The sequence below is a fragment of the Ursus maritimus genome, unplaced genomic scaffold, assembly GCF_017311325.1.
Source record: "Ursus maritimus isolate PB19 unplaced genomic scaffold, ASM1731132v1 scaffold_38, whole genome shotgun sequence".
Taxonomy (NCBI): domain Eukaryota; kingdom Metazoa; phylum Chordata; class Mammalia; order Carnivora; family Ursidae; genus Ursus; species Ursus maritimus.
In genome coordinates, this window is record NW_024426452.1 from 548,755 (window position 1) to 620,843 (window position 72,089).

Below are 72,089 nucleotides of genomic sequence, written 5' to 3' on the forward strand. Positions count from 1 at the left end.
AGGGGTGTCCATGATGAGCCTGGAAAAAATCTAAGGGTTGCCTTTCCATTTTGATTCCCTTTGCTCTGCAGTTTGGTTTGATGTAGCCCCACTTGTTTAGTTTGCTTTTTTTGCCTTTGCTTTTGGAATCAGATCCAGAAGATCATGGCCAAGGCTGATGCCAAGGAGCTGACCACCTAGTTTTCTACTGGGAGTTTTATGGTCTCAGGTCTTCTGTTCAAGCCTTTAACCCATTTCGAGTTGATTTTTGTGTATGGTGAAATCAAGTGGTCCACTTTCATTCTTTTGCATGTGGCTGTCCTGTTTTCCCAGCACCATTTATTGAAGAGACTGTCCTTTCTCCACTGTATATTCTTGTCTCCTTTGTCATAGATTAATCGACCACATAATCGTGGGTTTCTTTCTGGGCTCTCTATCCTGTTCCATTGGTCTGTGTGTCTGTTTTTGTGTCAGTACCATATCACGTGGGAAACAAAGGCAAAAGAAAGAATTAAATTTCCTTTCTACTTACAGCCCATAGACAAATCCTCGAAACAGGTGGAGAGCCTTCCTCTGGGAGCTCAGCTGCCTTGATGTTGATGCTAAGGGCAGAAGGCAATCTTAGCCCAACCCCCAGGATCCTATAAGTCTGCTTTAACATATAAATTCCTTCGGAAACCTCCTTTATTTCTACAGCCCCCCCGACCCCCGCCAAGATACATGTTAGCAATCATCCTCCAAACATATGGCCCACTGATACCATCTGAAGGGTCTCATGACTGCGGGTTTACTAAACAATAATAAACGACCTTTTCCTAACAAGAGCTAGCCCCCTCAGGATCCTGGAAACCTTGTTTCCAAAATACCTTGGAGGCTTGCGCGATGCCGAATGCCCTCCCAGCTTGAAAGCATATCATCAGCCCCTCGTCATGACCCGGGTGCAGCCCTTTCTGCCCACGGGCCCTGTCCTTGTGCTTTAATAAACCACCTTTCTGCACAGAAGATGTCGCAAGAATTCCTTCTTGGCTGTTGGATCCAAACCCCACCACTTGAAACCCCGTGACACACGGTTTTGATTACTACAGCTTTACAACACAGTTTGAAATCAGGGCTTTGTTCTCTAACTTTGCTCTTCTTTCCCAAGATTGCTTTGGTTGTTTGGTTGTTTTATGTTTCCATACAAATTGGGATTGTTTTTTCTGTGAGGAGTTTTGATAGGCATTGCATTGAATCTGTACATTGATTTGGATAGTATGGACATTTTAACAATATTAATTCTTCTAATCCATAAACATGGAATATCTTTTCATTGATTTGTGTTTTCTTTGATTTCTTTCATCAGTGTCTTATGGTTTTCTGTATACAGGTCTTTCAAAAGCTTTTGCACAGCAAAGGAAATCATCAACCACACAAAAAAGCAACCTACTGAATGGGAGAAAATATTTGCAAATCATATCTGATAAGGGATTAATATCCAAAATATATAAAGAAATCATACAACTCAATAGCAAAAAAGACAAATAATCTAATTTAAAAATGCGCAGAGGATCTGAACTGACAGTTTCCCAAAGACATCCAGACGGCCAACAGACACGTGAAACGGTGCTCAGCCTCACTCATCAAGGACATGCACGTCACAACCTCACACCTGTCAGAATGGCTATTATCAAAAAGGGAAGAAATAATGAGTTTCAGAGAGAATGTGGAGAGAAAGGAACCCTTGTGCCCTGTTGGTGGGAATGCAAACTGGTGCAGCCACTGTGGAAAACAGTATGGAGCTTCCTCAAAAAGTTAAAAATAGAGCTACCAGATGATCCGGCAATTCTACTTCTAGGTATTTACTGAATACAACCGAGACATTAACTCAAAAAGCTATATATACCCCCATGTTCACTGTAGCATTATTTACAGTAAGCAAGATAGGGCAACATCCTAAGTGTTCATCAATGGATGAATGGATAAAGAAGACGTGGTGTGTGTGGTGTATGTGTCTGTGTGTTTATCTTATGATGGACTATTATTTAGCCGTAAAAAGAGTGGACTCTTGCCATTGTGACAATGTGGATGGACCTTGCGGGCATCATGCTAAGTGAAATAAGTCAGAGAAAGACACATACCATATGGTCTCATTTATATGTAGAATCTAAAAAAAACAGAACAAAACAAACAAAACAGAGAAGCCCAAGCCCACAAGTGCAGAGAACAGACACGTGGTGGTCAGACGCAGGGGCCCGGGGGTGGGCGAAATGGAAAAGGATGGTCAAAAAAATCACAAAATAATCAAGTTCTGGGGATGTCATGTACAACACGGTGACTCTAGTTAATAATACTGTGTTGTTTATTTGAAATTTGCTGAGGGAATAAATCTGAATAGTCCTCATCACAAGAAAAAAATGTCTAAAAAAATATTTCTGGGGTGCCTGAGTGGCTTGGTCCGTGATCCCAGGGTCCTGGGATTGAGCCCCGTGTCGGGCTCCCTGCTCTGCAGGGGGGTCTGCTTCTCCCTCTCCCCCTGCTCATGCTCTCTCTCTCATTCACTCTCTCTCTTTCAAATAGATAAATGACATCTTAAAAAAAAGAAAAGAAGAATATTTCTAACTATGTATGGTGACAGATCATAACTAGACTTAGTACGGTGGTCATTTTGCAATGTGTACAAATATGAAATCATTATGTTGCACATCGGAAACTCACGTAATGTTACATGTCAGTTACACCCACTTAAGGGAAACCTGCTGCTTTAGGCTTTTGCCCTTTTGGAGTTCCCATCCTCATTTTTTTATATTACTTAATTATTTGAGAGGGAGAGAGATGGGTGGGGAGGGGCAGAGGGAAAGAGAGAATCCCAAGCAGATTACACACACACCCAGCACGGAGCCTGATGCAGAGCTCCAGCTCACAACCCTGAGACCATGACCTGATCTGAAATTACGAGTTGGATGCTCAACTGACTGAGTCACCCAGCTGCCCCTCCAGTCCTCATTTTTTAAAGTGCTGTATTTACACCATAAAGTCACCCATTTAAAGTGCATGATTCAATGGTCTTTAGTATATCTGCAGACGTGCACACCCATCAAGATAATCTAAGTTTAGAACCTTCCTATCACCCCCCCAAAACCCTGTGCCCAGACCACTCAGTAGCTACTCCCGATTCTCTGCCCCTCACCCAGCTAACCACCAATCTGCTTGCCGTACGGTGCAGTTGTCTGTTCTGGACACTGTCTATGAGCAGAATCATGGGATATGCGATCTCTGTATCTGGCTTCTTTCACTGACTAGCCTAATGTTTTCAAGGTTCATCCACGATGCAGGACATGTCAGTACTTCTTTCACTTTTACTGGCAAATAATGAACGTTATTTGTGGATGGAGAGTCCTTAAAATCTCTTCATCCCCAGCAAACTGAAAACCCTGGTTTACATTCCCACTTCTTGCTGCTTTAAGACAAGCCCTGTAGCCCCCTGAACTTCAGCATTTTTACTTGCAAAACCATCTGATCCTTAGCTGACCTCCGGACGGATCTGGGAAACCACGAAGCTGGTTTTCTCTGAGCACCTTACACCTGGAAGTGGTTTGGAGCCATCCCACTGCCCTGTGTTCCACACCATAAAATGCGGCTCTGGCACCCTTCTGACCTTGAGAGGCTTCTCCAGGCAGGACGCCATATAGGGATGTCTGCTCTGCGCTGTGTGAATCCGGAGGCAGACACGCAGATTACAGAGCTGCACTCAAGCTCGTAAGCGGAAACCTCTATCCACCAGTCAATAACACGGAAAAGCAGGAATCAGGCTGTCAAAATGATAAAGGGGCAGTTAGGCCCAGAGTTAGTTTTAATTTCTCTTGACAGTATAACTACTTTTCCAAATATTACAAAATACATTATTACCATGATCACGGATTCTTTAGCAGAGACCTGCTTTTGATAAACAGCTTTGTGTAAGGCCTTTTAACGCCTTTGACTTTGGATGCAATGCGGCACCCTGGTTTGGGGCTTGGAAGCCTCCAGATCCAGGTCTGAGTGGGGCCGTTCACTCCTCCCTCACTGACCTTGAGCTCCTCATCAGTACCTGCTCCGTGGGCTGCCACAACGATGAAATCACCTGGGCCTGAGGCGTAGTGAGCACTCCATAACAAAGCCACTGTCATTACGTCAACTCAAAATTCAAGTATGCCTACCTGGTCCTGACGTTCAAGATCATTCTCAAGGTGAATCCAAAGATCGTGAAGAGGTTTTGCAGGTGCCTGATTCCGACCTCTTCTCTGGGCAGGAAGCCCTTCTCAAGCACCCTTGAGTGCTGACAGGGCAGGGATACACACGACTGAGACCCTGTCTTTTAGGACATCTTTCCTTATCAGAAACCTGAAAACACTTCCCTGTAACTTGGGCCCAAGTGTCTGAGCTCTGGCCTCTGCAGCAACACAGGCAAGGCCAGGGTCTCACAACCCTCATAATACTGAAGATGTTGTCAGAGACCCATCCACCCTAAAGCCTCTCTTTCCAGGACAGTGCATGTGACTTGTAATAGGAAACAGATTTGGCCTTCGTTCCGGCTCCTGGCTCACAGCTCCCCAAACCCTTGGGATTTCTTGAGCATGAAGGGCAATGGGAGTATCTTTTGTTAAAATACTTAGGTCTTTTGTCCCAGGTTCCATTCAACCACAGCTCATTCAACCACATCTGAATTTATGTTAATGAGGTGATTTATGGAGAGCCCCTAGGTGGCCAAAGGATGGGGGAGAGTTGCCAAGGAAAACCGACGCCTGGGTGGCTCAGTTAGTTGAGTGTCCAACTCTTGGTTTCAGCTCAGGTCATGATCTCATGGGTTGTGAGATCAAGTCCCATGTCAGGCTCCGTGCTCAGTGGGGAGTCTGCTTGAAGATTCTCTCCCTCTGCCTCCCCCCTCCCACCGCACTCTCTCTCTAAAATAAATAAATCTTAAAAAAGAAAGGCAGGTTGGAACTTTCAGCCTCCCCTGTCCCTGACCTCTGGTAGGGGAGAGGGGCTGGAGACTGACCATCACCAACAGTCAATGATTTAATCAAGCCCACATACTAAAGCCTCTATAAAAATCCCAAGCAGGGGTTCAGAGAGCTTCTGGTTTTTGTTCTAAGATTTTATTTTTAAGTAATCTCTCCACCCAATGTGGGGCTGGAAACCACTGACTTAGAGCCAGCTGGTCAGAAGCACAGGTGTCAGGCTAGATCCGTGCCTGGAGCCTGAAGTGGGGGTGGGGTCACCTGTGTGGTCTGCACTAACTGCAGGTAGACAGGGTCAGGCCACCCAGCTGGTGCCACAGCATTGCTGGGCCTGGGGTAGACCCTGCGCGTCTCGTGTCAGAGGCCTGAGTGGGCAGCAGGGGGGGGAGGTTTTTCCTCCGCAAACATGAACGGACTGCCCCAGGGGCTCCAGTCGTTCCTCACACCTCGTGCTCTCCAGACAAGTCATGAAAACACTTACTACACTGCACATGCTGTGGCTTCCCGGGGAGACTGCTCCTGACGCTATGATTCTGCACGCTTCTGAAAGGGCCCTTCTGAAACTGCCTTGATCTTATCCAAAAATGGTATTATCCCAGTTTGAATATCACATTTGCCTTCCAGTGACTCTGAAACTGTTCTAAAAATCAAATCCACCTTGAAACAGTGATTTGCTTGCCTGAGGGCATTCCTAAACATGTACTGGGAGTTCTTCAAGTAACAACAACAACAAAAAACAAACACCCAAAAACACTGTTAACTTTTAAAACTATGTCAGTGGAGAAGCCTTTCTAATTATGACACAAAACCTGGAAATCATCATGATTAAGTTGTACAAAAATATAAATTATATACATAAAAATAGTAAAATTGTGCATTGAAGAAAACACCATAGAGTCAAAAAGTAATAGTAAAATGGGGGAAATTTTGCAACACATTCGATCGCAATGGCTAATTTCCTTAACGTATAAAAATCTCCTAAAACCAGTAAGAGAATGACCACAGTCTCTCAGAAAAATTGGTGTGGGACACGGACAGATGTTTCATTGAAAAGGAAATGCTCTTGGACATACATACAAGATGAATTAGGTCAGTGTAGACTAAAATTACCAGTTATTTTTTAACTGGCCAGTAAGGCAGAGCGAACAGTGTGGCCGCAGCCTTGCCAGTGAGGAGAGCTCAGGGAATCTGGCACGGAAGCTGCCAGTGGAGTCGAAGGGAACACTGACAACATGGTCACAATGCAAAACACCCCAGGCCTGGCATCTGGCAATGCCAGGATGGCTCACACACAGGGATGCGGGACTGGAAACCACCTGATGCCACGGGGTCCTGTCATCCAGACGCGGGACTGCCACCAGCCACTGCAAGACGGAGGCAGCTCAGGGTGTACGGACAGTATCGCCGTTCCGAGGACAGGAAGGGGCAGGACACGTGGGCACAGAGACGCGCGTCTTCTCTGAGGTGGGCACACCGGACGTGACAAAATGCTTACTGCCTCGCTAGTTTGCATCTTTTACGTGTTTGGATGTGCGTATGTAGCGACTTTTTTAAAAAACAAGAGCCTACTTTATAATCACAAAAGACAGAGCAAAATGACTTGCATACTTTGCTGGGCCTAAAAATATTCCATGACTTATTTGGTGATCCTTTGGGAAACTTCCAGTTGTTTCCATTTTTCAGATGTGAGATCACTAACCTATAAATGGACCAAATCAATTTTCACTTTTACCTTCATGCATATTTGATTCCTGGCCTCTGGAGTTCTTTAAATATTTAAAACTGTTAGATATTATGGAAGGAAAAGGCTGGGGAGACCCAGGCAGGGGTGATGAGGTGCTGGAAGCTGGATTTTCCTGCCCTTGTCAAGCAAAGGTTTCCTAGCTGTAGCCCAAAGGTGGCTTTTTTATTTAGGGGAAGCCGCTTTCTTGCTTTGTCTTTTTCTGCTCATGTCACACGTACACCTCCAGACCTCTGCCCCAGGGTTTAAGTTTTGGTGGCTAGCCTCATCTTGTCAGTGGTTTCTGTCTGGGGCGGGGGGTGTTTCCCTCCAGCCTTCTGGAATTGACCACCAGATTAGGACCCTCAGAAAAGGGGAGAACTGCTCCCCTGTCATGTCCTGTGTGCACAGCACTTCTCCAACATCAAAGAAGATTTTACGCTTGGACCCCTCCCTGCCTCCGCCCAAAGGGCTCTTGGAGGTAAGGAGTGAAACCAACCTCCTGCAGCGTTCTGCAGAGCCCTCTTCCACCACAAGCCTCCCCTTGTGGGCTCATTCGGCAGTCACGTCCCTCGTAGTCCTGCTGCGGCCCCAGGCAGTCAAGGGGCCAGACCCCTGTGCTCCTGCCTAGTCTTTCTCTGGCATGCAACCCCCTTCCAGCTGTCCCAGATTAAAGCCAGGTCCTCATCAAACACAGCATGCTGCATGTGCTGCGGGTCGCAGTCCCAGGGAGGAGCGGAGCTCCCCTGGGAAGGCGAGTGGCTCCCCTAGAACAGCCTGGACCTCCAGAGCCTGCCACCACAGCAACACCGTGTGTCCTGTGGTTGTCTCCTCAAAAGGCACACTGAGAAGACCTAATGTGCCATCTGTCACCCAGTCTGGGCAGTTCTTTGTTCCAACTACAATAAACAGGGACCTCAGGGGCTTTCCCGCCAGTGCGGGGGTCGATGAACATTGCTGACACTCACCGAGAGGAGTCACCAGACCAGAAACCCTTGTAAATCCTTTATTTTGAGTGGAACACATGATGTTTAGCTTATTCCATGTACCATACATTTACCGCCAGGAACGACTGTGACCCCGGGGCCCAGGTCTCACAGAGCTCACACCCCAGTGCAGGAGTCTGGGCCCATGTCCTGTGGAGCCCCCAGGGGATGGGCATGGCCCTGCACCCCAGCAGAGCCAGAAGACGGTTGCAGGGACTGCAGCCTGCCTGACGCACAGGAGGTGGTGTGCGTCTTCCATACTGCTCAGCTGCAAACGGCTCACAGCCGTGACGTATCCACTGGGGCTCAGAACACAGTTGCCACACAAACACTCAGCACCACACGACGGAGACGACGTCACTCACACAGCACAGCCATAAATATTATAAGCAGTTCACGCTCACATTCAGACCTCCTCTGTAAGGCTGGGGCGCAGGAGAGGTATTTCCCCCAGCCCCTCTTCCTATTCAAAGGGCCAACTCTGTCAGTTAGCTCCGAGCCATCTAAGAACCTGAAAAAACAGACCTCTGGGTGACCTCACACATCCACATCCAAGGAGGCGGCAAACACATTCATATCTGCCAGACCCCCTGCCCCAGAGGGCATGGTGGTTGCACTTGGCCCACCCTGAGAGCAGCCAGAACGGCCTGTACAACCTCCCCGCCGAGTCTCTTGGGACAAGGTGAAGGTCTGCCCTGGGGAGGAGGGACCAGACAGGGGCAGGGAGATAAAATAAGACTCCTCTCAAAGAGACACATATTGTAACCACACCAACCCTGCAGACAGGGACAGGTCAGGGATGGCGTGGCTGGATCACCCCGGCCTTGGCATGCATCCTTTGCCCTGTCTGGTTCACTGTCCACGTGGAGCCAAGGCAGGAGGCACTGGGCCTGGGTCACGCTGCAGCCCTCTGTCTGTCCAGGGGCAGGTCTGCAATGCCAAAGGGAGAAGGGTAGCAGCCTAAGCACTGGCTTCCTCCCAACATTTCAAGGGGTTCCACAAAGGTCTATTCTCACGAAGGTCTGTTCCCATGGAGACGGAGCTGTTTCTGTGAGGATGGCAGGGGTGGCTTGGCCGCTACAAAGCTGGACTCTTCTGTCTGCTCAGGGAGTCGATGTAATGAAAAATGGCCCCCAGAGCCCAGCTGGTCTCAACATTGTTGATTTTCCGAGTCAGCTTGAAAACACAAAGGGATGGGCAGAGTGGGCATGGTTGGGAGGCTAGAAGCAGTGCCCCCAGCCCTCAGGCCATAGAGGGGCACCCTAGAGACAGTCCTTACCTTTAGCACTTTGTTCTCGGGGAAGCCAAACTCTTGGAGCAGGAGGCTGATGTAGGTAAGGTCCATGCACAGAAAGGGGTTGCCCTGCGGCTGGGTCTCTGCCGTCCGGCACACTGGGGGCGAGAGAGAGCTTTCCCAATCAGATTCCAGGTGGTTCACTCCCAGGCAGGGGCAGGAGGGGGAGGGGGCCGGGGAGACTGGCTCTACCCACTCCAGGTGCCCACTCTGTGCTAGGCTCTGTGCTGGTCCCAGGTCCTCACTGGTTCTCACTGGTTTAGACAAGATTACAGCCTAGAGCAGGAAGATGATTCAACAAGAGTACACCAAAAGGTAGGGTCTCAAGGCCAACCAGTCTCCACTGGGCTCGGCCTCCAAGACCAAGAAGGACTTGTATCTTGTTTTGGTGTCATGAACCAAAGGCCACAATCTGTACCGGAGACTCTGGGCACCTCTCCCAGGTGTGAATCTGGGCTTTCTGGGGAACGTAAACACCAACAAAGCTGTCTCAGAACATTCTCCTCTTATTCTTGAGGCAGCCTTCCCAAAATTCTGCTCAGAACCTTCTCCTGTTGACGAGTCATGGCCATCAGGTGTCCATGGGATAAACCAGTAAGCAACAAGAAAGCTTAAAGAAAAAAAGCCACCTGGGGGGAGGGGAGGGAGAAAGGACTTTCTCCAGAGAAACACATTTACAGCCAGTCTTCACTTCATACCCCGCCTGCTGGATTGTGATGGACAAAGGAGAGGAAGGGGGCAGCCACCTGCAAATCCAAGGGGAAGAGCTCCTCACCCCCCCCACACACTGCGTCTGCTGTGACAACTGTGAATTTGCTGGGACACTTTCAGAGGAAATCCCTGTAACGATCACCTGAGCTACAGTGAAGAGGTGTCAGAAAAAGTGAAATCCAGGGAGCCCGTTCCTAACAACCCTAGGACTAGAAATATGCACTTCAGAGTTGGGGACACTGAGGCTCCCCCTCCCCCTGCTGCGGTCACATAGGACGTGGTGGACCTGTGGTCTGGGCCCAGCACAGTGACCCCAAGTACCCTCTCATACCTCTGAACACTCATCTGGCTGGCTGAATCAGGAACCAAACCTGGGAGCTCCCAGTACTGCCTCACAAATACCAAGCTGCCTGCCTCACGGTGGGACAGGGTCCCTACCTCCCACCCTGGCCCTTCTCACCCAGGCAGTGCAACCGCTACTCACCATACTTGGCTGCGATATCAAAGTCTCCTACGACGAGGCTGCCTCCCTTCTCCACATCTGTGGACAAGACCAAGCACCCGGTCTGCACTAGCATCCCTGGAGCAGGCAATGCCACCAATGCCCTGAGGCTGGCACTCAAGAGAGGATGACATGGGGCGGCACGTCGAGGCTGGCTGCAAGCCTGGGCATAAGCAGGGCAGTGGCCCCACATGCACTGGTCATGTGTCTGAGGTGACGTGGCTGGGGATGGGCAAGTGTCCCATGCTGGACCACGTGGGGATACTAGCAGTCATGGGTCTTCGAGGGTCCCTTGCAGGAAGGTCGCCAGGAGCCCTGGACCCTACAGACTGAGCAATCTCTTCGTTTTAAGTTCAAAAAACAAAGCACAGAATTGGACATGTTTTCTCGAGCTGTGGCCCTGAGTTCAGCAGTGGTATTCTGGTATCAAGTTTCTGAATGCAGAAAAAATATTCTATAAAAAAAAGCCAAGAAGTGGTTTGTTGGGTCTTAGATCAAATGGGTGGAGCCTTTACAGGGCTCTTCAGAAGAGAGTGGCCCTAGGCCTCTGTGACATTTCCAGGGAAGGAGGCATGAAAGCTGTGTCCCCCAACTCTCAAGAATGGCAACTGTTTCTTCAATGCACCCCAAAACCTCTACATTTGATAGAGAGTTCTCGAGCTGTCCCACACATTTATGCTTCGTAGGAGGCAGCTGCTTAGTGCACTGACTTTTCCTTGACTTTGGGCATTTGCTCAGTCAGCAAATGTCATTGTTGAAGATGGATTCCATTTCTGAAAACAGACCCAAGCAGCTCTTTCAGAGCCATGTGTGACCACAAAAGGGAGTTGGAAGAGCTTTCTGAACAGCCCAGCATCTCCTAACGTCAGTCTGGGACGATGTCGGTCCCCTAGGGGAAGGGCAACCCAAAGCCAGGGTGAAGGGCCCCAAACTGATGAGGTGATACTGGGGAGAGGGTCTCTTCGAGCTAGACTGAAAGGGTGGAGCCCCCAGCACACTGTCGGGCCGGGTTTGTGTGTAGTAGACCCTGAGCATTGTGATGTCCGCAGCTGGTGGCACAGTCGGGAGAGTACAGATCAACGAACCACTGCTCCAGCTATGGGTAGCCCGCAGGGGCCCTCGGGCCTAGCAGGCCAAGTAGCTATGGGGCCAGCTACTGGGAGGAACCCCAGGGACCTTGCTCTGTGCCAGAGAGACCTGGGCCTAAGCAAGGGGTGAAGAGGTCACCTTCCACCTCTACCCACCCCCCCGCCCCCCTGGCTGGATGTGTTGTACACTGGGCCTGGGCAGCAGGTGGCTCAGTGGGCCTTGAGACACCACGGTGCCCATAAGCTCCGGAGGGTGGTCTGTGGAGTACGCGGACCCCTCCCCATGGCAGCCTGGGTGCCATATGGGAAAAGATGGCCACGTGACCACGTCATAAAGGGCTCCCTCAGCCAGAGACCTGAGGCCAGGCAGGAACGACTAAGGGTCGGTTACATAGGTGAGTCAGATCTGCCTTAGAGCAGAACAACCTGACAGCAAGTAACCGTTCCTGTACTGACAATGTAACTTTATTAAGTGGCTCAAAGACCCGATTTATTTATAAAGGGGGGCTTATTACTTCCTCCAAGGACGACAAGACACCTGCCCTCTGGTCTACTTCTGTTACTGTGAGAGTGACTGGCAACATGATTACTCTCTGCTGCGGGCCCTCTGCCCAGAGAATCTACACCTCAGCCCCACCCTTACCTATGAGGCCAACATTTGCTGCAAGGTCGTAATAGTAGGAAAAAGCATAAAAATCCACGTCCTTCACTTCTTCCGTTCTGTGCACTTTGTTTCGAAGGATTTCCGATACTCGGCTGGCACACAGCTTGTGGAGGTTCACTGCTGGGGCAAAAGAAAAGCACAAAGACAATGGTTAGGGGGCTCAGCACCTGGTCCACACAGACCTCGACCTGGAGGGTGAGGCAGGACAAGAAGCCTGCACAGCAGCCACCCCGAGTCCGGGTGCTCATCAACACCACACACGCCAATAGCAACCTTTCAGAAGCCATGGCACCGGTGGGCCCAAGTCAAGGGAGAGAAACCCAGTGTGAAGACGGCTAGAGATGGCATGGCCTCAACCCCGGAGGACACCAGCCTCCAGCGGGGCACAGGTAGCTGTCCTGACGTAGCCCAGTGGGTTCAGGTTCACACTGCTTACTTTCCGCCGGCCCTTGCTGAGGTCTAAACATGCAGGGCCTTACTAGGTCCCATCAGCCACTTCGGAGGTGAGGCCTGGCCTGCAACCTCCTTATTCACACATGAGGAAACAGAGGCCTAACAGATAGCTTGTCAAGCTCACATGGCTGAGATCATTAAACCCTTGCTTGGAAGAATGACAACAGAGAGCCCCAGAGGTAAACAGATGTAGATATCCTACGACCCACCCCTAGACTTGGCTTCCCATCTCCACCAGCACACCTGCCCATGGCCTCAAGGCAGCTCCAGCCAGTTCTCCCCGAGCCCTTGCCTGTTGGGCCTCATTTCTCCCCACTCTCCCTTGTCAGGACAGCCACACACCCTCCTTCTCGCTCCTTAAACACAGCAGCCACTCCAGGGCCTTTGCACGTGCCGCTCCTCCGGCCTGGAGAAGTGCTGCTTTAGATCCGTGTGGCTCATTCCCCATCTCTTCATGTCTTGGCTCAAACACCATCCCACGCAGCCTTCCCTGGCCATCATATTTAAAACTGCAATCTTCCCCTCAGCCCTCCTCCCCCTTCTGTTTTTTCCCTCGAGTTACTTTCTCATGTGTTTTAACAACTCCTCTCACTGAAGTGTCAGTTGTGTGCCAGTGGCTGCTGCAGGGCCTGACGCCTATCAAGTGCTGAGTGGCTGGCTGAGTCACAGTGACCTCCACGGTCAACAGATAATAAGAAACAAATATTTGCTTTGTTCCTGGTTCTGGACACAGAGCTTCCAAAACCCTCGGGATTTCCTGAGTGATGGGGATGAGATGAGCATCTTCCGTTATTCAGGATAAGCCCCTTTTTCAAGCATACCTGAGTTTATGTGAATGAGGGGACTCTTGTCGGTGGGTCCCCAGGTGGCTTCAGGATGGACGCTAGTTGTCAGAGGAGGCAACCATGTGATTAGAGGGTTGGAACCTTCAGCCCTACTCTCCAACCTCAGGGAGGGTAGGGGTTGGGGATTGAGTTAAATCAGCAGCCAATGACTTCATTAATTAACGTCTGCATAGTGAAGCTTCCCAGAACCCTAAAGGATGGGTTCAATGAGCCTCCTGGGTGGTGAGCACATACAGGGGCTGGGAAGTGGTGATCCTAGCCTGTGGAGGCTCCGCACCCCTTCCCCAACACCTTGCTCTATGCGTCTCTTCCGTTCGGCTGTTCCAGAGTTGTATCTTTTATAATAAAATAGTGATAGTAAGTAAAGTGCCTTCCTGAGTTCTGTGAGCTCTTCTGGCAAATTATTTGGGGGCGGTTTGTGGGAACCCTCAATCTGTAGTCAGCTGGTCAGAATTCTATAGGAGGCCTAGGACTTGCTATTTGCATCTGAAGTGGAGGGTGGGTGGGGGCAGCCTTGTGGGACTGAGCCCTTAACCTCTGTGGTCTACATTAACTCCAGGGAGAGTCTGAATAGAATTATTCATGGATGGAGAATTGGCTGGTGTGGGGAAAACCCCCACACATTTGGTGCCAGAAATGTGAGTAGAAATAGCTCTGTTACCAAAGGCAGACAAACTTCTTGCCCACGTGTCCAGAGTGGAAACAATATTTCAGTGTTTCTATTAGTACAACCTAAAGGAGCACAGGGTAACAAAGACCACCCACGGGGTACGAGAGGGGCCAGGCTGGTGGGACAGCACACCCACTGTCACGGGCCGGGGGCTACGGAGCCCAGAGCAGCCTCTCCTGTGCACACCAGGCAGTGTGAGGTGACGGGTAATTCCACTAAAGGAGAAGCTGTTTCTCACTCAATTCAGAGACCCACTCACATTGCTACTGGGCCAACAGCCCCAGCTTGGCCGTTTGTCTTGGAGCAGCAGAATGCTCAGGTCCTTCCTCACTGGAGGCTTGTTGGGAAATGCAGTCTTTTGGAAGAAAGCATGTGGCAACAGACAAGGGAGCCTTGTGCAGAGAAACCCTGTGAGAGCCAGTGGCTCCCAGTGTGTTCTGGCAAGGGCCTCCTGCAGCCCTGACGATTCACAGCCCTACTTCCATTTCCTTGACAAGTATGGGCTTGTCTGTGAGGAGGTTTGGTGCCAGCCTTCCTGCTTCTCCGAGGTATTTGGAAGGTATGGGAGAGAGAGGGCAGGCTGCCGTTCTTAACCCTTACACACGACTGACAGACGAGAAGCCCACCGTACCTGCCTTCTGTCCTGAAATTCTGTATGTTATCTCAGCATGCTCCCACTCTCCTGTGAAACCTGGAGACAAACAAGGGCTGACCAACTCCTTTCCATGCTCAGCTGAAATAAACAGATAAAGAAGAAGAAAACCACATTACCACGGTAAGACTGGGATGCGGATTCTGCTGAGGGGAGGCCTGTACGCTACTGAAGGGGAGGTTTTTACTTCTTCCTTAACTACCTAAGAAAATTTAAGTAGGGGGTCTGGCCCAGAAAGAGTTATTATCAGAGGTTAAGTTTTTATCTAAATGACCACTGTATGGAAGGGCAAACATCTAATGACCAAACATCTGTTCTTCTTTTGTCCCGTGAATCACCCTCCTCCCCTTTAAAGCCCCCAGGCCCCTAGCCTACTCCTTAGCTCAAGATGACATACATAGCCTCAGTTGCCCAACTTGTCCTTTGGTGTCATTTTCTTCTGGGGCTCCCATACATATGCAAATGTATACACTGCTTTTCTCCTATTAATCTGCCTTATGTCGGTTTAATTAATAGACTAGCCAAAAGAACCTAGAAGGGCAGGACAAAAATCTTTCCTCCCCAATAGCTGGTGAGCCAGCCAGGAGAAACTTCATTGGCTTCATACTGCCTGTTCTGGGGCTGCGGCAGCTGCGAGAGCCTGAGAGCTCTGACAGGTGCAGCAGAAGGTAAGAATTCTTATCACATCAGGGTCCTGGATCTCTGCCTGCAGGGTCTAGTGGAAGGAAGTGGTGAGAATCTCCCCCGGCCCTTCTAAATTTAGATTAGCAGGAGAAAATATTTGTGGAACCAGTTCCTTGGGTATAGCGACTGGTAAAGATTTATTATGAGTACTCTTGACTCTTTTATTCATGCATTTCATCCCAGAGATGGTCACTGCTTTTTTTTTTTTTTTTTTTGTCTCTTGTCTGTTTTGTCATTCGTCATAAGAATGAAAACCACAGGGTAGAATGCAGGCCTAGGCCCCATAAGCCTGCTGTTCAAGCGGGACTCACAGACTGGTGAGTTCACAGCTCTCACCAGGCCAGTGTCTGTTTAGACAAATGTTGCTGCGAGTCAATGTGCACATGAGGTGAAGGCAGTTAGTTACTAAGGGACATCTTGGAAGCAAAGCCGCAAAACTGGTGGGCATGGGTTGAGAACTTAAAAGCTGTCAGAGCACTCCCTACCTAACCCAAAGACTCCTGCGTTGTGTTAGGGTGAGTTAGTCACACTACAGGCCGGGTTGATACTAGGTCACCTGTCAAACTCAAGAACATTTTCATACAAGGAACTCTGTAAAACACCTGGCAATCTCCAACCCAGCAGCACATCCCTCTTCGGTACAGTTTGGCTCTGAGACACCAAAGGCTCAGCTAAAACTGTTAACGTGTCTATGAGGGGTTTTCCTTTCATCCTGTTCATGTCTTGAGATCCTGTCTTCATGACCAGTGAGAATGTTCTCTCTGCACATATTACATGTGTCTTGGTGGCCAGTTGAGTAGCCCGGAGTTCTGAGACTTTAAGAAACGAGCAGCACTTTCTGTCCGAGTGTGCCAGCTCTCAGGAGAGTTTGTTACGGGGGTCCTGGTCCATAAGGGGTTTCTGTCATCTCGCCTTCACTGTTTTGTTAGTGCTGGAAAAGTCCCATTCTAGTAGTACCTGCCTGGTGTCACAGATTCACAGGTCTGTGACTAGAGGGGCCTCAGTTTTCACAGGAAACTAGAGAGCGTTTTCACTACACCATTCTGACTGCCTATAACAACAAAGGGCTTTACTTTCTTAGACTATTTCTGGGAGTAAACTTTCTGGATCTTATAAGGGCTGCATCTTTTGCACCCTCTTTTCGGACACGTCTTGTATTCATGGTTAAGCCATAAAAAGGCTTATTGGTTTGTGTCACTGTTGAGATTAATACAAGATCCTGCTCACCAATGGCCAGACAATGGATCTTTTGAATTGACAATATTTGAAAGAAAGAAAAATACTTTTGAGAGCTCTCATCCTAAGTAAGTGTCTTATTTATACCTATGGAAAAACCAAGTTAAAAAAAAATAGACACAAAGAGATATAACAGCTAAGCTTTAGGGACTCCTTTAGTAAGATGGGGAAGGGGGAGAAGAGAAATTAGACTTAGAAGAAAAATTAAAGTCCCCATCCAACATAAATTTCCCTTCTTAAAATCTGGCCCTGTCTCCTCAGCAAATTCTCTTAACTCCCAAACTCCTCCACCTTCCCCAGAAAATCCCTTAAACACCCAGTTGCTTATTTTCGCTTCCCTTTTCCTGTAAGATTTAGAGAGCATTCTGGCCTCATCTCTAAGCCCAGGGTATACAGGTCACTCACGTAAATACTAAAAGCCAAAAAGCAAATTTAACAGAAGCACCCAAGGTAGATAATAAGGCTTACATAGAAGGCTCATTTTGCAGGGCTCCATAATCAGGCTCTGCCAGCTTCAGGCCTTCCTGGGCAATGGCCTTTGCAGCTATAGCCTAGGCCCCCACCCAATAATTCATAGTTTTAAAATTATCAAGCCCTTAAAAGCCTTGACTTTTAGAGGATCCTACCAAATTAAACTTTAAATTGAATTAAACAGGCTGATGTCCATCACAACCCCCCCTCTTGTTTGGCTGCTAAAGGGGTTCTTCCCATGAGTATGATTATATTGGAGTTATCAGACAAGCCAGACAGCCGCTGGAACCAGCACACACCCCGCCCCCACCTCCGGCGCAGAAAACAGACGACTAGCATTTCTCCTAGGCCTTCCTACAGATGATCAGCTGAAGGCTCATGTTAGGGGCTGACAGGCTTTTCTTCCTAAGGTAAAGGTCTAAGGTTGAAATGTGCACTCAGAAAGAAGGCCTTTGTTAAAATGTTTTATACAGACTTTACAAAGGCACACTCCATTAATCCCGGAAAACATCTGCTGTTTGTCCTGAGTGAAAAATGACAAGATATTTAAGAGTTTTTTAAATAGCTCTGTGGTTGGAGACTGTCCAGACTGGAAGCTGATATTCAAAACCTGATAGGATTTTTTAGGTCTCCTCCCGTAAGCTAAAATGAAACTATGTACCCAGGGAAAGAAAAAAGCCTCTGTAAAAGGCTTTGCTAAAACATTCCAAAGCTCTCTGATATAAAAACATATTGAAGATAATGTGGTTGGATGGGTGGATCAACCTATGATGTCATTTAGGCTGCAAGCCTATTCTTTACAGAATTGACAGCAACTGTACTCGTCTTACAAATCTTTGCAAAACTAAAAACACAGCTCTAGAGGCCGCTCAAAGTTCACCTGTTCCAATGCCCCCTCCCGCCCTGCCCCAATTTATCTTAAAAGACCTGTAACTTGCATTTTTCCTTGTGCCTTTGAGATTTAAAAGTTAAAGTACAAAATTCAGGGAGGTAATTCTTATCAGAAGAAAAACAAAAGAGGGATTGTCACTTGGAACTTGGGCTCATGGGAAATTTTAAGTGCATGGAAGCTGTGAGGTCTCAGTTTGCATCTATATGTTTCTGTATTTTACATATCTCTGCTGAAGTTGGGTGTCATCTTTTAGGTCAACATCATTAATTTGTAAAAAAGCTCTACTTAATTGATTTAAAGAAATTAAGTGCTTATATAAATTGAATTCTCAGAAATGCAATAAAAAAGGGACCCCTGCCAGGCTCAGTTGGTGGAGTCTGTGACTCTTGATCTTGGGGTCATGGGTTCGAGTCCTACGTTGGGTGTACGGTTTACTTAAAAAAAAATTAAAAAATAAAATCTTTAAAAAAAAAGAAACCCAAATGGTTTTCAAGTTCATGTGATCTAGTATTAATGTGTAGTAAATAAAAACTAGTTTAAGTTTGTTAAGACAGGCGTGTCTTCAGAAGTTATCAGTATGAAATATAATACTTTTATTCTACCTCAGTTTACTAAAGGTCAAATGAGTTCATGCTATCTCTTACAAAAATTTGTCAGCAGAGGTTGGAGTTAAGATGGCGGAGGAGTAGGGGACCCCTTTTTCAGCCGGTTCCCTGAGTCGAGTTGGATAGGTACCAGACCAGCCTGAACATCCACGGAATCAGCCTGAGACGCAGGAAGATACATCTGGATCTCTACAAATGAACATCTCCAGTGCTGAGTATTGAGGTACGACGCGGAGAGCAGGGGAGCCATGAAACCACGCACAGATATCGGAAGATAAACCGAAGGGGGAGGAAGCCGCCGCGTTTGGGCGCCAGGAAGCGGTAGCCACCTGCACGGGGGAGCGGGTGGACTTGTGGACAGGCACCCGCGAGAGAGCGGACTGAGACCGTGAGCCGGGGAGCGAACGCCACCAGACTGAAACAGAGCTCCAACCCGGGCGCCTGGGTGGCGCAGTCATTGAGCGCCTGCCTTCGGCTTAGGGCGTGATCCCGGCGTTCCGGAAAGGAGTCCCTCATCGGGCTCCTCCGCTGGGAGCCTGCTTCTTCCTCTCCCACTCCCCTGCTTCTGTTCCCTCTCTCGCTGGTTGGCTGCCACATAAATAAATAAATAAAATCTTTAAAGAAGAAGCCCACATCCCTAAGATCCCTATAAAACAAGGGGCACGGCCTGGGACCCAGTCAATAATTTGGGCTCTGGAAACCCCGCAACCTCTCTTCATCAGAATGACAAGAAGGAGAAGCCCCCCCCAGCAAAGAAAAGACAGTGATTCTGTGGCCTCTGCCACAGAAATAATGGATATGGATGTAACCAAATTATCAGAAATGGAATTCAGAGTAACGATGGTCAAAATGATGAGTAGAATTGAAAAAAGTATTAACGAAAAGGTTACTGAGAATATAGAATCCCTAAGGACAGAAATGAGAGCGAATCTGACAGAAATTAAAAATTCTATGAGCCAAATGCAGGCAAAACTAGAGGCTCTGACGGCCAGGGTCACTGAAGCAGAGGAAAGGGTTAGTGAATTGGAGGATGGGTTAATAGAGGAAAAAATGAAAATAGAAGATGGTCTTAAAAAAATCCAAGCCCACGAATGTAGGTTACGGGAGATTACTGACTCAATGAAACGTTCCAATGTCAGAATCATCGGCATCCCCGAGGGGGTGGAGAAAAACAGAGGTCTAGAAGAGATATTTGAACAAATTGTAGCTGAAAACTTCCCTAATCTAGCAAGGGAAACAAACATTCGTGTCCAAGAGGCAGAGAGAACCCCTCCCAAGATCAACCATGACAAACCTACGCCACATCACATCATAGTGCAGATCGCAAATATTAGATCCAAGGATACACTATTGAAAGCGGCCAGGGCAAAGAAATTTCTCACGTACCAAGGCAAAGTCATCAGACTTACGTCAGACCTGTCTACACAGACCAGGAATGAGAGAAAGGGTTAGGGGGGCATTTTTAAAGCTCTTTCAGAGAAAAACATGCAGCCAAGGATCCTTTATCCAGCAAGGCTGTCATTCAGAATTGATGGGGAAATAAAGACCTTCCAGAATCGCCAGTCATTGACCAATTTCATAACCATGGAACCAGCCCTACAGGAGATATTAAGGGGGGTTCTATAAAAGTAAAAAGGCCCCAAGAGTGATACAGAACAGAAAGTCACAGCCAATACAAACAAAGACTTTACTGGCAACATGGCAACATTAAAATCATATCTCTCAGTAATCAGTCTTAATGTAAATGGTTTGAACCATCCCATAAAACGCCACAGGGTTGCAGATTGGATAAAAAGAAATGACCCATCCATTTGCTGTCTACAAGAGACTCATTTCGAACCCAAAGATGCATTCAGACTGAGAGTAAGGGGATGGAGTACCATCTTTCACGCAAATGGACCTCAAAAGAAAGCTGGGGTAGCAATTCTCATATCAGATAAATTGGATTTTAAACTACAGACTATAGTTAGAGATGCAGAAGGGCACTATATTATTCTTAAGGGAAGTATTCAACAAGTGGATATGACAATTATAAATATATATGCCCCCAACAGGGGAGCAGCAAGATACACAAGCCAACTCTTAACCAGAATAAAGAGACATATAAATAAAAATACATTAATAGTAGGGGACCTCAACACTCCACTCTCAGAAATAGACAGAACACCCTGGCAAAAACTAAGCAAAGAATCAAAGGCTTTGAATGCCATACTCGACGAGTTGGACCTCATAGATATATATAGAACACTACACCCCAGAACCAAAGAATACTCATTCTATTCTAATGCCCATGGAACATTCTCAAGAATAGACCATGTTCTGGGACACAAAACAGGTCTCAACCGATACCAAAAGATTGAAATTATCCCCTGCATATTCTCAGACCACAACGCTCTGAAATTGGAACTCAACCACAAGGAAAAATTTGGAAGAAACTCAAACACTTGGAGACTAAGAACCATCCTGCTCAGGAATGACTCGATAAACCAGGAAATCAAAAATCAAATTAAACAATTTATGGAGACCAATGAGAATGAAAATACAACAGTCCAAAACCTATGGGATACTGCAAAGGCAGTCCTAAGGGGGAAATACATAGCCATCCAAGCCTCACTCAAAAGAATAGAAAAATCTAAAATGCAGTTTTTATATTCTCACCTCAAGAAGCTGGAACAGCAACAGAGGGACAGGCCTAATCCACGCACGAGGAAGCAGTTGACCAAAATTAGAGCTGAAATCAATCAAGCAGAAACCAGAAGTACAGTAGAGCAGATCAACAGGACTAGAAGCTGGTTCTTTGAGAGAATCAATAAAATTGACAGACCACTGGCAAGACTTATCCAAAAGAAAAGAGAAAGGACCCAGATTATTAAAATTATGAATGAAAAAGGAGAGGTCACGACGAACACCATTGAAATTGGAAGGATTATTAGAAATTTTTATCAACAGCTATATGCCAATAAACTAAGCAATCTGGAAGAGATGGAATCCTTCCTGGAAACCTATAAACTACCAAGATTGAAACCGGAAGAAATTGATTCCTTAAACAGGCCAATTAATTATGAAGAAATTGAGTCAGTGATAAACAACCTTCCAAATAACAAAACTCCAGGCCCGGACGGTTTTCCTGGGGAATTCTACCAAACATTCAAAGAAGAAATAATACCTATTCTCCTAAAGCTATTTCAAAAAATAGAAACAGAAGGAAAGCTACCAAACTCATTCTATGAGGCCAATATTACCTTGATCCCCAAACCAGGCAAAGACCCCCTCAAAAAGGAGAATTACAGACCGATTTCCCTAATGAATATGGACGCCAAAATCCTCAACAAGATACTTGCTAATAGAATCCAACAGTACATTAAAAGGATTATCCATCACGATCAAGTGGGATTCATACCTGGGATGCAAGCGTGGTTCAATATTCGCAAATCAATCAGCGTGATACATCATATCAACAAGAAAAGACTCAGGAACCATATGATCCTCTCAATCGATGCCGAAAAAGCATTTGACAAAATACAGCATCCTTTCCTGATTAAAACCCTTCAGAGTGTAGGAATAGAAGGTACATTTCTCAATCTCATAAAAGCCATCTATGAAAAGCCTACTGCAAATATTATTCTCAATGGGGAAAAGCTGGAAGCCTTTCCCTTAAGATCAGGAACACGACAAGGATGCCCACTCTCGCCACTATTATTCAACATAGTACTAGAAGTCCTTGCAACAGCAATCAGACGACAAAAAGGGATCAAAGGTATTCAAATTGGCAAAGAAGAAGTCAAAATGTCTCTCTTTGCAGATGACATGATACTCTATATGGAAAACCCAAAAGAAGCCACTCCCAAACTATTAGAAGTTATAGAGCAATTCAGTAACGTGGCAGGATACAAAATAAATGCTCAGAAATCAGTTGCATTTCTATACACGAATAACGAGACCGAAGAAAGAGAAATTAGGGAATCCATCCCATTTACAATAGCACCAAAAACCATACGTTACCTTGGAATTAACTTAACCAGAGACGTAAAGGACCTATATTCTAGAAACTATAAATCACTCTTGAAAGACATTGAGGAAGACATAAAAAGATGGAAAGATATTCCATGCTCATGAATCGGAAGAATTAACATAGTTAAAATGTCCATGCTACCCAGAGCAATCTACACTTTCAATGCTATCCCGATCAAAATACCAAGGACATTTTTCAAAGAACTGGAACAAACAGTCCTTAAATTTGTATGGAAACAGAAAAGGCCCCGAATCTCCAAGGAACTGTTGAAAAGGAAAAACAAAGCTGGGGGCATCACAATGCCGGATTTCGAGCTGTACTACAAAGCTGTGATCACAAAGACAGCATGGTACTGGCACAAAAACAGACACATAGACCAATGGAACAGAATAGAGAGCCCAGAAATGGACCCTCGGCTCTTTGGGCAACTAATATTTGATAAAGCAGGAAAAAACATCCGGTGGGAAAAAGACAGTCTCTTCAATAAATGGTGCTGGGAAAATTGGACAGCTACATGCAAAAGAATGAAACTTGACCACTATCTCACACCATACACAAAAATAAACTCCAAATGGATGAAAGACCTCGATGTGAGACAGGAATCCATCAAAATTCTAGAGGAGAACATAGGCAGCAACCTCTACGACATTGGCCAAAGCAACCTTTTTCATGACACATCCCCAAAGGCAAGAGAAACAAAAGATAAAATGAATTTATGGGACTTCATCAAGATTAAAAGTTTCTGCACAGCCAAGGAAACAGTCAGAAAAACTAAGAGGCAGCCCACGGAATGGGAGAATATATTTGCAAATGACACTACAGATAAAGGACTGGTATCCAAGATCTACAAAGAACTTCTCAAACTCAATACACGAGAAACAAATAAACAAATCAAAAAATGGGCAGAAGATATGAACAGACACTTTTCCAATGAAGACATACAAATGGCTAACAGACACATGAAAAAATGTTCAAAATCATTAGCCATCAGGGAAATTCAAATCAAAACCACACTGAGATACCACCTTATGCCAGTTAGAATGGCAAAAATAGACAAGGCAAGAAACAACAATTGTTGGAGAGGATGTGGAGAAAGGGGATCCCTCCTACATTGTTGGTGGGAATGCAAGTTGGTACAGCCACTCTGGAAAACAGTGTGGAGGTCCCTTAAAAAGTTAAAAATTGAGCTACCCTATAGAGCCATTGCACTACTGGGTATTTACCCCAAAGATACAGACATAGTGAAGAGAAGGGCCACATGCACCCCAATGTTCATAGCAGCATTGTCCACAATAGCTAAATTGTGGAAGGAGCCGAGATGCCCTTCAACAGATGACTGGATTAAGAAGTTGTGGTCCATATATACACTGGAATATTACTCAGCTATCAGAAAGATCGACTTCTCAACATTTGCTGCAACATGGATGGCACTGGAGGAGATAATGCTAAGTGAAATAAGTCAAGCAGAGAAAGACAATTATATGGTTTCTCTAATCTATGGAACATAAGAACTAGGAAGATCGGTAGGAGAAGAAAGGGATAAAGAAGGGGGGTAATCAGAAGGGGGAATGAAGCATGAGAGACTATGGACTCTGAGAAACAAACTGAGGGCTTCAGAGGGGAGGGGGTGGGGGAATGGGATAGGCTGGTGATGGATAGTAAGGAGGGCACGTATTGCATGGTGCACTGGGTGTTATATGCAACTAATGAATCATCGAACTTTATATCAGAAACCAGGGATGTACTGTACAGTGACTAACATAATATAATAAAAAAAATTAAAAAAAATTTGTCAGCAAGAAACAGTTTGGGATGATGGCTGACTTTGTCTAGTGTCTCATGAAGCAGTCTAAACACAGTTGTTAAGAACAATTAAATAAAATTTTTAGGTGAACTTTTAACACTAAGTATGTTTTATGGTATGTGTACTTAAAAATTAGTTTCCCAAATCTTTCAGATAAGCTGAAGCTTTAAACTTTTGCTAAATGATGAATTAAGTTAAATTCACTGAATATCCAGACGAAATAAATAAGATAAAACACCAAACATAGGTTTATACACTTTTAACTGCTGAACAAAGATTTATACACTATTACTTCCTTTTACAGAAGAACTAAAAGGCATTTGGGTCATGAGTAAGCATATGTCTCTAGAAATTATTATACGTATTCATAAGTTTGCCATTCCAAACAATGCTGGTATGACAGTTCACTACTGCTTACTTCTTAGTCAAGGGTTCTAAGGGTTAATTCTAACTAATATATGTAACTAAAATTACTAGAAATAATATAAGAGAAACAAGTCTGTATGCAAGGAAAGTAAGATGTGTTTTTGGTAAGAAGAGGTATGAGGTATGAAGGGGCATTTGTGTTAAGGGAAAACAAGGCAAAGTAAATCTGTGCCAAGTACAACTGGTTATTTCCAGACGGGAAACAAGAAGACAAAGACAGATTAAATGGAAAGCTAGAAATACAGAGACAGAAAATCTTACCTGGCGTGGTTGACTAAAACTGAATGAACTTAACAGTTATAAAATGAAGCTTTAAAATCCGTAGTGTACTTATACAAAACCAAAATTGAATGTTCTTTCACCCGCTGAAAGGATAATTTTTTGGGAGTGGCCTGCTCCTGATAAGGCTGTGAAAGGCTTTTTGTCACCTTCTAAGTAACCAGTCTTCAAAAAGCAGATTGTTTTATCAAAATAATTTCCGCGTTTTATCAGGTCTTTGATCCGCTTTGCTCACAACTACATAACGTTCTGTATTTGCCCTTAAAATCCTTTGTCACTTTGGTTAAACAGATAAGTAATGCTTCATAATGATCTGTGATCCTATTTAGTCAAGTGTCCAAATCTTGTGATATTTTTGACAAATTTCCAAAATCAAATGCTAAATTAATTTTTTTATGGCCTTAAACTCAGTTTGAGATTCTCAAGAGGGCCCCTAGAACATTTAAAAAAATATGCGCTCTCTCGTTACAAAAAATAAATGTTGGTACTGAGTTTATCTGGTATGTTAAATTACCTGGTAGGCATGTCAAACAAGTGATGATAAGCCTTCCTAGCTTCTACCATACAGGTAAATGTTATTAACATAAGTATCACAGAAATTGTATGAAATTCCTAAAATTTTGATATGCCCAGGTATAATGTTATCAGTCATAATTCTAGCTATTACCTTAAAATACTGCTTACCACAGAAATAACCAGACTTGTCAATTCTGCTACAATGATCTCTCATCAGATCTTTTAACAATGGGCCTCTTAAGTCTTTTGTCACTGACAGTTACTGTATCACTCTGATGCTTTGTAAAAGCATTCCCGCAAAAGCACTTCCCTTCAAGGAGATTCAAGAAAAGGACTTTTAACAAGTGGACATGTCAAAAACTTGTCAGAAACCAGGAGGTTTCTGATAACCTTAAAGACCATAAAACTGGGCTAGGTAAGAATTTCCAGAACAAAAGGGAAAACTGGATTTAAGGGGAACAACTATTAATTATATGGAACTGAATAAACAGAGGAGGATTATAATTCTAATACGTTTTTGTTTGAAACCCTGCCTCTTCTTTTATGTTTCATTTTTCCAGATTTATACAGATATTTACAATTACTTTTTCTCTCTACCTAATCCTTCCACGTTTGGAAACAGTGACTACTATTATTTTCATGGCAATATGGTTATGTGCGTAAGTTCAGGAAGAATCTGTTCTCCTTCTGTCTCCAGGATACAACTGCAAACACTGGTTATATTACCAAGGCTTTGACTGGAATGTCATATTTGAGAAGGATGTGTGTAAATTCAGATATGACCAGACAGCTTTAAAGAACTAAGGGTGACTTTATGAAGCCAATGAAGTCCCTTGTAAAAATCAGCCTGGTACCTTGCTTGCAGGATTCCCAGCATCCTTACCAGGTGAGTAAACAAGGTTGTTTCCTGGCAGGCACAGGAACCCATAATATTTTGGGGATCTCTAGAAGAAAGCATTCACCCAAATCTAAAGGCATTGCAGGTGAAGTCTGATGGCCTGGACTTGACCTTCTAGCTTCAAGAGGTTTTTAAAAACTTCAATCTGAGATTCCTTATGAAAAGTTCTGGCAAAGAGGATTAAAAGAGCCTAAATGGTCAATCACTATTCTTGCTGCACTTATGCAAGTAATCAGACCAACTTTATTGACACTAGACTTAATCTGCAAACAAATTAGTCTTATTGTGGTTATCTTTGGTAGAAATGGGTTGACTGTAGAAAGAAAAATTACGTTTCAGTAGAAACCACATACACTTGTGGGTATTAGATTCTACTCCTGCTGTCTTTGAGGTTTTGTTTTCTGCCTGTAAGTTGGGACTGGATCCTCATTATTCTACCTTCCTCCGATATTTGGCTGTAACTCTTCAAATTAACATTTCCGGTTTTTCCTCTCACCCCTCTGACTTGGAATCACTGAGAATTAAAACTGCTCTCTTTTCAAAGCCATGCAACCTAGGCTGGATGCTTTGGTAACAACTTCAAAGCAATCACCACAACAGCTCGTGTACAGATAATCTTCATGCCTGCTGCTGTGTGGACCACTCAGAAAGATCACCAAAGACATTGAAACCGCAACAGGAAAACCTATCAGTTTGCCGCTGCCTGCTTTCACTCTGTCTGAAGGTGCTTCAAGCCAGACATCTAGAAATCTTGTCAACTGGCTGCCTTCAGAACACAGGAACTGGGATTATGATCTGCTCCAATCATTAACCACTATTTTTTATTTCCACAGAAATGCTTTTTATTAAATACCTGATTTCTTCCACCACAGGCCTAACTTTGGGAGCCCACCTGCAACACTGCCTCCTGAAATGAGACACAACTGTCTAACTGAACTCATTGACAACCGGGACTGAGAGCCTGGTTCAGTGAGATGGAGCAATCTAGCAGCTTGATTTCTGGACTGTGAAACTTCCTAGGGAAGAGGGAGTAAAATACATGACCCCGAAATATGCAACTTTGGCATGTGGACTATTTTGAGCTAACGACAATCTAGACCCAGCAGATTCAAGAAAAACTTTTATTTTTCTCTTAAATATCTAAAAGAATTTAGATAGGAGGTCTGGCCCAGAAAGAAAGCTGTTACCCGAGATGTTTTTAAGAATGACCTCTAGGAGGGCACGTATTGCATGGTGCACTGGGTGTTATACGCAAGTAATGAGTCATGGAACTTTACATCAAAAACCAGGGATGCACTGTATAGTGACTAATATAATAAAAAAAAAAAAAAAAAAAAAAAAAAAAAAAAAGAATGACCTCTGTATGCAAGGGCAAACATCTAATGACCAAACATCCGCTCTTCTTATTGCCCTGTGAATCACCCTCCTCCCCTTTAAAGACCCAGACCTCTATCCTATCCCTTAGTTCAGGACGGCACATAAGTCTCAATTGCCTGACCTATCCTTGTGTGTCATATTCTTATGGGGCTCCTGTACATACATAATTACATTTGTTTTTCTATTAATCTGTCTCATGTGAATTTAATTAATAGACAGGCCCAAAGAAGCTTGAAAGGCAGAAGAAAAGTTCTTCCTCCCCAATACTAGTAATGAAGGCACTGGAGGGCCAAAGGAACACTCTTCCTTTTTGCCAGATGAGACCTGACCTGTGGAAGCATTCCAGGTCAACTAGGGGAGGCAAGCCTTTCTCTATCACATAAGCTGCCACAAAGCCTCATGAGTTCTAGAAACATAGCCACACCTAGCTTACATGCACTGAGGGGCGTCAGGGTTCCAGGCATCGGGCCAAGTGCTGTTCAGTCCACTGTCACAACCACCCTCATAGAAGGGGAGCCAACACCACCCGATTTTATAGATGAATGAGGTTGCAAGTAAGCCTGGCAGGGCCATGTATCTGTGCTGCCCCACAACACAAAATCTGGGGCCCCACAAATAACAAAGGAAGTGTGGTGGTTGGCCTCCAAGGCTGGCTCCACAATGCCACCCTCAAGGATGTGCATGCTGAGAAGTGAGTCCCTATGCCTGCTCGTGATTCTCGCCTGCACCTGCTTTTACCAGCAGAATGTGCAGGATATGACGGCATGTGACTTCAGGGTAGTCTTCATTCCTGAGCTGCCAGGGAGAAGTGTGGGGGGAGGCTACGTGGGGGAGCACCGAGGTGTAACACATTCACCCAGCCACCCCAGCTGTCACCACACAAGACCCCAGGGATCCAGGAGAGCCACTGCCCAGCTCAAGCCTGTGCAATCACGAGATGCTGTAATAAAATGATGGCTACTTGCTTGTTTCAACAGTTAGTGTCTTTATTGTGTACCTGTTGTGCAACGACAGATAACACAATAGGGAGATGTTTCCTCTGGAGAAAGGAGCTGTCCACACCCTTCTTGGCAGTTGTTACAGCCCCATGTGCCCCAAGTAGGCACTTCATGCAGCTGATGGGTTTAAGGCTAGCCCTGGACACTTGGGTACCTGCCTTCTTCCTGATGGCTAAATAGGTGTTTTCTAGCCATAGAGTGAAAGCTGCAAGTATTTCTGAGACATGGAAATGTTTTTGGCTTGCAACAGAGGAATACCACAATGAGGTTAAACACCAGGATTTGAAATAAGACGTACGTGAAAAACAAAAATTCCAGTCAGAACAACCAGGCCCTTGGAGGAAGTGCAGAGAAGTGCTAGGCCTGTGGAGGGGAGCAGGTATGGGGCAAGGAAAGGCAGGGTTGAGGGAAGGGCATGTGGCTGGAGCATATGTGTGGGCTTACATGCACACATCTGGACCAGAGGCATGGGTCAAGGCCTTTGGGCCATGATCGATGTCATGAGGAAAGACAGGCCAATGCCAGCCTCAGAGCAGTGTTCCCCTACTCCCAAATTGGGACAGTGATCCCCTAAGACCTCCTAAGATTTCATGTACCCTGGTGGCCAGCTCTAGGCTTCTCCTCAGCCAGGCCAGTCAGGAAAGATCAGAGAAGGCCCGGGAGGAACATCCTGTCCTGACATAGGTTCCACCTCCACTTCAATGCCACGTCCGTAGAAAGGGCCAAGTCCATGTTTAATGATCCTTCACAGAGCAAGGGAAGATGGAGGGACATCCTCACAACACCAGAATCACTGTGAATGAGGGAAAAACTCTCTCAGGCTCCACAGCAGCAGCCCCAGAATCACCTCCTCAGGCCCTTCCTGTACTATCATGAAGAATAAGATTCCCTTCAGATGCTTAAAAACCAGTCCACTCCAAATGCAGGTGAAGACTAAACACAGTTACTTGGTGGCTAAAATCCCACAGCTCAGTGTTTGAGAAATGAATTCTCCAGCATCTCTTCCTTTTAAAAAATAACTTAGCATGTACATAGGTAAAACACATCACCATCTGTCACCATCGTGGTGCCCACTGACGCGATGTGGGGTGCATTCTTCCCCATACATCCCTCCTAGGCTCCCCTAGTCCTGCAGACCAGGGCCCAGTGGGCTGCTGTGACGGTGGAGGTCAGGAGCACCTATCCTGAAGGGCTCCTCAAGCCTGCTGAGCAAGGAGGGCTCTGAACTCTCATTCCACTCACCAGGTTTCCCCTCCATGCCACCTAGAATCGCCAGCCGCGCCGACATCAAACCGAGCCCCAGGTAGCTGTGGAAAGAAAATCCTGGGTGAGGGGCTGGACTGCCACGGGAAGCGCTGGGTAACATCTTCAATCCTGCCTCCAGTATGCTCACCTGGCCTGAATCCAAAACAAGTGGGAAAGGGAGGAAACCTGTGGCGAGGCAGTAGACTTTCTGCTTCTAGAAGCCTCTCTTTATGGGAGTTAGGGCATTCAGTTCAACAAATGAAAGCCTATTATTTAAGCGGAGCTTGCCTAGGAGCTGTGGATGCCAGTGAACAACACAGATGTGCCCTGATCTTTATGGAGTGCATATGCTTTACACCAAGAATCTACTGAAGGTGCCATGTGGTAAACAGATGGCCAAGAAAATTCCTGCACAATCCATGGGCTCTTCCCCACCGTTTAGAAACCTCCTCCAAAGCACAACAAAATAAGCACCAAAAAAAAAAAAGTGATTTTACTGTAGGTGAATTGACAAATAAAGTGGGGAGAAGGCAGGAGGAGGAAGGAACAGCAAGGGAGGAGGAGGTGCTGGATGGAGAGCCTCCAGCAGGGGGTGGTTCTGGGTGCTCTGGTCACCGCACAGGGCTGGCTGAGCCACATTCCTGGATGGGCAGCCTCTCCACCCCCGCTCCCAAAACAAACCTGTAAGAATAGAGCTTGTAGGTCCGATTAAACATCTGGAGTGATGTCAGGTAGCCAGGCGGGGAGGTCTGGAGGGTGTCCTGAAGGAGAACGTGAGGGTTGCTATCCTTCCTGCTGGTCTTTCTTATGAGAAGACCAGAGTATTCACAGATGTATTCAATTAAATTAGTTTTTCATTAAGTCACACGTTGCAAAACAGTTTCAACAAGCAATGAAAAGTAAAACATCCAAAATGAAAAAATGTTTTTTCTCCTTATAACTAACATTTACCATTCTGACAAATATGGCCCAACGGAGACAATTATGAGTAAATGTAAGTGCTCTTCCACTGTAAACTAAAAATAATAATAAAAAAGTGGTGGGTGAGGAAGGCACTGTGGTTAAAGCAGCAGACGGTCTAGACAAAGCATTTTCATCTCCTTTACAATGTCCCACAGGGCCTGAGGCTCTCTCCCCTTCTGGGAGTCAGACTCAGTAATGGCCCCCCCCTCCGGCTTGCCCTGGGGGAAAGGGGGACATCTCACATCCTATGGCCCTGAAGGTTTCAGGTAGCATCTAATTTATCACCCCACAGAAGATCAAATTTCCATTTTTTTCCCCCAGGTAGAGTTAAAATCAAGTGAAGAAGCATTAACTGGGAACGAATTTGGCCATCAGGGCAGGAACTGACCGCACAGGCCCACAGGCACCAGGTCAACGGGCCTCCCCCTAGGGGCTGCAACTCCTGGGTGCAGGTGGCCTTTGGAGGGTGGGGGCCACAGTGGGGCGGCAAGGGCCGGTTACCTCAACTCCCGGAAGGAAGGTGATCTGAGTGGATCCCCCGCCCAAATCCAGCATGCCCACACTGCTCCTTCCTGGGGTTTTCAAACTGCCTGGAACAGAGCGAGCAGAAACCAACACAGCACTGCCACATTAGTAAATAGATGAGAACAGCCAAAAAAGTAAAGACAGTTTAGGAGCCAAGCCCCTCAGTGGAAAAAAAAACAGAGAAACAGCTGTGGGTATTTATCAATCTCCATGGAAGGATGCACATGTTTAAGGGACATTAACGTGGCTCTGCCAGCTGTGGCTTTAATTTGAACATTAGACAACACTGACCTTCAGCAGAGAAGCGGGGCCTGCCATATCTACGGCTCACCCCCAGAGACACTGACTCCCATCACATCCCTTCATGCCCAGAGGCAAGCTTTCCCCCAGCACCATGCTCCTAATGTGTCCCTTAACATGGCTCTCCATCCCCAAGGGGCAAATTCTGCTACAAAGCTTCTTTCTTTTTCATACATGTGTCTCACACACACTGTCTTTGCCATAATTACAATAAAGGGACAAAAATTAACCTATGCTGAGAATAAGAAAAATGACTCCTTGCCATCTTGTTCCAAGAACAGACGTTTCTGTTTCCTGTTCTATCTACAGCAGAGGAATTCAATTCTAAGGTGAAGAGCATTCCCAGCACGTTTAATACCTGAAAGGAAGACTGGTTTTATTCATGACTTCCCTCGGAAATGAGAGGACAGGGCCCCTGGCTGATGTGGCTGCAGGAAGCAGGAGCTACGCTGGAGAAAACCAGGCTACAGAGAAGCTCCTTTCCCTAGCATTTTACCTGCGAGCTTGACGCCCACCCTGATGAGCCCCCACCAACCCAAGCCAGCACCACTGAAGAGACCCAAGGGGTTATTTTAAAGAGTAGAACTGAGGGGCGCCTGGGTGGCACAGCGGTTAAGCGTCTGCCTTTGGCTCAGGGCGTGATCCTGGCGTTATGGGATCGAGCCCCACATCAGGCTCCTCTGCTATGAGCCTGCTTCTTCCTCCCCCACTCCCCCAGCTTGTGTTCCCTCTCTCGCTGGCTAGCTCTCTATGTCAAATTAATAAATAAAATCTTAAAAAAAAATAAAGAGTAGAAATGAGACCTCTGCCATCAAGAATGGCATCTGTGGACGGTCAGGTTTCGGGGGAGCGGGGGGAAGAAAGTACCTGTTAGGAAGTTGACAGTGATCCACGCTGAAACGCCTACAAGAGAGGGTCACAGACAGCACGTGAATCACCCGAGATGCTGTAAGCAATACACGCACTCAAATGACCGTGTTGAGATTCCAGGAGCTCGAAGTGAGTGCCCCTCACTCCTTGGCCTCCAGATCAGCTACAGGAAAGGCATCAGTCATCAAGTCACCCGGCAGCTTCTGGCAGACCGTTCGAGAAGGTGCCATACTAAAACACTGCAATACTCTGCCAAATGTCACGTCTCTCCCTCCTATTCTTCACCGTGAACTTCCTCTTTTGAAAGAAAACCAAACGTTGCTCTCCCCTCCCCTGGTCATATTTTAAGATCGGGGCTGGTGAAGACCCTGCCAGTCTGTCCCAGCACTAACAATGCAGCAGCAGACTTCCAAATACGGTAGCAACTGGGGTTCTTTCTAAATGCTCCTACAGCTGAAAAGATGCTTTGTTTTCAGCACCTTCATCTGTGCCAGGTTTGGAGCTAGTTGAGACGAGAATCTGTCCTAATACAGGCCCCCCAAAGATCCTCTGAGACAGTTACGCTGTGAATGGAACGGGACAGTCACTGTAGTCCTTGCCTGCCCACGTCTGACTGAGGAGAAAGCTCCCACTTGGACCAACAGCAGCCCTGCACACGGTCCGTTTCCCAGGACAGCCTCGTCGCACAGAGGGCTTCTGGAGACCCTACCTTCATCTGTTCCGTTCATGATGGAAACACAGTCATCTCCTACAAGGAAGGGCGACGCCTTAAACACTTCTTTCACCTAAATATAAAGGGAGACATGTCTTTATCCTTTACAATTTAAAGTTCCCAACTACACCATGCTTTCAGCAGGTCATGACAAAACAGCAGAGGGTGTCAGCTGGTCCTGTGATGTGACAAAGCTCATGTTTTGTTTTAAATTTCTCAAATCCTCTGCAAGTGATATCCTTATCTACTGCCCGGGCTGGTGGAGGCAGATGCTACCCTGAAGAGCCCTGTCTTAAAGCCATTCTGGGCCGGAAGAGCTCAGGGGCACCTTGAGCCTGCTGGGCCCCCAAACACTGCCCTGCTTTGGACTGGAGACGAGGCAACGGAAGCCCACCACGGCAGAGCTCAGCCTGGGACCAAGGAGACAGCTCTGCAGCGGGGAGGTGAAGGCAGTGAGCGAGCAGCAGCATTTGGGTGCATTTCCTTCCCCATTTTTTATCAAGTACTGACACACAGAAACGTCAGGACATCTGCATATCCCAATTGCACCTGTGGCCCACAATCGGACTTGAGCATGTAAAGGTAACTTTTACGAGGGACCTGGACCACTGTGCAACAATTCATCATTTAGCGGCTGCATAGTTTAGAACTAGTACAGAGGATGAAGGGAACCATGTTGGTGAAAGCAGTTTCCCTAATGTGCCTGACAATAAGAACCACCCAGGCACCTGTGAGAAACAAGGTTCGGAGTTTTATTGCAGGCCTGCCGCTAGGCCTGGGGGAAATTCGGGCCATGTGAGAGCCAGACCCTGGCAGGGGAAGGGTAAAGGCCTGCTCAGCACTTACACCTGTGGATCAGACCAAGAGAAGAACGGGCAGTTTCCATGAGAACACGCAGGCTGGAGGTGAAGTGTCAGGAACTCGGGCTTCTACAATCCTCTACAAGGATCTAGTGTCTACATGGAAGGGAGCCCTTTAAAAGGCTTCACCATATTCTTAAAACAAAGTAGCTGCTCTTACACAACACCAGGTTCATTCTAGAAAACAGGAACAGCTAAAGGTGACGCTATTAACATTTTGATATGTTTCCCTCTTCAGGAAGCTTCTACATGGCCCATTCAACAGTCCAACAATGGCTGAATATTTGGTGTTTTCAGTTATCATAAGCTATCCACCCCCCGGGGGGAAATGGGTAAGATCACCTTTTGCAGTAACTTTTGAGCCTTTTCTCCTGGTAAAAGACGTAAACCAGCTGTGGCCTTGAGGACCAAGGGGGTGGCCTTCCAGAAGTCAAAAGGAATGTCTTGTTTAGCAACATCCAGTAATTCCTGAATTCCTGAAGTGCTCTGTGAATATGGTAAAAGTAGGGTCTGTCAAAGCTCAGCATACAGGGTCACAGATGCTCCCCCAACCCTTTTGGTTTTATTAATTTATAGACACATTTTCTTCTAACTTTTCAAATCAGCAGAAAATGACTTAGCTGGTGCTGGTGAGTGTGAGGGGCACAGGGACCAGGCAGGTACAGAGCAGCACCCCGGCAGTGGAGCGTGGTGGGTGAAGACACACAAGAGGGTCCTGCTGTTTCTACGCTCTGGCAACCAAAACCCTGCCCAGCCCCATCACCAACCCTTACCGGGTGACCTCAGAGGCACTGTGACTCCCCCGGACATCATGAATGAATTTGGAGGTTCCTCACAGTGCTGAAAACCCCGAGGAATCATTTATATCTGCCAGAATGCTTGAGAGCCAAAAGTTGGCTAAGGCCCTGTGTCAGTGCAGAGGTGGGATAAAAACTTTGGTAAAGTCCTGCTGGGTATTACCAACAGCTGTAATGCTGCGGGAACAATTTGGCAATGTCTGCCGAGGGAGAAAACGTACATTCCTTTTAGTCCTTTTACATGCATCTCATTGTAAGAATTCATCTGAGATGGATGTCGTTGCATGTGTGGGTAATGAAGTTCAATAAGGTCTGACAAACTGTAGCCTTTCTTAGACATCATCTGAACATCCTTCGGGAGGGGACTGGTTCCATAAATTCAGTGTGCCTGTACACACTGCAATATCATTGCCAGCAAAATCAAGGAAGCTCTTCACATCCTGATAGTAAATAATCTCTAGTTATATTGTTGAGTGACAAAAGCAAAGTACGTAACGAAGTGAATGCCATTCTACCGTGTATGTGAAATAAAACCGGGGGGGAAGAATACAGATGAATTTGCTCATAGGTATGTCAACTAGCTCTTGAAGGACACATAAGAAACGAGGGACGTCAGCGCTCCTAGGGAGACCGGAGCAAGAGGCGAGTTCTCACCATCTGCCCTGTGAGGCTGTGAAATATGTCCCACTTGAATGTCTGCTGCCTACTAAAACGAGTAAGGCTTTTCACATCTTTTAAGCTTATTCTAAAGCTATCTAATTTACTCATGTGTAACCTTATAGTCACTCTAACATCACTCATTTCAAGATTTTATTTATTTATTCGACAGAGATAGAGACAGCCAGCGAGAGAGGGAACACAAGCAGGGGGAGTGGGAGAGGAAGAAGCAGGCTCATAGCAGAGGAGCCTGACGTGGGGCTCGATCCCACAACGCTGGGATCACGCCCTGAGCCGAAGGCAGACGCTTAACCGCTGTGCCACCCAGGCGCCCCTAACATCACTCATTTCAATCTTTGTTTTCAAGCCACAGGAAAGCAGGACTATGACTTCAGCATCTGAGATCAAGATGTACCTGTGGGCAGGAATGATGTATTACCTTTTTTTTTTTTTTTTAAGATTTTATTTATTTATTTGAGAGAGAGACAGAGAGAGCACGAGCAGAGGTAGAGGAAGAAGGAGACTCCCCACTGAGGGGGAGCCTGATGCGGGGACCTGAGCCGAAGTCAGACACTTTACTGATCGAGCCACCCGGGCGCCCTGATGTATCAGCTTTTAAGACATGCTTGGGGGCGCCTGGGTGGCACAGCGGTTAAGCGTCTGCCTTCGGCTCAGGGCGTGATCCCAGCGTTACGGGATCGAGCCCCACATCAGGCTCCTCCGCTATGAGCGTGCTTCTTCCTCTCCCACTCCCCCTGCTTGTGTTCCCTCTCTCGCTGACTGTCTCTATCTCTGTCGAATAAATAAATAAAATCTTTAAAAAAAAAAAAAAAGACATGCTTGAATCAAAAGGGACTTGTAGGTGTGTCCCTACCTGGTCCATTTCATCAGCCCGTTAGTGGAAACACAGGTGTCCTGTATTAGTGCAGCTATAAGCTTTAAGGGGTTGAGAAGTATAAAAGCTACAAATTTACAAAAATCATTATTTGACAGTTTAAATCACTTTTACACTTATTTGGTTTTGTGGATTTTGCATAACACACTTTTAACTTCAATTTTTTTTAGTCAACTTTTGTCATCTTCAGTCGGAGGAACTGAAACAAAAACAAACTCTCAAATACTGCTTTTTGTCAGTCTGTAGCCTTTGTGCTTGTGAACCGCACCAAGATTCCTGGGAGGCATACCTGGTGGCTGGGGGGAAGGGCCAGGGAAGCTGGGGTGTGGGGGAAGGTCGGAGGGTGGGGGTGGTGGTCCTCCTTTGGCCCCATGCGCTGTACCAGTTTCCCCCTGAATAGCATGAAAGGTCCCAGGGCAGCACCATCAGAGATGCTCTCCTCTGAAGAAGGCCTATGCACTCAAGAGAAAGGGAGCTGGCTTTAACAGACTGCACAGCCGGGAGACAAATCTGAAGAACAGACATGAGAGAAAGTCATTACCTTCTCAACGTCATCAGCATAAGCAGAAAGGCCTGGCTTCAGTGCTTTGAATGTCTCATGGGTCAACGTGGGAGTTTCTAAAGGGAAAACATTTAAAAAAAAAGTACAACCGTGAACATATACACGAATATATGAATATATATAGTTATGGCTAGCCACCCTTTTTAAAGGCAGACATCTGAAATCAGACCAATCCCCGAGTGACTGCCTCCTTAGCCCCGATAAACAAGATGAGCATTCTACCTGATGCTCTGGGCAGAACTTTTTAAAAAAACAACAACTTTACTGAGGTATAATTTACATACAGAACTACAGCCATCTAAACTGCTAAATCTTAACATGGCTAATTCTTGTTAAATTAATAGCGGACAGCGCAGATGACTCTAAACTGCAAATATAAAAGTTATTTCTCTATCCTGGAATGGACGTAGTATAGGTTCTAAAGAACGGTTTTTTTCCTTCTTTTAAAAACACGGAGTGTCTTAAACTATGAAGGCCCCGGATTCATGTGCATACAGCAGGGGTGTGTTCAGAGGCACACTGGTGGCCGAGGGATGCTGGCCCAAATTTGGACATGAAGACCCAAGAGGAAAAATCAGGAACAGAACTTTTTGAAAGGATGTCTCTTTGGAGATAAAACACTGGAATATGGCTATTAAAGAATTACGTGCTGACAAGCTGTCTTAAAAGCTTAAAAACCATTTTTGAAGGTAGGTAGGTCTGGCATATAAAAATTTAACTATTGAACTGAGTTAAAAAATAAAGCAGATGAAAAGTAAAACATGCCATGACAGCTCTGGAGAGAGCTACCAATGTTGTCTGTTGCCACCAGCTCAGTTAAATGCCTAGAACAGTATCTACTTAAAAGGTATTGAGGGTCAGCAAAGGACCAGCTGTGGCCAATGGACCTACTGAGCAGTCGGGGGGAAAACACTCACTGGCTAGAAGCTGGAGGGTGACCCTCAGAGCTGGAGGGTACAAGAGGCGCCAGGGAAGGAGATCAAAGGGAGAAGGGACAGAGTGCAGAGCTGGGCAGAGACTGGGTCTCCCCACAGGGGCAGCTACAGGGAGAACACACACAAACTCCCTCCTCCCTCTTGCTGGAAGCCTGCGGGCTCCCACTCTGGGGTTATAATGGGGCTCAGGCTCCAGCTCCCTTCTCACTGCTGAAGCCACTTTCATCTGTCACTCTGACTGGACCCACTGGGCAGCATCATGTCAGTCTGGGTCCCAGGTCCTTGCTAGTTCATAACTTTCGCAAACTCTGCTGCATACTAACCTGCACCAGGGGCAACTTCCTGCCTTAAACTCTCCCAATGCAGCATCTGGCTCAAGTCATGATCCCAGCCACCTGACCTGCTGCTGAATGCTAGGACAGGCCAGGCCACCCAACACCCTCGGGGATCTCAGCTGCCCTCAGGTGGTCACCAGAAACTACTGTAAGGACAGTCAGGGACTCCTGGGAAATTTAGATTCCTGGGCCCCAAACTATGCCTGAACCAGCCTCTCTGGGAACCTGTATTTTTGACAAGCTCCCAGGTGAGTCCGAGGCAGGGCATCCAGCCCAACCACTGTCTCTAAGTGGAAGAGATCACAAGAGCTCTGCTGTGAGCAAGGAGATCTTAGCAGTGAGTGGCCAAGGCCTTCCACCCAGCATACCTCCAGGCTGCCGGGCGAACTGGAAGATGTGGACGCGGGTGCCAGTGCTTCCTGCATCAAACATGATGCCATAGAAAACCTCGTGACCACGTGCAGCTGTCCCTGGGGGACTGTGAGCCTGCTGGCCCCTCCGGGCCCCTGACGCCACCTCGGTGATGCTGAAGAAGGCCTGGGTGGCGGAGGCCCAGTGCCACTTGATGTAGGCGACATAGATGAACAGGCAAATGAACAGCCCCAGGGGGTATGCCACCTTTGTCATCTTCAGGTTCCCATTATTTGGTATTTTTCTCATTTCTCTGTCTGCTGAGGACTATGCTGCAGCTGCTGGAGGAAAGGGAGAAGCAGGAAAAACATGTTAGGCTACAAGCTTCTGGAGCAAGTCAGAAGTCCCTGCACTCAGGGACAAAACATTCAGCCAGAAACTGGTCTGTATCCTCCCCCTGGAATCAGAAGCCTCATTTGGTCCTCTAAGTGCTTCCAGAAAGTGTGAGCGCATTTTACAGAAGAGAACAGGAACTGGGATGTACAAATACTAGATAACCTGTTTGAGGAGGGAGGTCAAACAGGTAGGTCCTGGAAGGCCTGACTTGGGGCACAGACCCACAACTGCTGGCTCTAAGGCTTGAGCTTGGTCCCCAACAAGTGCTGTTCCAGACAAGTGGCTTTTGGACTTGTTGCCATTTGAAAAAGCCACATAGAAATGGCATCCCCAAACCTTTCAAGGTACAGGAACACATGTCCAATCCATTCTTTCAACTCTCACTTCCTCTTCTATACAGATATTCAATTCTTAGAAGGCTTAACGTCTCATCCCTTGGGGACTAGAAAGAGCCCAAGCCACGTCTGAGAAATGCAGCTCATTTTCCTGGAAGTTTCACAGGAGATGTCTCTTTTCACTCATGTCCTACACTCCGCCAAGGAGGAAATAATGCCCGTGTGCTTTCCAAGCCTATGAAAATCCTACCTGAGTAGCAAAAGAACTAACTCAGCACCACTGTCTTCGCATCAATGCCCCTTGTGCCCCCGAATGAAAGCATTCGTTCAGGCTTTCTTAGCAGCTTCTGGTGTAAGACACCATGTGGGAACCTGAGGCTTCAAAGGACAGGAAGTGGGGTGCTTGATTCTCAGGGATATCCTACCCTTGGGGAATGTCCACCTGTGTTCCTCCCTGACTCTGTCAGTTGTGGCAAGTGGAGTGGACACTCCTAGAGGTAAGGAGACAGGAAAGTGCCAGGTTGAAAGCAAGATATGTAACAGACCAATATCCCTGATGAACATGGATGCAAAAATTCTCACCCAGATAATAGCCAATAGGATCCAATAGTACATTAAGAAGATTGTTCACCACGACCAAGTGGGATTTATTCCTGCGCTGCAAGGGTGGTTCAACATCTGCAAATCAATCAATGTGATACATCACATTAATAAAAGAAAGATAAGACCCATATGATCCTCTCGATGCAGAAAAAGCATTTGATAATGTACAGTATCCTTTCTGATTAAAACTCTCCACAGTGTAAAGATAGAGGGAACATACCTCAATATCATAAAAGCCATCTATGAAAAGCCCACAGAGAGTATCATTCTCAATGGGGAAAAACTGAGAGCTTTTCCCCTAAGGTCAGGAACATGACAGGGATGTCCACTCTCACCACTGTTACTCAACATAGTACTAGGAGTCCTGGCCTCATCAATCAGACAACAAAAAGAAATAAAAGCCATTCAAATTGGCAAAGAGGAAGTCAAACTCTCACTCTCTGCAGATGACATGATACTCTATGTGGAAAACCCAAAAGACTCCACCCAAAATTGCTATAACTCATACAGGAATTCAGCAAATCAGTTGCATTTCCATACACTAACAATGAGACAGAAGAAAGAGAAATTAAGGAATCGATCCCAATTGTAATTGCACCAAAACCTATAAGATATCCGGGAATAGACCTAACCAAAAAAGTAAGGGACACAAAGAAATGGAAAAACATTCCATGCTCATGGATTGGAAGAAAAAACATTGTTAAAATGTCTATGCTACCCACAGCCATCTATACATTCAATGCAATCCCTATCAAAATACCATCAGCATTTTTCAGAGAGCTGGGACAAATAATCCTAAAATTTGTATGGAACCAGAAAAGACCCCAAATAGCCAGAGGAATGTGGAAAAAGAAAACCAAAGCTAGAGATATCACATTCCAGACTTCAAGCTGTATAACAAAGCTGTAATCATCAAGACAGCATGGTACTGGCACAAAAACAGACACACAGATCAATGGAACAGAACAGAGAATTCAGATATGGACCCTCGACCCTACGGTCAATTAATCTTTGACAAAGCAGGAAAGAATATCGAATGGAAAAAAGACAGTCTCTTCAACAAATGGTCCTGGGAAAATTAGCCACATGCAGAAGAATGAAACTGGACCGTTTTCTTACACCATACACAAAAATAAACTCAAAATGGGTGAAAGACCTAAATATGAGATAGGCATCCATCAGAACCCTAGAGAACAGGTAGCAACCTCTTTGGCCTTGACTGCAGCAACTTCTTGCTAGACACGTCTCCAAAGGCAAAGGAAACAAAGGCAAAAATGAACTACTGGGACTTGATCAAGATAAAGAGCTTCTGCACAGCTAAGGAAATAGTCAACAGAACCAAAAGGTAACCTATAGAATGGAAGAAGCTATTTGCAAATGACATATCAGATAAAAGGCTAGTACCCAAGATCTATAAAGAACTTATCAAACTCAACACCCATGGGCACCTGGGTGGCTCAGTAGGTTAAGCATCTGCCTTTGGCTCAGGTCATGAAGCTAGGGTCCTGGGACTGAGTCTAGCATCAGGCTCCCTGCTTGGCAGGGAGACTGCTTCTCCCTCTCCCCTTGCTCTTCCCCCCCTGCTCATACTCTCTCTGTCAAATAAATAAATAAAATCTTTAAAAAAACAAAAACCAAAAAACTCAACACCCAAATAACATATAATCCAGTCAAGAAATGGGCAGAAGACATGAACAGACATTTCTGCAAAGAAGACACACAAATGGCCAACAGACACATGAACATCAACATCACTCAGCATCACGGAAATAAACATCAAAACCACAATGAGATACTACCTCACACCAGTCAGAATTAACAAGTCAGGAAATGACAGATGTTGGTGAGGATGCGGAGAAAGGGGAATCCTCTTAGACTGTTGGTGGGAATGCAAGCTGGTGCAGCCGCGCTAGAAAACAGCATGGAGGTTCCCCAAAAAGTTAAAAACAGATCTACCCTATGATTCAGCAATTGTACCACTAGGTATTTACTCCAAAGATATAAATGTAGTGATCTGAAGGGGCACCTGCACCCCAACGTTTATAGCAGCACAATAGCCAAACTATGGAAAGAGCCCAGAGGTCCGTCCACAGATGAATGGATAAAGATGTGGTGTACGCATACAATGGAATTTTACTCAGCCATCAAAAAAATGAAATCTTACCATTTGCAATGACATGGATGGAACTAGAGAGTAGTATGATAAGCAAAATAAGTCAATCAGAGAAAGACAATTATCATATGATCTCACTCAGAGGTAGAATTTAAGAAACAAACAGGATCATAAGGGAAGGGAGGGAAAAATAAAATAAGATGAAACCAGAGACGGAGAAAAACCATGAGAGACTCTTAACTATAGGAAACAAACCGGGGGTTGCTGGAGGGGAGATGGGTGAGAGGATTGGGTACATGGGTGACAGGCATTAAAGAGGGCACGTGGTGTAACCAGCACCACGTGTTATATGCAACTGAATTCTACTTCTGAAACTAATAATACACTATATGTTAATTAATTGAATTTAAATAAAATAAAATAAAATTAAATTAAAAAAAAGCAAGCAAGATACGGGTTTGTGTTCTGCCCACAGCAGCATGTGACTGTGGGCAAATTAAACTTCACCGGGGTTGGTCTCCTCATCTGTAAGGTGGGAAGCCACCAAATGATGCTGTCTGGGGATACAACGAGATGTGTGATGTGCTCAGAAGAGGACACAGAGAACACATACTGAATGCTGGCTCTACAGCAGGGCAGTGGGAGGTAACATCCCCTTGGAACCAGGGACAGTGAAGGGCAGGAGTGCTGGAAGATAGAGTGACTGTACTGTCTGTGGAGGGCCAGGGTTAGAAGTGCAGGGGTCAAACCTGTGGTGGTCTTTACACCAATCTTGAGGGTGCCTGAGAGGAGAAATGGAATGAAGGTGGTCCTTGGGGCAGAGGCAGGGGTTGGGGGAACAGAGTCCAGGCCTTCTGCAGCCATTCCTTTCCAGGATCTAGCCCTGCAGGCATACTTGGATGCCCTCAGGTCTGACCAGCACTGCCCAACCCTCTGGCTGTCTCTGTGCTCCTACCTAAGGGATAGGCCTCTCCAGCGGCCCACCCCCCCCACTCGGGCAGGGGGTAGGACAGATCACCCCTGCCCTCCTGAGCATCTGCTATGCACAGGGCTGTGGGAATGGTTCTGTTGGCAAGACCAAAGAGCAAGCCTCCTTCCCAAGCCCCTGTCCCTGCCAGACTTTGGGCCTCTCTTGGGTCTCACTGTACTTAGGAGCTTCCTACTACTCTCAGGATCATGTCACACCCCGGGTAGGCCTAGCTCCTTACCAACCTCTGCAGCTTTCTGTCACCTTCTCTTGTCTTAGTTCACAGTGCTCTGAGAACCTAGTGTCTCCTTCTGTTCCTAGAACGCAGCTCCTCTCTGCCTTTGCACACAGTGTTACCCATTCCCAGAATGCTCGTGCACCAACCTGGCCAACCCTGTCCTCAATCCCAAGCCTCAGCTCAAATGTTCTTGTCCCCACCTTCCCTGACCACCCACAGCTTGAACGGCTCCCCCCCCCCATTATGCTCTCTCTGTACTCCCTGCCCCCTTCTCACCTGGCACCACCATAATCTGTAACAATGTCAGGGTCTGTGGGAATAATTCCTAAAGGTCCATGTCACCCTCTAGGCTATGCACTTCCAAGGGCAGGGACTTAGCCTGTTTTGTGCCACTGTAGCGCCGCTGAGAACACAGGCCCTGATCTGGAAGGGTGGAGGGCACTCCTCTACGTTTGTCTACCTCCCATACTGCTGCCAGACACAGAAAAGTCCCTGTTTCAAATCCTTTAATGGGGAGAGGATGTCAGCAAGATGGTGGAAGAGGGGGCCCTAGGCCCTTGTTACCCCAGAGAAATATTAAAAAAAAATTGGGTCTGGTTAAAATGTTTTATTAGAGTCCTGAAAAACAGTCAAAGATCTATAGATCTATAAGCAAATGCCCAATCAAGAAGTCACATTCAGGGACGCCTGGATGGCTCAGGTCATGATCCCAGGATGCAGGGATCAAGTCCTACATCGGGCTCCTTGCTCAGCAAGGAGTCTGCTTCTCCCGCTGCCTGCTGCTCCCCCTGCTTGTGCACACTCTCTCTCTCTGGCAGATAAAGAAATAAAATCTTTAAAAAAATAAACTTAAAAAAAAAAAAAAAGGAAATCACATTCAGAACGGTCGGAAGTTTTATGGGGTTTACTCACCCTTGTCCCACCCCTCCCTGCATAGCATGGTCTAAAGGAAGCAGCAGCCCAGTGCCTATCTCCTTCCCGCAAACCGGAGAGAGCAGAGCAACATCCTAACCTGTTTTGGGGCTGCCTGACAGAAAGGTCTCTGTTTTGCCTGACTTAGAACTCAGAGCTCAGATGGGGGAAAAGTATGGAAGTCAGTTGTGGGTACTACTTTTTTTTTTAATTAATATTTATTTATTTACTTATTTAATTTTAAAAGATTTTATTTATTTATTTGTCAGAAAGAGAGATAACACAAGCAGGGGAGCAGCAGGCAAAGGGAGAAGCAGGCTCCCCACTGAGCAGGGAGTCTGATGCGGGACTTGATCCCAGGACCCTGGGACCATGACCTAAGCCAAAGGCAGACGCTTAAACAACGGAGCCACCCATGCATCCCAGTTGTGAGTACTTCTCGTGAAAGTCACAGGGTGACTGCAGAGCCACACATGCCTGGGGCAAGAGGCTGGGTATGTGCTGGGGGGAAGAAACAACAGAACATCAAAGCCCTAACTAAGAAAAAGCATGGCTGAAACTGTTTGAGAAATTAAGACATTTAAAAGCAGCCATTATATATGGGGGAATTGAAACTAACACACACACAGGCCCAGGCAACACACTTTCAGAAAAAATTCTGAGAAGACCTTAAGCCTTTGCCCTGGGCTGACTCCAAGGCTCAGATACATCCTGTTAATTAGTGAAGGTCTTTCATGGCAAAGAGCCAGTCTGCAAAGACTAGGAGAGGTGGCTATTTTCACAAATGCTCAATTTTTCAACAACAACGATCACAAGGCATATAAAGAAACAGGAAAAAATGGCCCATTCAAAGGAAGAAAAGGTGGCAGAAACTGTCCCTGAAGAAACACAGGCATTGGATGTACCAGATAAAGACTTAAAACAACTGTCTTACATATGCTGAAAGAACTAAAGAAAACACAAGAACTGAAAGAAAGTAGGAAAATGATATAGGACAACAAAATGAGAAGAGATAAAAATTGTAAAAAGAAACCAAGCAAATTGTGGGGCTGAAAAGTACAGTAACTGTATTGAAAAATTCATGAGGGGCTTAACAGCAAATTTGAGCGGCAGAAGAACCAGTGACCTTGAACAAGGACATTAAAATTATTGAGTCAGAAGAGCAAAAAAAAAAAAAAAAAAGGCATAAGTGAACAGAGCTCAAGGGATTTATGCGACACCAAAGGGACCAACAGGCACATTATAGGAGTCCCAGAAGAGAGGAGAGACAGAAATAAAGGTTGACTCCAAGGATAAACCCAGAGACTCATGCTGAGACACATTATAATCAAACTGTTGAAACCCAGAAAAAAATAATGTTGAAAGCGGCAAGAGAAAAGTAATCCATCACGTACAAAGGATCCTTAAGATTATCAACTCATTTCTCAGCAGAAACTCTGGAGGCCAGAAAGCAGTGGGATGATATATTCAAATGGCTGAAAGAAAAAAATCTGTCAATCGAGAATTTTGTATTCAGTAAAATCCTTCAAAAAGGAAGGTGAAATTAAGGCATTCCAAGATAAATAAAAGCTGAGGGAGGTCGTTACCAATAGACCTGCCCCATAACAAAAGCTATAGGCTGAAATGAAAAGATGTTAGACAGTAACTGAAAGCCATGAGAAAATATAAAGATCTCCAGTAAAGTTAAATACATGGACAAATACAACAACCAGTATTATTGTATATTTGGTTTATAACTCCACTGTTTATTTTCTTCAGGATTTAAAAGACAAATGTTGTGACATCAAAAACAAATAAGGGAGACATACAGATATAAAGGAGTATCATATGCAATTCAAGCGAGGCTGGGATAAAGTTTCGAATAGACTGTTATAATTGTAGGATGTTATAGGTAACCTCTGTGGTAACCACAAAGAAAATACCTAGAAATATATACAAAAGGAAATGAGAAGGGAATCAATACTATCCCTATAAAAAAATCAATTAAATACAAAGAAAGGCAATAATGGAGGAAATGAGTGACAAAAAAAGCTAAGACATACACAAAATAAAATGGCAAAAGTAGTTCTCCCCTGTCAGTACTTTAAATGTAAAAGGATTAAACTCCCCAACCACAATGCATAGAGTAGCTGAATGGATAAAAAAAACAAGATCCAACCAGATGCTTCTATAAGAGACTTACTTTAGATCTAAGGGCCCATATAGACTTAAAATAAAAGGATGAAAAAAGATTCCATGACAAGAGGAACCGAAAGAGAGTAGACTGGCTATACTAATATCAGATAAAACAGACTTTAAGTCAAAAGCTGTCACAAGAAATAAAAACACTGTATCATAGTAGAATAATAAAAGGGTCAAGTCACCAGTAAAATAAAATTATCAACATATACACCAGAGCTCCTAAATATATGAAGCAAACAGAACTGAAAGGAGAAACAGACAGTCGTACAATAACAGAATGCAGTATCCTGCTTTCAATGAAGGATAGAAAAATCAGACAGAGATCGATAAGGAAATAGGGGACCTGAACAATACTAAAGACCACGCAGGCACATACAGACCAGCCAACAGCAGCAGAATACATGTTCTTCTCAAGCGCACATGCAACATCCTTCAGGACAGATGATATGAGAGGTTACAGGACATGTCTCAATATATTTTAAAAGATCACAATCAAAGTATATTTTCTGATCACAATGGAGTGAAACTAGAAGTTAACAGGAGAAGGAAAGCTGGAAAACTCCCAAACACATGTAATCTAAACACCACACTCTTTTTGTATTTTTAAAGATTTTATACATTTGAGATAGAACAAGAGAGAGAGCATGAGCGGGGGTGGGAGTGCAGAGGGAGAGGGAGAAGCAGACTCCCCTGCTAAGCAGGGAGGGTGATGTGGGGCTTGATCCTAGGATCCTGAGATCATGACCTGAGCCAAAGGCAGATGCTTAACCAACTGAGCCACCCAGGTGCCCCTAAACACCACACTCTTAAACAACCAATGGGTCATAAAAGAAATCAAAAGGGAAACCAGAAAATATCTTGTGACGAATGAAAATGAAAACACAAATATCAAAACAAATGGAATACAGTGGAAGCAGTACCAATGGGGAAAATTATAACTGTAAATGCTTATATTAGTAGAGAAGATTTCAAACCAACAACCTAACCTAACCGTATACCCTAAGGAACTAGAAAAATAACAATTTATTTATTTATTTATTTTTAAACATTTTCTTTTTTTTTTAATTTAAATTCAAATAGCCAACATACAGTACATCATTGGTTTCAAATGTAGTGTTCAGTGATTCATCAGTTGCATATAACACCCAATGCTCATCACATCAGGTGCCCTACTTAATGCCCATCACTAAGTTACCCCATCCCCCCACCCACCTCCTTATTTTTAAACATTTTTAATTTTTATTTATTTATTTTTAAGTAGCCTCCACACCCAGCATGGAGCCCAATATGGCACTTGAACTCACGACCCTGAGATGAAGACCTGAGTGGAGATCAAGAGTTGGACGCTTAACTGACTGAGCCACCCATGTGCCCCAAAAAAGAATTAAACAGAAAGCTAGAAGAAAAGAAACAATAAAAATTAAAGCAGGATAAATAGAGGATAGAAAAACAATAGAGAAAAGTCCATGAAACCAAGAGTTGGTTCTCTGAAAAGATCACCATAACTGAAACCTTTAGCTGTCTTGACTAAAGAATAAAGAGAGAAGACTCAAATTATAACTAAAATCAGAAATGAAAGAAGGAACATTACTACTGATTTTATAGAATGAAAATGCTTATGAGAGTATTATGAGCAGCTGTACACTAATAAATTAGATAATCTAGATGAAATCAACAAATTCCTAGAAACATATAACCTACCAAAATGAATTAAGAACAAATAAAAAATCTAAAGACCTATAACAAGTAAGGAGACCAAATCAGTAATCAGAAATCTCCCAACAAAGAAAGCTCTGGACCAAATGAATACTGATTTGTTGGTCACCTCTGATTTTATCAAACATTTCAAGAAGAATTCCAAAATCTTCCCAAAAAATGAAGAGAAGGGACCACTTCTTAACTCATTCTATGAGGCCAGCATTACGCTAACACCAAAGTCAGACAAAGACACTATAAAAAAATACAGACCATCATTCCTTATGAGTACTGATGTAAAAATCCTCAACAAATAGCAGCAAACTGAAATCAACCACATAGCAAAGGGACCAAGTGGGATTTATTCTTGGAATACAAAGATGGTTCAAGATTTTAAAAATCCATCAAGGCAAATGTATCACATTAACAGAATAAAGGGGGAGGGAGAGCCTGGGTGGCTTAGTCGGTTAAGCATCTGACTCTTGATTTCGGCTCAGGTCATGCATGATCTTGGGGTTGTGAGATCCGGCCCTGCATTGGACTCTGTGCTCAGCACAGAGTCTGCCTGTCCCTCTCCCTCTGCTCCTCCCCTGCTCACACACACACTCTCTCAAATAAATAAGTAAAAATAAAATCTTTTAAACAAAAAAAAACAGAAAAAGGGGAAAATTGATATGATCATCTCAATCAATGCAGAAAAAACATTTAATAAAATCCAGTACTCTTCCATAATGAAAACAACCAACAAACAGGAATAGAAGGAAACTACCTCAATGTAATCAAGGCCATATATGCAAACCCAACAGCTAAACGTCATACTCAGTGGTGAAAGACTGAAAACTTTTACTTTAAAGACAGGAACAAGAAAGGATGTCTGTTTTCAACACTTCAACATAGTATTGGAAGTTCTAGCCAGACCAATTAGGAAAGAAAAAGAAATAAAAGACATCCAAATTGGGAAGGAAGAAGTAAAATTATCTGTTCATAGATTACATGATCTTACATGTAGAAAGCCCTAAAGATTCCACAGGAAAGGAAAATAATTGTTAGAACTAATAAATTCAACAACGTTACAGGACATAATATCAACACACAAAAATCAGTTGTTTCTATCCATTATAATGAACAATTTGAAAAAGAAAGTAAGAAAACTGTTTACAATAGCATCAAAAAGAATAAAATACTTAAGAATAAAGTTAACCAAGGAGGTGAAAGACTTGTACCCCGAACACTACAAAACAGCTGAAAGAAAATTAAGAGCCAAATAAATAGAAAGCTATCCTGGATGGAAAAACTTGATAAAGGTATCAATACTAGCTATAGTGGTCCACAGATTCAATGCAATCCCTATAAAAATCCAAACGACTTTTTTTTTTTTTTTTTGCAGAAACAGAAAAAAAAATCCTAAAATATATAAGGAATCTCAAGGTACCCCAAATCACCAAACAATCCTGAAAAAGAACAAAGTTGGAAGCCTCATACTTCCTGATTTCAAAACATACTATAAAGCCACAGTAATAAACAACCTGTGGTAGTGGTATCAAGACAGACACAAAGACCAATGGAACAGAGCAGAGATCCCAGAAGTAAACCTTCATGGACATGGTAAAATGATCTTTGATAAGGGTACCAAGACCATTCATAGGGGAAAGGACAATCTTTTTAACAAATGGTGCTGGTAAAACTGGATATCCACCTAAAAAAGACTGAAGTGGATCCTTACCTTACACCATATGCAGAAATTAACCCAAAATGGATTGAAGACCTAACTATAAAACCTAAAACTATAAAACTCCTAGAAGAAAATATAGTAGAAAAGCTTTGTAATACTGAATTTGGCAATGATTTCTTGGATAAGTATCAGAAGCAAAAATAGGACAGCAAAAGCAAAAAGACAAATATGACAAAAACAAAAAAACAAAAACCTTTATGCATCAACGGATACTAACCACAGAGAAAAGAGGCAACCTGCAGGATGGGAGGACATATTTGCAAATCATATCTGATTAGGGATTAATATCTGGAATATAGAGAACTAAAACTTGACAACAAAAAACCCAAACAACTTAATTCATAGCACGAATGCATGCAAAGCATCTGGATACACAGGTCTTTAAAGATACACAAATGACTAATAAGCATATGAAAATCAACAGCACGAATCATTAGATGTACAAAACCACAATGACATATCATCTCAAACCCATGAGGATAGCCACTACACACACACACACACACACACACACACACACACATATACACACACAACAAAAAATAACAAGTGTTGGAAAGGATGTGGAGAAATTAGAACCTCTGTGGAATTATATATATATTTTTAAAGATTTTATTTATTTGACAGAGAGGAAAGAAAGTGTGTGTGCACAAGCAGGGAGAGAGGGGGAGGGAGAGGGAGAAGGAGATTTCCTGCTGAGCAAGGAGCCCAATGCAGGACTCAATCCCAGGACCCTGGAATCATGACCTGAGCCCAAGGCAGATGCTTAACCGACTACGTCACCTAGGCATCCCCCTCTGTGGGATTATAAAATGGTTGAACCATGATGGAGAACAGTACGGAAGTTCCTCAAAAACTAAAAATAGAATCACCATATTGATCCAACATCTTATTTCTGGGTATATATCAGAAAAAGAATTGAAATCAGGGTCTTTTTTTTTTTTTAAGATTTTATTTATTTATTCAACAGAGATACAGACAGCCAGCAAGAGAGGGAACACAGCAGGGGGAGTGGGAGATGAAGAAGCAGGCTCATAGCGGAGGAGCCTGATGTGGGGCTCGATCCCATAACGCCGGGATCACGCCCTGAGCTGAAGGCAGACGCTTAACCGCTGTGCCACCCAGGCGCCCCGAAATCAGGGTCTTGAGAGATAACTTGCATACCTACGTTCACTGCCACATTATTCAAAATAGCCAAGAGATGGAAACAGCCCAAAAATCCACTGACAGATGAATGGGTAAATGTGGTGTATGTACACAATGGATTATTATTCAGCCTTAAAAAGGAAGGAAACTCTGACACATGCTACAACACGGATGAACCTTGAAGACACTATGCGAAATGAAATAAGTCAGTCAAAACCAAACTAACATTCCACTTATATGAATTACCTAGTCAAATTCAGAGAGACAGAGAGTAGAATAGTGCTTCCCGCGGGTGGGGTAAGGCAGGGAATGAGTAGCTACTGTTTAACGAGTGTAGAGATTCAGTTTGGGAAGATGAAAAGTTCTGGAGATGGATGGCTGTGATGTGCACAGAATGTGAATGTAATGAATGCTACTAATCGTATACTTAATACTGTTGAAATGGTAAATTTTATGTTATATATATTTTATCACAAGAAAAAAAATCCTTTAATGGCTCTGAGACCAGGCAGGTAACATAAAAGAGTGCTGTGGGCACAGGTCTAAAGGTAGTGGTGGGGGGAGAAGGAAGAGGGCTGGGCCTACTCATTGCATCAAATGTTTTAAAGTTTCAGTCCTGCCTCACTCTCTCAACAACAGCAGCAGGTCATGCCTTATTGAGATTCTTTCGGCCTTAAGCGTTTTTTTGTTTTAAGATCTTGTTCCATTGGTCCTTTCTCCATACCCCTACAAAATCTACCCAAGATGCTTACTGCCACTCTGAACCTTGGCAGCTGCAGGCTTCTCTCTTGGGCTCTTCGGTGAAACTGGCACACTTCCACTCCGTAAGTAAGCACTCTGTGGAGCTATTCATTTGTGCCTTTCTTCCCTCTGGATAGAGTGCCTCTCTAGAAACAGGGTCCAGCACACTCATCCTGGGTCTTCCAACCCCGACACAAGGCCAGAGCCCAGCAGCCACTCAGTCAATACTTGCTGGTGAAGGAGGCTAGCTGAGAGGCTAGCTGATGGAGCCATCAACAATGCTTCAGGACCCAGATGATGGCCACCAACAGAAGTAGGCCATTTGGGAAGGGGCTATTTGGGCAGCAGACAATAGTGACCAGGTTTGCAACATGCCAAGTTTGAAATGACAGCAGGACACCAGTCAGAAATGGAACTGACCCTTGTGAGATAGCAGGTTTGGGGTTGGGACCTGAGAAATGATTTGCATTAAGAAGATGTTAGCTAAGATCAGGAGTGAAGACATCAATGACAGAGAGAAGACCGAGGAATGAGCAGAGGCTGAGGTGTGACCTGGGGAATGCCCGTCCCCAGACAGCTAGCGCTCATCCTACAACTAGCCTTCTCACAGGCCTCCTTTTGTTAGGTTCCTATAACCCAGAGTTTTCCATTGCTAAGAGATCATTAAACAAAAAGTATTTATAGACAATGTTCTAAAACAGCTATCTAAGGATGAATAATAAGGACACAAAAGTAATACTAACATCCTTCTTTTTTTTTTTTTTTTGCTTGCTCTCCTGCCCCTCTTGACCAGTGGGCCAGTGCAGCACAGGTATAAGACCCTTTCATAATCAACTTTTATCATGTCCTATATTAGTCTAAGAACCACGACCTATGTGATCAAAATTAATAACAAATTTTGACGCAAAGGTTGCTCTTTATTAAACTTGTCTACCCACTAAAAAATACCCTTTACATATGCTATACCCTGTTACCAGAGACCCACAAGGCCGGCACGTATACCACACAAGAGACAACTTATTTCCATGTAACAGTGCCAAGGGCCAGGGAATATTTGGAGGCAGATTTGCCTGGAATCACACAGCTGGCATATGGCGAGGCACAGACAAGACTTTATGACTTCTGTCTCCAAATCAAATGTGCTCCATCATTTCACTTTCGCTATCAATGTTAAGACTCTAGACAACCAAAAAATACTCACATGAAATTACATGCATATAATCATTACAGTTACACACCAAGAAGCTCAGCATGACATAAACAGAGTCCAAACAGAAAATAACATTTAAGGGTGGAAAGAGCCAGGAACAGCCTGGCCCACAGGCATCTCCATGTTCTGGAGGCCCAAACCTAAAAGCCAGTTTCACTCCATTGGGTTAAGGTGTTCAGTAATACTAAATACTATAAGACAATTTCCAGAGGAGCAAATCGCATTTCCATGGGCACCACTAACACCACAGGGCAAATGTGTCTATCAGGTCCTCCCTAGAGGTCCACTCAAGAAAATGACTCTGCTTTAGTTTTGTCCTTTAAAGGAGAGAGAGAGTCTAGAACAAGGCTATAAGGCAGGTAAACCAGGTGGGGAATAAGGAGTAGGTTGGGAGTAGGGTGGGGCAGATGTAAGATGCGCAAAGGCCGACAGAGGTTTGGCTCAGCAAACCTTGCTCCCACCTGGTTCCTTTTGGGGACTACCCTCTGTCAGGTGGAAGTCGAGGTCAGAGAGAATTTGGGTGTGGAGCAGTGGTGCCGGAGGCAGGTGCCTGCCCCATCCCTCAGCTAGCTTTCTAGGAGCTAGGGAAGACAGGTGAGCTCTTGGAAATACAAGATTTATCTGATTTGGATCAGTGGCCACACAATCTGTTAGCCAGTTTCTTCAAGGTTTTCAGTTAAAGTACACAAAGGAGCCATGTGTGCAAATGATTGCCACATATGCTAAAAACCTATCCAAAATTAAACATTAACAAACCACTACTTATTCTCCTGGAGGTTTAAGTTGACTTTTCTCTCCTTCTCTGAAAAAAAGTATACATACATGAGTCAGCCCTGTTAACACCACCGGTTGTTTCCTTTTCACAAGACACAGTGGGTGGGGAAGACCTTCCAGATCTCTTTACATGGTTGTCCACCTCTCTGGTTTTCCATATTAGGTTCCACAAGGGAGAGAGACACACATCATATTAGCCAACTGATGCTTACGAGGGAAGGAATAAGGGGTACAGAAAACAATTTCTGGATTTAAACTACTATGCTCCCCTGCCCCCGCACCATGAACCTTGTTAATGTATTGGTAACACCGACAGGAGAACCTCCCCCAGAAAAAACCTAATCCCCCATCCATCATGGCTCTTGTACAGTGGGTCAGAAAGCCCTTGTAATCATAGCTGCTATCCACCTATCCCCAAGGATCCTCCCTCCTAGAGTTTCAGATTCCTTCACTGGGGGTGGTGGGTGGTGGTGGTGGTGGTGGTGGGTGGGCTATGGGCTAGGACCTCCACAGAATCCTGAAGGATGCACGATGTATGGCTTGGTATGCATGGTCCTGGAATACACGTGTATGGAGGGACAAACAGAGCTACCCAGGCACTTCCGGGTGACTGATTCTTTTGGACGGACACCTGGGATATGGAGAACTATGCTCATCATAATAAAAAAAAAACAATTCAGGCTTTCCCCCAACCCTTAAGACCATTCTATGGTTCCTAGCTGAACTTAAGATAACCACCAACCTTCCTTCCATGGTCCCCTGCCCATCTCTCCCTTCTCTTTTACTCTCCTGACTCTTCAAGGCTTTCCACTGAAGGGAGTCGTCGAGCCCGGTGTCCAGCTCTATCCACCTTAGGGTCTCTCTCTCGTAGCCTGGAGCACCGCTGGCTCATGCCTCAGCTCAGGCAGAACCACCTTGAGCTCTTCCTCTGGTCACCACAGCAATGTCGGACTTTATTGTCCTCACATCTGCAGTACTGTCAGAATGGCACGGTCTGGCCTGTTTACCTGAGCTTCCCTACTGGGCTGTGAGGCCCAGGACGGAAGGGGCCTTGCCAGTCCTGTCCCTACTGGATCTCCTGCACCTGGCACAGCACTGGGGAGCGGGTCAGCAAACGCTGAATGAATGAGTGCAGCAGCTCCAGGCTTCCTGGGGGTAGAGACCCTTGCTGTCTGGCCCACCCAGTTTCCAGAACACGGATCGCTCCCCTCACGGGTCAGCGGAGTCCAGAGCTCCGGGAAGACTAACGGAGCCAGGACACAGGAAGGCAGCAAGAGGGAAGACCCGCGTGAGAATGACCCTGAGTCCGCCTGCAGGAGCCGCCGCTGGAGACCAAGCAGCTGACAGGTGTGTGGGTCTGGACCCCCGAGGCCCCGACCCTCCTCCCCCCGGGCCCCTTCCTCCAGCACGCCGGGCTGCCCACGTGCAACTACCCGGGCCCGGCGGACGCCACCAGCCCCACACGCGCCCCCCGCCCGCCCTTACTCTGCAGGGTCCCCTCTGCCCTACCACGGAGGGAGGTTCCTTTTCCCGGGAGCGCGCGGGCGACCGAGGAAGCTTCGCAGCCCTCGCTGCCGGCGGCGTTACCAGGGCCTCCGCCCACAGGCCGCGAGCCGGCAGATCCCGGGAGCTAGAGCCCCGCCCACGTGCACGTCGTGTCACAGGCCGGGCGGAGCGGGCCGTTGGGGGCCCAGCGCGCAGGCGCGGTGTACGGGCGGGGCGGGGCGGGTTCCGCTGCGCAGGCGCGGCCGTGTTTCCTGGCTGTGGAGGTCTTGTGGTTCCGTTCGGGCCAGGTTCGGCTGGTGTCGTCCGTCACCCGAGTCTCGGCCTGTTTGGCTTCCAGCGCCCCGGTGCGGCCCTCGCCGGCCAGATTCGGCTCCCGTCCCAGCTCTAAGGGGTTCCTTTGCGCGGCAGGGCAGGCTGGGGTGCTGGCCGAGGAGTTACCGCCACAACCTCACAACCTTGACCTTGACCAACCTGAGGCAGTTTTGAATTTACCTGGGGTCCCTCCACACCTAAAGCTCCCCCCCTCTTTTTTTAAGGTATTACGTGACAGAAAATGCACCTACAACAGAATAGGCAGCGCAATGAATCTCTCTTGTTGTTGACCCACATTTTCCTAACTCTACCTGGAAGCTGCCGCTGTTGGCTGCCGGCTCCTACGGGTTAGTCATCCACGCAGGCTCCCGGTTTACTTAGGGATCATGGTGGTAGGCTCTGCCGGATGTCTGCTCACTCAGTCCCCTTTTGCTCTACCCAGCGCTGGCGCCGCCTCTTGAGCTTCCCTTGTGGCTGGGCTGCCGATGAGCTGTGCGTGTGCCTCTTCTGGCGCTGGTTCCGAAACCCATCCAACCTCGAGGTGGTGTGGGGCGGGGGAGGGGAAGACCCTGGGAGGGGCATTAGTGGGTTTCTGAAGACCACGGTGTTCCTAAGTCTGTGGTCAAGATGGTGGCGCCTTTGAGAGTCAGTCCATGCTAACCAGACAGGATGTAGAGACAACATACATAGACCAGGACTGGGTACGGGGCATGTCCTCACCGTGACCACCTGGTTGGGCGCCGCCCTCCTTCTTCAGGTCAAACTGCTGAGACTTGGTTGTTTCTACAGCAGTTAGCTCATATGGTCCCTTGTTCCAGATGCTTGCTCTCATGAATAATGCTATAGGATCCTAGAGGACTATTTTTATGTGCATGTGTGGGTATATGTATAGGAAAAATTCTTAAAATTTCTATGGTAAAGAATATGTCCCCTCTCCCTTTTTTCTCTTAAATATTAGATACATATGGCTAAATTGCTCCTTAGACATTGTACAGACACACCCACAATAATGTATAGGAGTGTGGGTTTCCCCATATTTTTCCCAGTGGAATCATTACAAACCTGGGGATCTTTGCCAATCCACTGTTTGAAAAATTCTATCTCACATACAGTTTCAATTTACGTTTATTCTAATATTTTGAAATTTCTGTTCATGAAACTGTGATTGCCTTGCTCATCTCCACCTCACTCATAACATCACCTTCACCATATTTCACTCCTAGAGTTTCTAGAATTTGTCAGTTTTACTGACATGGGCTTTTGTATATGCCATTCACTGCTTGGAAAGCTCTCCCCAAATTCATATGTTCATATCATAACCCTGAAGGTGATAGTATTAGGGACTTTGGGAGATGAATGTGATTAGTGCCCTTATAAAAGAGACCTCAGAGAGATCCCTTGACCCTTCTGTCATGTGCAGTTACAGTGAGAAGGCAGTCTTCTGAGGAAGCCAGCCCTTAGAAACCGAATCCGCCAGTGCCTTCATCTTAGCTTTCCAAGCCCCCAGAACTGTGGGAAATACGTGCTTGCTATTTATAAACCACCCAGTTTATGGTATTTTTGTTATAGCAGTCCCAAAGGACTGAGACATAGATTCTTTCTCATCCTTTAAGACTCAACTTAAACGTCATCTCATCAAATCATTTTACCTAGAGTGGTTCTGTTTCCCACCCTCCACACTCTTTTCTTTATTTACTTCATAGTACTTTTCAAACCCATCATTATTTATTTGCTGATTTGTACATTGGTATATTCTTTATACCATATTGAAAGTTAAATTCCATCGGAGCGAGGAAATGGTTTGTCCTGAGGGTTGTTGCATGGCTAGCACCTAGCCCTCTGCCTGGCATGTGGTGGGTACCTGCAGCAGACACTATTGTTACCTTATTCCCTCAGTCCACTTCTGACTTCAGCTCTCCAGTGGTGGTGGAGAGTTCCCATGAACGCTGCCACCTCAAGTAGCTCTTTGCTGTCCGCTTTAGAGCTTACCTTAGAACTTTCTCTGGCAGCCATGGGAGCAGGCACAATCTGGAATCGGGGAAGTTAACCCTGAACTAATTGGGGTTGAATACTTCAGCCTTCCATACTTTGTAGGAGTTGGATTGAGCCACAGAGCCACAGTGGTAACTAGCTCAGTCATGCCCAGCCCCTTGGGTTGACCTTTCCTTCTTCCTTGGCCCCTTTCCCAAATAAACTACTTAGATCTAAGCTCTTGTCTCAGACTGCCTTTGGGGAAACCCAAACCAAGACAATGCTCAATAAATACTTGTTGAAGGACTGCATAGACTAATTATAGTGCTTTTGCTGTTTTCACTGATCAGCCAAGAAGCAGCAGCTCAGTCCTGCCGTTGAAAGATGATGGAAGCCAACTGGCTCCTGTTCTGGACATGCAGGAAATGGGACAAATATCAACGATACAGGCTATGGCAGAAAATGTGTGCAAGTGCTCTGACAACAGGGAGCATGACTCGCCCTACCTTTGGGAGGTAAGGAGGTTTTAGAAGAGGTAGATGAGTTACTAAATTGCCTCAGTTTACCCAATGTGACTAAAGACAGAGTGGAGGAAGCCCATTATTTTGTGCAGATGCTTGCTCAAATTCGTCCACCTATTCACATCAATCCAGGAGGCCAGCTTCAAATCTGTTACACGAAAGTATAACATGGACTCCACAGTGCCCTGGTAGCAGAAGGTATCAGCGCCCTCCCTGCCCAAATCCTTCCCACTTCAATCACCGGTAATTCTCCTCATGACAACTTTCTTTTGGCTCAAGCATGCCCGACAACTGGAAGTGCCAGGGAGTTCATGCTGCCGCTCAGCCAAAGACAGGTGTGAATACCCTGTATCCTTTGCCTCTCCCTTCCTCGAGCCTCAGGTAGGACAACACTCCGGCAAGCTGTACAGTGGAATTGAGCCCCAGTTGCCCAAAGCAGTGACCGGTATTGCCTTGCTCCCTGTCCCTGTCTTACTTTCCTGCTCTACTAGTGTTTCCTGGGGTCACCTTCCAAGTAAACTACTTGCACTACTTTTTTCTTTAAGATTTTATTCATTTTATTTGAGAGAGAGAGAGGGAAAGTGAGAGAGAGAGCATGAGCGGCAGAGGGGCAGAGGGGCAGAGGGAGAAGCAGACTCCCAACTGAGCAGGGAGCCTGATGCGGAGCTCAATCCCAGGACCCTGAGATCATGACCCGAGCCAAAGGCAGATGCTTAACTGACGGAGCCACCAAGGCTCCCCAATTACTTACACCCCTTTTTCAGAATTTGTTTTGGGGGGATTTGTTCTAAGACACACAATGCTCATAGGTCATTTTGATAGTAAAATATCTTAGTCACTTCTGATTCCCTGAAGCGTAAAACCACAAATTACTGCCTTCCCATTCAAATTCTTCTTTCTTAACTCTCCAGAAAAGTCAGATACTCTGCACTTTTGGCTAGCCTTCCATTTTCCAAAAGTATACACATGAAGGATGTGAGGGAAACCTTCCTCTTGCCTAGAGGAGGGTGGCTTTTATTATTCCTGTCTGCCACATTGGCTGTTAGAAGATCTCCTTTGGCTTCCTGATATATGGTCAACAGAGGCCACCTGCACCATGGTGATAATCTAGTTGGGACCCCAAGAAGTGTGGCTATAACAAGGAAAAGTAGTGTTCTGGGTGATTGGGTGAACTATCAGAGATGGACTGGTGTGGATGATCGAACTGATGATTGAGCTGCTGTGTATTTGCTGTTCTCCAGAAGGCCCTTAACTTTTTAATCATTAAATATGAAGATGCCCTTTATCAGATTAAGAAAACTTTCTTTTAAGAGTTTTTAGTCCAGGTTAAGAGTTTTTAAAAATCATGAATGGATGTTGAATTTTATTTTGTATATTTTATTAATCTATTGAGGCAATCATCTAAGTTTTCTCCATTATTTTGTAAATGTGGGAAGTTCAATTTTGATGTTGAATCACTCCTGATTCCCAATAGAAAGCACATTTTAAAAATTAGTTTCAGAGGTAGAATTTCGTGATTTATCAGTTGCATATAACACCCAGTTCTCATTACATCAAGTGCCCTCCTTAATACCCATCACTCAATTACCCCACCCCCCACCTACCTTCCCTCCAGCAACCCTCAGTTTGTTTTCTAAAGTTCAGCGTCTCTTATGGTTTGCCTCCCTCTCCATTTTCAACTTGTTTTATTTTTCCTTCCCTTCCCTTATGTTCATCTGTCTTATTTCTAAAATTCCACATATGAATGAAATCATATGGTATTTGTCTTTCTCTGACTTATTTCACTTAGCATAATACCCTCCAGTTCCATCCACAACGTTGCAAACGGCAAGATTTCATTCTTTTTGATGGCTGAGTCCATTGTGTACATGTACCACATAGTTATCCATTCATCTGTCAATGGACATCTGGGCTCTTTCCATAGTTTGGCTGGTGTGGACATTGCTGCTATAAACATTGAGGTGCACGTGCCCCTTCGGATCACTATGTTTGTATCCTTTGTAGTGCAATTGCTGGGTCACAGGATAGCTCCATTTTCAACTTTTTGAGGAACATCCACACTATTTTCCAGACTGACTGGACCAGTTTGAATTCCCACCAGCACTGTAAGAGCATTCCCCAGAAAGCACGTGTTTTATACATTGCTGGATTTGATTTGCTAACATGGTGTTTAGGCTCTTTGTTTCTGTGTTCATGAGAGAGGTTAGCTTCTAATTTTGTTTCTTCTGTTGCACTTGTTGGGATATACTGTCAGGTTATATTCGCCTTACCAAGGGAGTTGGAAATTAAAAAAAAAAACTTCTAAAAGAGTTTGTGTATGGTTTGAATTTTCTATCCTTTGCATATTTGAGAGAATATGCCTATTTTCTATGTGGACTATTTTAAATTGCCGATTTCGTTTCTAACCATTCAAGTATTCTACTTCTTTTTCAAGTACTTTTGGTGTATTTCTAGTGAGAATTTTGCCCATTTCACCTAAGTTTTCAACTTTATTGGCATAACATTGTTCATATCTTATCTCCTTAGCATTTGTAGTTATAGCCTCTCTCTTACTCATAATATTACTTATTTGTGTCCTCTCTTTTTTTTCTTGATCAACATTCCAAGAAATTTAAAATTTTTGTTGCTTTTTTCCCACAAGAACTAACTTTTGGCTTTGTTAAACACCTCTATTGTATCTGTTTGATATTTTAAAATTTCTCTTTATTATTGCTTTCGTTCTACTTTCTTTGAGTGTATTCTGTTTTTTCTTTTCCCAATTAATCATCTCATTAATATTCAACCTTCTTTCCTAATATATGCATTTAAAGTTTAAATTTTCAAGTATCATATTAGCTCTGTCCTACAAATTTTGTTATATTGTCTTTTTATAATGGTCAGCTTGAAAATTTTTCTAAATTCCACTATAATATCTCTCTGTCCCATGAGTTATTTAGAAACATGTTTTTAAATTTTTCAAATGAATTTTTATTTTATTTTATTTTATTTTTAAAGATTTCATTTATTTATTTGACAGAGGGAGAGAGACAGCCAGTGAGAGAGGGAACACGAGCAGGAGGAGTGGGAGAGGAAGAAGCAGGCTCCCAGCAGAGCAGGGAGCCCTATGCGGGGCTCGATCCCAGCACCCTGGGATCACGCCCTAAGCCGAAGGCAGACGCTTAACGACTGAGCCATCCAGGCGCCCCTTCAAATGAATTTTTAAAATGAACCTTTTACGTTGTAAATTCTCTCTTGATTGTGTTGTGGTCTGGGGATGTAATCTCTGTAATACCCATTCTCTGAAACTTTTTGAGACTAGCTTTGCAGATACTATTTGTAAATTGACCATCGGTATTTGAGAAGAATGTGTGTGTTTCAGCTCTTGAGTGAATAAAATATCCATTAGATCACCCTTGCGATATTAATAAGCTAAAGTGCTGAAAGGAGACCCCACCATAGGTCTAAAGCAAATAGAAGATGATTGTTTGCCATCTTGGTGACGCAGGGCTGGGGACTCTGCTCCCCATGGTCCGTCATCCTAAGACCCAGATTCACTGGGCTCTGTTAACCGTCAACATGTGCTGTTCAAGGCCACCCTCTCAGTAGAGCCTACACTCTAGGAGGGCAGGAATGTATCTGTCTTTTTCACCTTTGTTCCTTCAGACAGTGCCCAGCACAGAGTAAGCGTTTCCTAAGTATTTGTTAAGTACATGGATCGATGAATGGAGAAAAGACGGGCCCCTACTTAACATACCAACAAAATTTAATAGATTTTTCTTTTTAAACTTTGCTTGTTTTTTCAATTAACAACACATAACTATGGCTCAAAGTTTTAAAGGTATAAAATTGTATACGGTGATGGTTTTCACAGCTACCCAGTTCCCTCTCCTGGTTAACAGTTTATATTCCCCAGAGGTATTTTATATGTACACAAACATCCATGCATATGTATAGACTAGTTTCTTTTTTTTTAGAGAGAGAGAGACAGAGAGAGACAGAGAGAGAATGAGAGAGCGCGAGCACGTGTGTGTGTGGGGGGGGGCAAAGGGAGAGAGAAAGAATCCCAAGCAGGCTCCACACCCAGCATGGAGTCCTGCATGGGGCACCATCTCAGGATACAGAGATCATGACCTGAGTCAGTCACTTAACCGACTGAGCCACCCAGGCACCCCTGTATAGACTAGTTTCTAATATATTTTCAATCATAATAAAATGATTCATTCTTCACCTTATGTATTCCATTATTTCTGAATTCACATTTCTAAGAATGTTTGGTGTCAGTTTGCCAAAGGGACACTAGGTGGCAGTATACAACCAGAAGATGGAGGCAGGGGGTGGGTTGTGGGTAGGAGTGGGTTGTGTGAGTGTGTGTGTGTGGGGGGGGGGATCTTTCCAAAAATCGAACAGGAATTTCACATGGTTAACCTCTGCACAACAGGTCTCCTGAGCCCTCCTGGCCATGTGTGTCTGTGTAGGTGTGTAGGTAAATGCCTACTCAATTTCAATAAATGAGTGTTTGGTTGAATTTTAAATCTATTACAAAATGGAGCTATAGAATCTGACACGGGACTTTAGTTTGTTGAGAAAACACAATTTTAAAGCCACTTCCAATCCCGACTCTCTGACACACCTTCCAAGATCATGCATACGCCTTGGTCTCATCCCTCAGAACTGTTAGCTTCAAATGATTTAAACACACCCAACACACGTAATCTGAGGTGATAAACAGTGGAAGGACCCTTACTTTCTCCATGTTTTAGATTTTCCCTTGCTTTAAGATTTTCCTTTCCCTTGACTACTTTTCCCTCCTGTGGTCCTTTCCCCAGGCCTATAGCCATCCCTTCTCTCCTTTCCTGGTGACAATGCCTCCCTCATTTCTCCTACTCCCTTCTAATGAAGTTTGAGGAAACATAAGGATAAAAGTGTAGACATTTCCTTTATTGAAACCCCTCCCCCATCACAATTGCATTCTATATACATTGTCGTATATGCATTTTTCATTGAACAGTATACCCTGAATAATTCCTTTTTTTTTTTAAGATTTTATTTATTTATTTGACAGAGAGAGACAGCCAGCGAGAGAGGGAACACAAGCAGGGGGAGTGGGAGAGGGAGAAGCAGGCTCCCAGCAGAGGAGCCTGATGTGGGGCTCGATCCCATAACGCCGGGATCACGCCCTGAGCCGAAGGCAGATGCTTCACGACTGCGCCACCCTGGCGCCCCTACCCTGGATAATTCCTGATCAATATATAAAGAGAATAATTTTTTTAACCCTTTAAAAAATTTCACTATAACTCACGTATGGTAAAGTGCAATCTTAAGTATGGGGCTTGATGATTTTTTGCAGATATTCACACCTGTGTCATCAGCGACCCCTCATGACATAGAACACATCCCAGCTCCCAGCCTGCCTCTCTTGCCCCCTCCCTGTCACAACCTCCTCCAAGTTACCACAACGGTGACATCCAGGGAGAAGATCAACTCTTTTTATTGGCTGCATGGTAATCGGATGTGTGGATGTGACTTCTCTAGCCCTGGATTCCCAATCTTTTGCTATTATAAATGAGGCTATAGGGACTATCGTTGAACACATGCCACCTCTTGCCTTTTCACCTTTACAGGCAAGCCCCAACTCGCCTCATAAAAGACACATAAAAGGTAATTTTAAACAGGGCCTTTTTGATCTTGCTATGTCTTCCTTTCACTTCTATCTTTATTCTATACGAATTCCTTTCCCTCCTTTGAATTCCTATTGTTCCTCTTGTCTTACCAATCAGTACCCTGCATCTTCTTGCTCTTCCCCACCCCCTTTTCATTTAAGATTTTATTTATTTATTTGAGACAGATAGAGAGAGAGAGAGAGAGAGAGAGCAGGAGCAGGGGAGCAGAGGGAGGGGAAGAAGCACGCTCCCTGCTGAGCAGGGAGCCCAACGTGGGGCTCGATTCCAGGACCCCGAGATTGAGACTCGAGCTGAAGGCAGACACTTAACTGAATGAGCCACCCAGGTTCCCCTTGCTCTTCCCTTTAAGGTGATCTTCAGCCTCTCCCATTAGAACAGACACACCCCAAGGGCCTGGCCCTGGGACTCATGCCTTTGCATTCCTGTGTTTGGCCTAGTGCCTGGCAAATCCAGATCAAATTCAGTGTCTACTGGGTAAACACATTTGTATGCCAATATATGAGATCTTAGGATTGTTACAAATGTGTAACACCCTCCAGGATCAAACATCTGTCTGCTAAACAGATAAGCAACAAAATTATATGTAATAGATGGTGTGGAGCAGACTAATTGCTTAACTTAATAGCTATCATTAGTCTTCTTACTAAGGCTCTTACTAAGACGCTCTCCTACATAGCCAGTGTACTCATCAAAATTAAGAACTTCACACTAATGCGGTACTACCGTGGAACCCACACAGACCAAGTTTCCCTGATTGCACCGACAACGTCTTTTATAGCAGAAACAGAACAAAAACTTCTTTCCTTTACCTTTCTTCCCTTCTGGGCCAGGGTATAATCCTGGATCAGGTGCTGAATTTAGTTGTCTCTGCCAGTCTTTTGCAATCTAGAATAATCCCTCGGCCTTTCCTTATGTTTCATAACCTTGCCATTTTTGAAGAGTATGTGCCAGGTACTTTGTAGACTATCTCTCAGTTTGGGTTTTTCTGATGTGTCTTCATGATTCAACTCAGGTTGTGTATTTTGGGCGGTAATACCACAGAAGTGATGTTGTTTTCTTCTCAGTGCATCATGGTAGGAGCCCATGATGGCTCATTATTGGTGATGTTAACTCTAATCGCTTGGTTGACATAGTATCTGCTAGGTTTCTCCACTTTATTACATACACTCTTTGAATTAATTCCTCAGATAACTATTATTATCTTCATTCTACAGATGAGCAAACTGAAGTACAAGACATAGGTAACTTGCTCGAGTCATACTCATCTGGATCCCAACCCAGCCATTTTGGCTCCAGAGCAAACACTGTTAGCTGCCACACTGGAAGGAACTTGTTGGGGATGGAAGACTTGATGTCCTTGGCCTGTGGAGAACTGTTGGAGGGCGGGGGTACGTGGATGGACAGAAATATAAAATGTAATGGGGTAAGCCTCTCTATCAGTATGTCTGGCTTGGGGCTTGGTGCATTACTCTGTGGATAATTTTGTTAAGGATGGCCTGAGGTATGGTTTGTGCTGACCCGGCCCTCCTTCTCTGGAATGTCAGGGCCGGACTGGCTTGAGATTACCACCACTCCAAATCTCCATTCTTTTCCTTGAAGTTGTTGAGAGGTCATGATGTGTCCCCAGTCTTGGTTTCTGGGCTACATCCATGATTTGCATTGTAGAAGCATAGTGAAAAAGTTGCCAATAATTGAGTCATGAACAAAAAGAGTTGAGCTATATTTTGGAATGTCATGTGAAAAGAACTACAGACCTGTTCCACAGATAGCTCCCTGTCTGTGAGTGTCCAAGCTCACTGAGGTTTAGACTCCCCCAGGTACCAATGCTTTGTCTGAGCAGACCTACGCCTGATTTTTTGTTCTTCCCTCCAATTCTTTTGACCTGTCTTCCCCCAAGCCCTTGTGGACCCTTGGAAAGCTCTTGGTCATCTGCTCCCTTGCTTTCCCAACTACGGCCCCGTTGTGTGCTCATAACATGAATTTCATCATGCACTTCTTCTCCACACCTGGCATAGCTCCAGCTTTCACTCAGTCAAGTTTCCTCTGCTTCACAGCAATATTTCCAGATTCTCCATCTTAGTTTGTGTTGCCGAGAAGCAGAGTCTGGGGCCAGAGGGAACTGGGGTATTTATACATCAGCTCCTGTTAGTTTTTTGCTAAGCTTTAATTTCCCTGCATATCTGGCCCGCTGTACATGCAGGCTCTGGAAGAGCCCTCGGGCCCAGAGATCAGATAGGGCAGTTGGGGTTGACTCTAGTTGATACTGGAAAGGTAGGGTCTGAGGACTATTGGTGAGAGAGCACCGGTGACCTGGTTCATAAGCTCTTAGGATTTTAGAGCAGAAAGGGAGTTCAGAGACAAACCAGTCCACTGTCTCCCTCTTCCCATGGAGTCAGGGATAAGCATTGTATTTATAAAGAGGAAATGCAGATGAGAAAAATTCCTGAATTTTCTTGATTTCTCTGAACTTCACTATTTTTTTTAAATTTTATTTTTAAATTTGTTTTCATTTAAAAAAATTTTAATTCCAATGTAGATAACACAGTGTTATATTAGTTTCAGGTACAATATAGTGAGTGATTCAACAGTTTCATATATTACTCAGTGCTTGTCAGGATAAGTGTATCCTTAATCCCATTCACCTATTTCACCCATCCCTCCACCCACCTCCCCTCTGATAACGATCTGTTTATTCCTTCTTATAGTTAAGAATCTGCTTTTTGGTTGGTTTCTCTCTCTTTTTCTTTTGTTCATTTGTTTTGTTTCTTAAAGTCCACATATGAATGATATCATATAGTATTTGTCCTTCTCTGACCGGCTTATTTCACTTAGCATTATACTCTTAATGCTGCTATAAACATCAGAGTGCATGTATCCCTTTGAATTAATGTTTTTGTATTTTTTGGGTAAATGTCCAGTAGTGTGATTACTGGATCATAGGGTAACTCTATTTTTAACTTTTTGAGGAAACTTCATACTGTTTTCCAGAGTGGCTGCACCAGTTTCCGGTCCTGCCAATAGTACACAAGTGTTCCTTTCTCTCCACATCCTCACCAACACCTGTTGTTTCTTATATTGTTGATTTTAGTCATTCTGACAGGTTGATGTGAGGTGATATCTCATTGTGGGTTTGATTTGTATCTCTCTGATGATGAACGATGCTGAGCATCTTTTCATGTGTCTGTTGGCCATCTGTATGTCTTCTTTGGAGAAATCTCTTTTCATGTCTTCTGCCCATTTTTAAATTGGATTATTTGGGAGTTTTTTTGTGTGTTGAGATGTATAAGTTATTTATATATTTCGGATACTAACCTTTTATTGAATATGTCATTTGCAAATATCTTCTCCCATTCAGTATGTTGTCTTTTAGTTTTGTTGGTTGTTTCCTTTTCTGTGCAAAAGCTTCTTATTAATTTTTATTTTATTTATTTTTTAAGAAAGATTTTATTTATCCATTTGAGAGAGAAAGGGAGAGTGAGCTCGTTGGGGGGTAGGGCAGAGGGAGAGAATCTTAAGCTGATGTGGGGCTCGATCTCACAACCCTGAGATCATGACCTGAGCTAAAATCAAGAGTCAGATGCCCAACTAACTAAGCCACCCAGGTGCCCCAAAGCTTTTTATTTTGATGTAGTCCCAATAGTTTATTTTTTCTTTCATTTCCCTTGCCTCGGGTGACCTATCTAGAAAAAAGTTGCTATGTCCAATGTCAGAGAAATTACTGCTTGTTGAACTTCACTCTTATCATATGTAAAGTGAAGATTAAAAATAATATCTAATCCTTGGGTAGCACAGAGGAAACCATAGATGTTAGATGTTATTTTAGGAGAAAGAGGCTTGTTGTATTAGTTATTGCCACAATGATACCATGTAACAAACCATCCCAAAACTTAGTGCACACAGTAGGAGTATTTCTTAAATGGTGGGTGATGAGCTCTGCAGACCCTTTACCAAGCAAAACAACCAAAATTGGCAAAGATTGCTTAAAAGAAATAGCCATGTAAGGTCTGAAAAATTTTCCACGTGCCTATAGCACATGGAAAAACACTTATTCAAGAAACTTTACTAATTCTTGGTAAGAACAGTGAGAGTCTGTGGCACTGAGGTGTGATCCGCCTCCTCTCCCTCCCTGAAGCTCTATTCTGGGTGGATACCATCAGGAAGATGGACTCTTCCCCTTAGCTCTCAATCTTAGCCTACAGATTTACCCCAGAAGGGAAAGGCTGCTGGTATCTCTTATCTCTGTCCAGCTCCATGTTTGCAGAAGCTCTATTTCACACAAGAGTGGCCAAGAGGCCTGTGGCTATCTTCCTCCACCTATGAGCAGCCACGCATAAGGCAGGAGCAATATACTAGGGTATGACAGGCCAAGAATACTGGGTCATGATTACCCCCCACTCCCAGCTCATTCATAAGATAACATTCCATAACAGAAAAGGCAAGTCAAGAAAACCTCTAAAAGCTGAGGGGCTATGTCCCTGCTTAGTGCCATGCTAGTAAAACAAGGGCATCATTCTAAGAGAAGGGAACCACTGTCCCTTCCCCCAGAATCAAAGCAGTGGTGCAGAGATTCTGTGAGAGAATGAGACAGGTCATAAGAATAACAAAGGGCTCTGCAGTTCTCCTCAAGGTGACTGACTTTACATGGGACAGAGCATGGAGAAGTTCACGCCTAATCATACTGTCAAAAACAATGGAGATTTTGGTGGTTAGCAGTTAAGAGGAGACTGATAGCAACAGGTGGGCCGGCTATACTTTCAACAGAACCAGGGAAATAGGCAGCTAGGAAGAGCACTAATGGAGTCAGAGCAAGTCTCAAAGACTGATTCAAAGACTACTCCTTTAAAGGGGCCCCAAATTTAATTAGATCAGACTGTAGAGTGATTTATACCCCAGAATGTTGTCAAAAACAATAGAACAATCAGCTAGCAATTAGTGGAGGTTAAATCTGGCTACAATATCAGTAGAGACAGATCATCTAGAAACACAAAAGGAAACAATCCTTTCCTCAGAGAAAGAGAAGTCAAAGCAAGTCCAGGTAGGACCATTGTCACCCCTGGACAGGGGAGGGGTCAAAGTGGTTGTGAAAGCCTGAACATTGTGCCTTCTGAGGAATGACATAACAGGTTGCATTTACAAGGGGAAATAGACATCAATGAAAAGGCCTAGACAAGTCAGTAAACAAATAAGCAACTACAGCCTTGGAATAAGTGTTCAGAGTTGCTGCATTATATTACCTAAAATGTACAGTTTCCAATGAAAAATAATGAGACCTGCAAAGAAACAGGAAAGTGTGACCCATTCACAGGGGGAAAAAAAAGTAGTAGTAGTAGTAGTAGTAGTAGTAGTAGTAGTAGAAATTATCCTTCAGGAAGCCAAGATGTTGGACTTACTAGACAAGTGCTTTAAACCAGCTATTGTTCAAAGAACTAAGTGAAAATATGTCTAAAAAATTAAAGGAAAGTATGAGAACAATGCCTTGCCAAATAGAGAATGTCAATAAAGAAATAGAAATTATTTTAAAAGAACCAAATAGAAATTTTAGAATTGGAAAAGGACAATATCTGCAGTGAAGATTTACTAGAAGAGCTCAATAGCTCTTTGAACTAATGGAATCATGAATCAGAAAATTTGAAAAAAAGATGGTGGAAGAGTAGAACTTTTCTCAGCTGGTCCCCTGAATCGAGCTGGATATCTACCAGATCATCCTGAACACCTATGAAAACAGCCCGAGGCATAGGAAGATACATCTGGATCTCTACAAACAAACATCTCCAGCGCTGAGTATTGAGGTACGAAGAGGGGAGCCACGAATCCGAGCACAGATATTGGAAGATAAACAGAAGGGGGAGGGAGCCGCTGCACTCAGGCGCCGGGAAGAGGTAGCCATTTGCACTGGGGAGCAGGCTGGACTTGTGGACCAACACCCGGGAGAAAGCAGACTGAGACCGTGAGCCTGGGAACACGCGCACGACCAGAATGAAAGCTGGAGCTTTGGAGTGCACACTCGAACCAGACTGAAACCGGGAGGTCGGGAGCATGCGTGGGAACTGGGGGCTGCCTGCGGTGTTAGAAGCACAAAGGACAGAGACGCACTGGACCTGGAAGCAAGGTCTGGGAGAGTGGCAGTGGGGTGCACAACACGTGATACTGTGGGGTTTTTAGCAGCACCGACAGAAACAGAGTTAAAGTGGCCAGGAGAGCTCAGTGGAGAGCGGATTGCGATCTCTCTGTTCTGAGGCAGAGGCTGGGATTCGGCCACTACTGCTCTGACTCTCAGAAGAGTCACAGAAAACTGCCAGGGAAAGCCGCCAGAGAACAAAAGCCCAGAAATGCCAGCCCACATTGTGCCCATCCCCATACCCCCTCGCAGGGGATGGGACAACTAACCCAAACAGGGTTGCCTGAGTATCAGCACGGCAGACCCCTCCCCCAGAAGGCAGGCTGAAAAATCAAGAAGCCCACATCCCTAAGGTCCCTATGAAACAAATGCATACTGCTTGGGTCCTGGTCAATAATTTGGGCTCTGTACATCCCCACAACCTCTCCTCATCAGAATGACAAGGAGGAGGAATCCCCCCCAACAAAGAAAAGATACAGAGTCTGTGGCCTCTGCCACAGAACTAATGGATATGGATATAACCAAATTGTCATAAATGGAGTTCAGAGTAACAATGGTCAAGATAATGTGTAGGCTTGAAAAAAAATTAATGAAAATATTAATGAGAATATAGAATCTCTAAGGGCGGAAATGAGAGTGAATCTGGCAGAAATTAAAAATGCTGTGAATCAAATGCAGTCTAAACTAGACGCTCTGACAACCAGGGTAAATGGGGCAGAAGGATGAATTAGTGAATTGGAAGATGGTATGGTAGAAGAGAAGGAAAAAACAGAAACTTGGCTCAAAAACATCTAATCTCAAGAATGTAGATTACAGGAGATTGCTGACTCAATGAAACGTTCCAATGTCAGAATCATTGGCATCCCAAGGGGGTGGAGAAAGAAAGAGGTCTAGAAGAGATATTTGAACAAATTGTAGCTGAGAACTTCCCTAGTCTGGCAAAGGAAACAAGCATTCATGTTCAAGAGGCAAAGAGGACCCCTTCCAAGATCAATGAGAACAGACCGACAACACGTCACATCATAGTGCAATTTGCAAATATTAAATCTGAGGATACAATCTTGAAAGTGGCCCGGGGGAAGAGAATCCTCACGTACAGAGGGAGGAACATCAGAATAACATTAGACCTGTCTACAGAACGCTGGCAAGCTGGGAAAAGTTGGCAAGGCATATTCAGAGCTCTAACTGAGAAGAACATGCAGCCAAGGATCCTTTATCCAGCAAGGCTGTCATTCAGAATTGATGGAGAGACAAGGACCTTCCAAGACTGGCAGAAACTGAAAGAATATGTGACTACCAAACCAGCCCTACATGAGCTATTAAGGGGGGTTCTATAAAAGTAAAAAGACCCCAAGAGTGATACAGAACAGAAATTTGCAATCTATAGAAACAGAGACTTCACAGGCAACATGACCTCATTAAAACAATATCTCTCAATAATCACTCTCAATGTGAATGGCCTAAATGCTCCCATAAATGCCACAGGGTTGCAGATTGGATAAAAAGACATGACCATCCATTTGCTGTCTATGAGAGACTCATTTCGAACCTAAAGATACATCCAGACTGAAAGTGAAGGGATGGAGAACCATTTTTCATGCCAATGGACCTCAAAAGAAAGCTGGGGTAGCAATTCTCATATCAGACAGATTAGATTTTAAACTAAAGACTGTAGTTAGAGATACAGAAGGACACTATATTATTCTTAAAGGATGTATCCAGCAAGTGGATATGACAATTATAAATATCTATGCCCCCAACAGGGGAGCAGCTAGATACAAAAGCCAAATCTTAACCAGAATAAAGAGACATATAGATAATAATACGTTAATACTAGGGGACCTCAACACTCCACTCTCAGCAATAGACAGATCACCTAAGCAGAAAATCAACAAAGAAACAAAAGCTTTGAATGACACACTGGACCAGATGGACCTCATAGAAATATACAGAACACTACACCCCAGAACAACAGAATACTCATTCTTTTTGAAAGAACGGGGAACATTCTCCAGAATAGACCATATACTGGGTCACAAAACAGGTCTCAACTGATACCAAAAGACTGAGATTATTCCCTGCATAATCTCAGACCACAGTGCTTTGAAACTGGAACTCAATCACAAGGAAAAATTTGGAAGAAACTCAAACACTTGGAAACTAAGAACCATCTTGCTCAAGAATGATTGGGCAAACCAGGTAATTAAAAAGGA

General features: G+C 44.8%; 1 protein-coding gene across 6 annotated transcripts; it reads right to left on the reverse strand.

The window, feature by feature from the left end:
* Positions 1–7,667: 7,667 nt before the first annotated feature.
* ENTPD6 (ectonucleoside triphosphate diphosphohydrolase 6) lies at positions 7,668–55,430 on the reverse strand. 6 transcript variants are annotated; one of them, XM_040620952.1, is made up of 15 exons: positions 55,298–55,417; positions 40,059–40,154; positions 38,763–39,083; positions 37,104–37,180; positions 34,556–34,699; positions 33,351–33,426; positions 32,639–32,674; positions 31,448–31,536; positions 30,665–30,744; positions 29,981–30,045; positions 14,520–14,621; positions 11,900–12,040; positions 10,151–10,207; positions 8,941–9,053; positions 7,668–8,837 (listed from the first exon to the last, which is right to left on the reverse strand). In XM_040620952.1, the coding sequence occupies exons 3-15, from the start codon at positions 39,052–39,054 to the stop codon at positions 8,739–8,741; spliced, it is 1,371 nt and encodes a 456-aa protein (XP_040476886.1). In that variant the 5' UTR covers positions 39,055–39,083; positions 40,059–40,154; positions 55,298–55,417; the 3' UTR covers positions 7,668–8,738. The 6 variants fall into 6 exon arrangements, with proteins under 6 accessions (XP_040476886.1, XP_040476885.1, XP_040476888.1 ...); XM_040620951.1 differs by having other exon boundaries at positions 38,763–39,086; XM_040620954.1 differs by lacking the exon at positions 40,059–40,154 and having other exon boundaries at positions 11,900–12,037; positions 38,763–39,086; positions 55,298–55,430.
* Positions 55,431–72,089: the final 16,659 nt, after the last annotated feature.

Excerpts from the sequence above, each read along its gene's own strand:
- ENTPD6 (XM_040620950.1), bottom strand. The coding sequence starts at position 39,054 with ATGAGAAAAATACCAAATAATGGGAACCTGAAGATGACAAAGGTGGCA. Across the intron at positions 14,622-29,980 it reads TGGCATGGAGGGGAAACCTG|CTGAGCATGGAAAGGAGTTG; the intron begins GTGAGTGGAATG and ends TGTTTATTTCAG. Across the intron at positions 10,208-11,899 it reads AGCAAATGTTGGCCTCATAG|ATGTGGAGAAGGGAGGCAGC; the intron begins GTAAGGGTGGGG and ends TCTTGTCCACAG.